Here is a 72,089-nt window from a genome sequence, read left to right as displayed (position 1 = left end):
GGTTAAGGTGTTACATGTGATTTAGCATCAATGGATATTTGGTTATGTCCGAACATGGTAAGAGTTTATTTTGATATATTTATTACATGGTATGTAAGTTTTGTGTTTGGATAAATATATTTGTATTTGGTTAGGTGATAAAATATAAATGATGGTTATGAACTAGTTGTGATTCGTAATAATAATCATGATTCGCATTTGTATATGTATAAGTATATAATGTTTTGATATGATATTTATGTATATGATAAGATATATTTGTAATGTATTTGATTTGATGCGTAAATTATGGTTGGTACATATGTATATTAATTCATTTCCATGGAAGGTTATACACATATGAAATGATAGGGTAAAATGAAGAAAATGTAACCTTGAACATAGCATGATTATTAGGTATGTTTAAATTCAAGTAATACATTGAAACAAATGACCAAATGAATAGTGAATTTTATATTGGTAAAACAAAAAGGTAATATGAGTTTTATATGATGCATATATGTTCGGTTTGGTCAAAATGATATGATTATGTGTAATTGGTTTTGTGAGTAACTTATTGGTTTGGTTATATGAAATGTTTCATGCATGTAAAGTAATAGGTAAAATGAAAGTAGACATTGAGTAAAGCATTTGTATTTAGCATGTTTTATATTTCGGTTATTACATTGGAAATTGACTATATGAAAAGCAGTTCATGCTATAAGATACCGAAATGGTTATATGTGAGTCTAATAAATTTTTTTGTCCTTTGTGTATTAATGATTCAAGATTTTTTAAACTAAAGTTATAAATGTATGTTTTTTATTTTAATTTGAATGATTGTGTGAATGCATGAAAATTGTATCTTTTTTGGTAATGCCCCATAACCCTATTCCAGCAACGGATACGGGTTAGGGGTGTTACAAAGAAATCCTAGGTGACTCGTTCTCTTGGAACCACTAATATCAACGTCTTCCACTGTGACAGCCCTAATTTGGCCCTAGTCGGAAAGTGGTTTCAGGATCACAAAACCGAGTCGCAAAAAATAATCAAATGTTATATTATGTGTTTATTTCATGTGAAAGTGCATGTGTGAAAATCTCATGCTTTTATTCTGCCATTTGTGAGTGAAATTATGAAATAGGACCTATGTGAAAATTTTTAAAAATGCTATAGGCTAATATGTAGTGGCCTAATAAATAGTAGTGCAAAATAGGAGGATTTGCATGTCAAACTCCCCATTTTATGTGTAGTGGCCGGCCATGGTGTTAATGGTAGACAACATGTGAAAATTTTTTTATTGAAGTTATGGCATAAGTATGGCACAAATAATATATGTTATTTTGTGTCATAAAATGTTTAGGAATAGAATAAAAAAAAAAGGAAGAAAAGGAAGGTTTTTGTTCATTCTTGTTCATGAAAGCTGAAAATAGAAGAGAAAGGAGAGGAAAAAAGCTCTTGAATGTTCAGTCACTTGGGAAAGAAAAATCCAAGGTAAGTTCATGGTAGTTTGATTCTATCTTGATGTTCATGAGTTCTTCTTGATTCTACCCTAACTCATGAAGCATATTTTGATTTTTGGTTTTGTTGTGAGCATTCGGTCATGAATTAAAATGAAGGAAATGGTTGTTGTTTCATGTCCTTTTGATGAAAAATGGAAGATAGGTGAAGTTGAGCCAAGCAAATGAGCATGCATGTGCCTTAGATGCTAAGGGAGAAATCGGCTAACATGTTGTGCTTTAAAATGATGAAATGAAGATTATGCTTAAGTAAAATTATAGATATGTGATGATTGATTGGTGATATGCATGTTTAAATAACATGCATGCAAGGTATGTGTGAAAGAGTGATTTGGTAATAAATCTGTTTGGGACAGCAGCAGTAACGTGAATTTGGAAAATCACCATAAATTTTGGGAGATGAATTAGAATCTGAATAAATTATGTAATTAAATATTAATGAGTCTAGTTTCTTATAAAACAAACCGTGTAAGCAAAAGAATTTCCGATAATGAGATATTTGAAGTGATGTGGGACAGGGTCAGAATGACTTCTAGATCCTCTGTTCTGTCTTTATAAAATCATTATAAATTGTACAAAATTTTTCATAAGATGAAATTGATATTCTTAGACTCCTTAATGAGTCTAGTTTCAAATGAAATAAACGAGAACATATTTTTAATTCTTTACAATGAGAAATTTGATTCGTAGTGAGGAGTGGTCAGATTAGTCAAACAGTGAAACAGGGGAAACTTTAAGAAAAATCTGGTATTGATTGGCCAAACCAAAAATTCTGAAAATTTTATGGATGAAATATATATGAGTCTATCTTCAGGGAAATTTAACAGTACTTGATTTGAAGTTTTGTAGCTCCAGTTATAAATGATTTAGTGACTGTTTCTCAGGAAGACAGCTTGCAGTGAAATTATGATTATGTGGTAAACATTGACAAAAATTTGTTAATGAGTTGCTTATTGATTTCTTATAAGCTTACTATGATCAGTAGGTGTGAAATTCGAATATATATATGTATATATTATATTTTGAAAGTGATGCTCGAATAGTCGAATAATGACTAGTTTAAAATCTTTGAATTTAAGCTCAAGAGCATAGAGGGGCAAAATTCGGATAAGGGAAAAGAGAAAGTAATCGAATAGCCGTTGTAATCGTTCGGCAACATTCAAGGTAAGTTCTTAAGTGTTTAAGCTTGATTCCTTTTTATATACCTAAGAGTTAAATTAATATGGTAAAGGTAATGTAAATTTTATTTAGTTAATGTGCCGAATATGTAATGATTTAAGGCTATAAGCCGATTATGGCTATTATGCCTAAGTTGAATTGGATTTGGAAATTTGATGCACTAAATGAGTGTTACAATGAATAAACTGTGCCGTATATGTGCTGGTAGAGATATCACGATTGTGATTATTGAATATCTAAAGGAAACCATGATGTGTATACAATTATTATATTTAGTCCGTTGTGGTAGCCAAAGGTGGCTTGGTACTAAAGTGATTAAATGTGAACTTCGATGAGGTAATCATATCGATCGATGATATAAGTTATGCATTATAATATATATTCGGGTTTCAAACCTAACAGACGTAATGCCAATGAAATGACATCGGACTTAAAGGTCTAGCAAGCTTATGGTCGGTGATGAAATCAGGTTATTTCCTAGCAGGCAAATTGCCGATAAACTATTAAAATTGTGGTGCTATAAGACTATGGGCTAATACGATATGTGGATTCGTTCTGTATAGTTAATTATTCAGGTACGAACAACCTAATTAAGTACATGTAAATTAAATGAATTTGATGATTGATGTGAATCGAACGTATAAGAAATGGTTTCATGTTTATGTTCAACTATGAGACCTTGTGTTAAATCGACAATCGAATTCGTTCAAATACATTAAGTTGGTCAAGTATGCGATATGTACTTATGCATGTTAAATCGATTAGAATTGAATCACAAATGTGAATTGAGAAGCATAGGTAAAAATGCCTATATGTGAGTAAGGGTAAAACCATCATAAATTATCGATAAGGATGGGCTATGTGCGGAACCATCTTATAATTGCTAATTTGAAAGGTTGTGTACGAATCAGTGAGCAATATATACATATTAGATGAATTGTGACCTTTTGGTTATACCTGAATTAAGTTGTGCGATAAATAATTTATGTATATGACTTAGAGTCGAATGGTCACTATGGGTTAAGTTTGAATGGTGAAATGGATATGTGATATTTACGTATGACTTTTGAACCTAAATGTAAATGATGGTGTTCATAAGGAGCTTATATCCGAATGTAGCAAACGACTACTAATGTGATATGTTGAATGAGAGGTGTTAAAATATGATTAAATATGCATGATATTCGATGTATATCCAGGTTAAATCCCACAGGCTTCGTGCTGGTATTATATCCGGGTTAAATCCCGCAGGCTTCGTGCTGGTATTATATCCAGGCTTAAAGACCTGCAGGCTTCATGCTGGTAAAATATCCAGGTTAAATCCCGCAGGCTTCGTGCTGGTATTATATCCGGGATAAATCCCGCAGGCCTAGTGCTGGTATTATATTCGGGCTTTCGTGCCTAGCAGGCTTCGTGCTGGTGATGTGTATTCGGGCCTTTATGCCTAGCAGGCTTCGTGCCGGTGATGTGTATTCGGGCCTTCGTGCCTAGCAGGCGTAATGCCGGTGAAATGATATGTTATGTGAATTCGGTGTTCCTTGTAAGATAAGGGTTTAGCCAATGTTAAAGATGAAATGATAGTGTATTGTATCATGCTTATATGGCCTAATGGCAAGTATAACATGTTGGTAAAATGCAATATGCTTTTATAATCGAATGATAAGTTTGAAATGAACGTGAGTGAAATGTTATGCATAAGCTATCAAATGCTAAGTGTGAAAATGAGATGAAAGAAAAGTGTTTGAGATGTATAATTATATACGTTCAATGATGTTAGTACTTAATTGATATGAATATGTTATATGGAACTTGTTGAGTTGATTATTCGGGCCTTTGAGCTTAGCAAACTATAATGCCGGTGAGATACTATTCGCCTTCGAGCCTAGCGAGCTATAATGCTTGTGAACGATATCGGCCTCGAGCCTAACAGGCAAAATGCCGGTGATTTGAGAAAAGTCCATGACTAAGGTACCTCGTGTTAGGTTGACAAATGAATACATTCAGTACGTTAAGTGGGCTAGGTACGCATTATGTAGTCATATGTGAGTTTGATCTGCAATGAATCATAAGCGTGCATTGTAATACATATGTGAATAAATGTTATAACTATATCTATGATCATGATACACCGGGTCAGGGTGTGAAAGTATGTGAAAGTATTCGATTTAATTATGTTATACGAATTCAGATTAAGTGTGATAAGAATGCTGAACGTGTATTATGTGTTTATGTGTATTCGGCCAGATGGCAATATACCTAGAATATGGCCACTTAAGAAATTGAATAATCGAAGTATAATTGCATTTATTTGTTTGCATTGCTTAAGACTTACTAAGCTTATGAAAGCTTACTCCGTTGTTACATTCCTCTGCTTTTATAGATTGTTGACTTGATTACTGCTTCGGGTTGGAGTTCACGGAGATATTATCACACTGTCGAGCTCACGCTATTGGTGTAAGTAAATCCTAGTATTTCTAGTCTATGGCATGTATAGGGTTTTAATGTTGAGTATGTGATATTATAATTTAGCCAAAGGTGTTGGCTAGTGATGTTTTGGGCCTCGTAAGCCCATATATGGGACAGATTGCATATGAAAAGAAAAGTTTTAAATTTATTGAAATTTTTCGGCACTATTTTTGTATGATTGACTGAGTTTAAGTCGGGCAACACCTCGAACCCTGTTCTGGCGAGGGATACGGCAGGGGTGTTACATCCACCAATGATACGACGTATCTCTCAGAAGGAAAATGGCACATTTTAGACATTCCTCGGGAGTATATGACATTTCATCAAACACCCGTATTGTATTCTCGAGCCAAAACTCAGTTCTTTCAGCATCATCATCGGTAGTAGCTCGAACCTCTTCAGCCCCATATTTTCTAATCTTATCAATTGGAGGCTTACTCAGATGAATCGGATCTACAACTTGTGGCACAACTGGGACTTGTGGAGGATTTAACGACGGTGAAGGTTGTGGAAAATCCAGATTGGTTCTAATATACTCAGTGAACCAATCATTCATCATTTGGTAAAAGGCTTACTTAGCCTCTCCCTCGTGGCTACTACTAGTAGGTCTAGAGTCAGATGGCACTGTCCCTTGAGCGGGAGCAGGCACGTACTTTCAACATCGTCAGCTATAGCTCGTTCAGGATCCATTTCGTTTGTATATATGGCATGTATAGCTAGACTCACACACACTACGTTAGTCCTAGAATCAACTAAATCGTAACTCTGATACCAACCAAATGTAACACCCCTAACCCGTATCGCCAGATTAGGGTATAGAGGCATTACCGAACATATTGGAACATTTCATAATCATTTCACAGTCAACAATCATACATTTTCATATCATATTCAAATATCAACAATAATTCCCTTTCTTAGGTCAACGAGACCTTAAACATGCATGAAAGAGGCCAGGACTAAACCGAACACATATAAAAATTTTTGAAACTAAACAATTTTTCTAAGTTACAAAGGTCACACGCCCATGTGAACAGGCCGTGTGCCTTATACAGCATTAGACACGCCTGTGTATCTAGGCCATGGCAAAACAGAGCATACATATTGACTTGTCCACATGGCCACAAAACACGCCCGTGTGTCAAGCCGTGTGAAAATTAGGAAGGCTATTGACTTGGATCACATGGTCGACCACACACCCATGTGCCAGCCCGTATGCCACACACGACCGATAGACACGCCTGTGTGCCTAGGACGTGTCAAAACTATAGGGTATACTGATTTTAAATTGTAGGGTACCCCAAGGGACACACGGCCGTGTAACAAAACCATGTGTCACACACGGCTGAGACACACGTCCATGTCTCTGCCCGTGTAGATAAAAATAGGCTATTTGCAAAGCCAAATTGCAACCCATTTTGGACCATCCCTACAAGCATGAAACAAAGCACATTTCATGTCCCAAAGGTAGCCAAAAACATACTAAATCATGCATAAATTGACCCATGATATCATCATTCATTCCCATATAAAAATCCAACTCAAACATACCAATTCAAAGTACAAATTTTATATCAAAAGCACATGATTCATACATCATATTAATCCATTTCAATTCATAGCATTTCACATCATATTAACTTCCCAAATCAATCACGAAACTTACCAAAATTGACCATTTCATTTGGTCATTCAAAAGCGCATCAAAACATATCATTTTTTAACATAAAACATATACCAAAATTCATTCATAATTTCATCCATAAAGAAGCCATATCACATGGCTAGATATACACATCTCAAAACACATTCAAAGTTCTCTAGCCTATACATGCCATACTTTGATATATACATTTTCAAAAGGTACCAAAATTAGGTTTGATAGTGTGGTGATGATCCTCGACAATCCCCGAGCCTCCAGTAGCTTCGATATCTAAAACACAATGCAAACATACACAAAATAAGCTTTCAAAAGCTTAGTAAGTCATATACAAATAAACTTATCATTTTAAGTATATAAGCATCATAAAATACATATACTCCATAGCCAAGTACTAGTACAAATCACATAGTTCATATACATACACATATTCCCAATTCATTGCACATATAACATAATTTCTCATACTTATATCACATATCATCACTTGCACATATACTTTCTTTTCATTCTCGATCATGATATACATTTCAAACGTACCTGAATCAAATATACATTCATATAGTTATTCATTTCTCATAATGCCCTTTAAACTGTTCAAAATCATTACAGATACTCGAATAGCTCGAAAAGCTCATACAACACCAACGTCCCAGACGTGGTCTTACATGTAATCAAATATCGATGCCACTGTCTTAGATAGGGTCTTACATGAAATCAAAGACGATGGCGATGTCCCATACATGGTCTTACACGTAAATCTCAAATCGATGCCAACGTCCCAGACGTGGTCTTACACGAAATCACATATCGGAATCCTATGTCATGACATATGTATCTTAACTATTCCTATGGTTCATACGAGCCTTTCGGATGTCGTTACATTATCGAAACTTTCTCAATTTCACATATTTAGCTTCTATAACTATTCATCATAGTCCAATATCATATAAACATGAATAAATCAATTTAAACACATTTATTTGTATATCGACTTACCTCGTATGGAAATGAATAGAAACGAACGACTATTCTACAACTTTCGACTTTCCCTGGTCTAATTTCGTTTTCTTTGGTTCTTGATCTAAACACATTCAAATTTGACTTATTCAATCTCACATTCATTCAAATAAATCCATATACACATATTTAGAGCATTTTATAAATTAGCCCTCATATTTTCACAATTTAACAATTTAGTCCTTAATTCATAAAGTCACAAAATACACAAAAATTCTTTAGACATATGCTTGTTGAATATTCCTTTAGCTCATACAAGCCGACATATTTCATTTATTTCACATTTAGTCCTTTGATTTCTTATTTTCACAATTTAGCCCAAAATACTCAAATTCATCAAAAATTCCAAGACAAAACATAGTAATCTGACACATATCTTTTATTTTTCATCAACTATCATCACAAAGCTCATAAAAGCATCAATGGCATAATTCAAAATCATCATCAAATTTAGAAATTGAGACATTGGCTTGATAGAATATAAAGCAACGGGCAGAAAAACATAGAAATTATCAAAAACTGAACAAAACTCATATGTTAATGAAACTTGAACATAGCTGAACACTAAAACAAACTTTTCTTCTTCTTTTTCTCTTAATATTCGATCATGGATGGAAAAAATAAGATGATTTTTAGCTTTTCTTTTATTTAATATGACTTAATAACCTATTTACAATTTTAACCTTGTTTATAAACATATAAAATCAATTAATGGATGATCATTAATGTCCATTAACATTATCAATAGGTTAATAACAACATAAGGACCTTTGCTTTAGAAAGCCTATAACAGCCCGATTTTGGGTCTAGTCAGAATAGTGGTTTCAGAACCACTATTTTGGGGCTAGGGAAATTATTTCTAATGTTATTTTATGTGTTATAGCCTGATTATATGAGTGCATGAAAATTTTGGTGAAATAATTTTAGCGATTCCACGATTAATTGCAAAAAAAGACTAAATCGCATAAAGGGAAAAAGTTTTGTTTTCCTAGCTAAATATGTTAAATACTAGAGAACCAAAATTTGGGATGTTTAAAGTGCAAATAGACCCTAAAAAAGGTGCTTGTTCGGCCATAGAGAGAAAGAAAGTAGAAAAGTCAAAATTTGGTGTGGTTAGTGACTTAATTTTGACTAAAAATAGAATAAAATAAAACAAAAGGTGTCATCTTTTTATCTTTCTTCTTCCCCATCAAAATGGTAGCAAACAAGGGGGTTTTAAGAGCTTAAGCTTTCAGCCACTTAGCTCTTTTGCAAGTAAGTGATTTTGATGACTTATCTTGATGATTTTTACACTTTTGGGACCCTTGTAGCATGAGCTAGCTAATGGGGGGACTATTTTGCAAAATGGTTGAAAGTATAGGGTTTTTCCATGAGAGAATTTATGTTGTTTTCTGAAATTTTATGGAAGAAAATGATTCTTGGTTTTGTAATAAACAACTTTTGTGAAAGAAGTTTGCATGAAAACACCTAAAAAGGGCTATTTTGTAAAGTTGTAAAATAAGTTGTAAACGTGTGAAATAATTGAAATTGTGAGTTGCTATAGTTATAAAAAGAATTTGGCTAGGCTTGGTAAAGGAGGAAATTTGATAAAAATTGATTTGCGAGCCTAAGGCCAAAATAATAAATTTGGTAAAGTCTAAGGGCAAAACGATCATTTTGCCAAATTGTGAATTATAGAATGTTTTAATTAATGTAATGATTAAATGAGTTAATTTCATCATGTTAGATCAAGAAAATCAAGATTTGGGCTTAAATCGGAAAGTACGAGGTTATGGACTAAAATAGAGTAATTAGCCGAAATTGCATTCAAGGTAAGTCCGTGTGACTAAATAAGTAAGTTATCCATATTATTGTTAATATACTTGAAATATATTTTGTTATAATTGTATTGAATTATATGTTGATGGAGTTATGTATGAGAAAGTGATGCCAAAAGTTAATAACACTCATGTGATGATAGAATACATTATAAATTTGATGGAGTATGATATTCCATTGAAACGAGTAAGTTGTACGTAAATAATGCAAATATAATGTTACCATGTATTGTACAATTAGTATGGTCTAAATTTTTGACTTGCGTTGTGAATGTAAATTATGGGAATTTATGTAGCAATAACTCTCGGTTGAACCTTAGGAATAGATTGTGATATTCATGCCATGACATTGGGTGATATGTGTGCTAGTGTAAGACATGTCTGGGACATGCATTGGCCACATTATGAGAGCCAATGTAAGAAATGTTTGGGACATGCATCGGCATTGAGACGAGAGCTAGTGTAAGACATGTCTGGGACATGCCTCGACCTCGAGATATACAAGCTAGTGTAAGACCTATCTAGGACATGGCATTAGCTTGTTGTGTGACAGTGTAAGACTTGTCTAGGACATGGCATCGACACTGATAGATGAGAGCCAGTGTAAGACCTGTCTGGGACACGGCATCGACCTCGATATATGAATGTCAGTGTAAGACTTGTCTAGGACATGGCATCAACTTTGATGTGCTAGCCAGTGTAAGACCATGTCTAGGATAAGGCGTCGTCATCTTATCCCATGTTTGGGGCTCTTGAATATCCTATAGTATTCCAAATGGTTCAACAGGAGATTTATGGTATATATCAAAATAAGAGAACTTATGACCATGTTGTGAGTGGTACAGGTACTTACATGAAATTGATGAGATGTGAATTCAATTCATGTTGTATGATTAATAAGCAATGGATATAAGCAAGTATATGAGCATGTTGAGTAACTCAGGTATGTATGCCAAACTCATGAGAAATGATTTCAGTTTATGATGTACATTTAGTAAGGATGTAAATAGGTAAGTCATGCCTATGAAAATGATTTTGTGATGACCTTGTGATTGTAGGTCTATACTTATGATGTATAAGCATGTATTTTTACCAATGTGGTGAAAATGAATTAATAAGGGTGATAAACTTAGTATCATAAATTTACACTAAAATAGTTTTAGACAACAGCAGCAGTCTGAATTTGAAAATCCGCAAAAAAAATGTGGAAATTGAGTTAAAGGCTAAATAAAATATTAAATTAAATATTAGTGAGTCTAGTTTCACATAGAATAAACGGTGTAAGCAAAAGAGTTTCATACTATGAAATATTTAAATTGTTGTGAGATAGGGTCAGAATGATTTGGAAATCCCTTGTTCTAATTTGAGAAAATCATTGGAAATTGTACAAAAATATTTATAGGTTATAATTTATATTCTTAGAATTATTAATGAGTCTATTTTCAAGAGAAATAGACAAGAACATCATCTGAGTCCTGTATTATGAGATAATTAATTTTTAGTGAAGAACAGCAACAAAGGGGTAACTTTAAGGAATAAATTGTACTTATTGGCTAGACCAAAAATTCTAAAAATTTTATGGTAAGAAGATATGTGAGTCTAATTTCAGGGAAAATTAGTGGATCTTAATTTGGAGTTTCATAGCTCCAGATATAAATAATGTAGTGACCATGACTCGAGAAAATAGCTTGACTAGAACATAAGTAAAAATGCAAATAGGGTTGTATTACCTTGAGAAGCAAGTTGATAAATTGCTTATTATTTTCATACGGTCTTACTAAGCTATAAAGCTTACCCTCTCCTTTCCATTTCTTTAGTGTTGTTAGGTTAGCTCGAGGTTGGAGATCGTCGGAGGCAGCATCACACTATCAAGCCATCACCTTTGGAGTATTGACATATGTGTATTAAGCACCTTCAAGTGAGTGGCATGTATAGGGGCTTAGTTTTTATGATAGATGTTGTTATGATTAGCCAAATGTATTGGCTTATATTGATTAATTGTATATAGCCATGAGATGTGGCTTATAATGATTGTGGCTTGTAAGCCTAGTTATTCATGATAAGTTCTAATGCTTGCGATGCGATGATGTTTTTATGCTTGTGGGACATGCATGATTGGTGTTAAGACATGTGTGTATGATAAATGCTTCATGACCAATCAAAATGGTTATAGCCATGAAGTAATTGTATGGTATAGAAACAAGACGATGATGATTGAACATGAATGCTTAATGTTTAAGTAAGGTCACTTGACAAGGTCAATGAATATGGATTAATGTGTCTAGACTTGATATTATATGAGTATGTGAAACTTGTGAATGATAGCATGTTAAAGTTAAAAATACACCTTAGTGAAGTCTGCTAAATTATTAAAATGATGCCATGATGTATAACTTTGATGTGTGTAAAGATGTGAGGGATTAATGGCAACAAAGGGCTTGGAAAATAGCTTAAGTGTTAGCCACACGGGCAGAGACACGGCCGTATGTCTCAGCCGTGTGGATGACAAGGCCTAGCACATGCTTGTGTGGTTTGGCTGTGTGGTTAAATTTTGTTTGCTGACATCATAGTCAGAGAGTTACATGGCCTGAGGACACGGGCGTGTCCTGGGAACACAGGCGTGTCCCTGTGCCCACACGGGCATGTGACCTTGATTCATGGAAAGAAATTTTCTAAATTTTCTCAAAACTTTCTAAGGTTCTCGGTTTTAGTCCCTAACTACTTTCAATGCATGTTTAGGGCATCGTAGGCATGTGTATGGGACATTATGCATGTGTATGAAAAGTTTTGAATTAAAAAGAAATTTTATGGCCTGGTTTTTGCATGTATGTGAATGTTTAAGTCTAGTAATGCTTCGTACCTTGTCCCGGCGTCGGACACGGGTAAGGGGTGTTACAAAGCCATAGCAAATAGACACCTTAACAATGTAGAAAGCTACTTTTACACTTTACTTGATTAGGTCCTTTTTCACAAATCAGACACGTAAACAATATAATTTTCATACTGTGACATCCCTAAATTGACCCTAGTCGGAAAGTGGTTTCGGGACCACTAAACCGAGTCATAATAATAATTAACCATCATAATTGATGCTCATTATATGTATATATGCATGTGTGAAAATTTCGTGTTTGGATTTTGTTAATTGTAAGTGAATTTTTATCAAATAGGACTTATGTGAGAAAATTTAGAAATGTGCTAGGCAATTGTAAGGTGGCCTATTAATACATGTGGGAAAATAGTTGTCCTTGCATGTCAAATAACCCACTTCCTAAGGTGAGTGGCCGGCCATGACAAGGTTATAAGGCAGGGAACATGTTTCCAACATGTTTTGCTAATGGTTGATGTTAGAATTGTTATTATATTGGTGTTGTAGGAAGAGAAACAAAAAAAAAGTGTGTGTGTGTGGTTACCCTCCCCATTGCCGTGTATTGAACAAGGAAAACAAAAAAAAGAAAATTTTTGCTCATTCTATTCTCCATTGCCGTGACTTGAAGGAGGAAGAAGAAGGATTTCCTTTGTGCATGATTCGCTTGGTTGATGCTTAGGAAGAGGTAAGCACTTTGAAATCCTTGGAAATTTAGATATAAACGAGGTGATTAGTTCAAGTTCTATTCATCCCATGGATTAAATTTGGGTGTTTGGAGGCTTGGTATTTGGCCAAGTAGTTGAAGCTCTTGGTACATATACTTTTAAATGGAGGTTGAAATTTGGTTGTTCATGGGGAGGGTGCTTAATGTGGCCAATGAAAGGCCTTGATGAACTATATATGTGGCATGGGTTTATGATATTCGGTTAAGGGATATTGTGCTAGCAAGGTTGGTTTAATATATACATGTAAGTTACTTTGTATTTGATGTTTAGAAAAAAAAATAGTGAAAGGCAAAGTTAATGATGTTGGATAAATTTTAGTAGAGTTGTGCTTAGGCATTCGGTCATTGATGAGCATTGTTGTAACCTAGTTGTAGTTGCAACTCCTAATCTTGAGATGGAATTTGTACACATACGTTAAGTAAATGGTTAGGGCCGAATGGGACTATGTGTTTGAAAGAATAAAATCGATACTATAATTGCTAGTATAAGTATTCGGCCATTCAATCAAGGGTATAGGTGATGTTAGACCAATTTTAGCACATTCGGCTATATAAGTATACCCAATTATGATATTGCCTTTGATTGTATGAAATCAACTAAAATGGGTGGTTAGTAAGGATGGTTATCTAATATACGAATATGTATACGTGTATGTGCGATTGGATTATTGATAGAATAGTAAATTGCATAAGGCTATTGGCGAATAGCCAAGAACATAAGGTAGCAAGATAAAAATTTTACCATGTCGTTCGCATGTTATATTATCATTAGAATGTGGATACCAACATATGTACCCAAGCGATTGAATGAGTTGATTTATTTGTTTAAGCTCAAGATCCTAAAGGAGAGGCGTCCAACAAAGGGAAATCGAAGGTCAACGAGTAGCCGACTTGGAATTATTTGCCCAACACTAGGTAAGTCATTAAGCACATATGCTTGATATTGCTTAAATGATTGTAAAATCTATGCAATTGTATTTAATGGGATGCTATATATATATATAAATGAAATTGTATGTGTATGGAGTGATGACAATTGTTGAATGTAAAAGAAATAGTGAAATGTGTAGAAAGTTTGCTTTCGGCACTAAGTGTGCGGGCAATACGTGTGTACGGTGACGAGATTGGCACTAAGTGTGCATGCTGGAAATATATGGCACTAAGTGTGTATGCTGGAAATATATGGCACTAAGTGTGCATGCTGGAAAAAATACGGACCTGGGTGTGCGAGCTCAAGGGTATGGCACTATGTGTGGGCTTAAATTGCGTGGCACTAAGTGTGCAAAATCGAGTATTAAGCACTCGTGTGTGCGTGCTCTATATATATGGAGGGTGTGTCTCCATCGAGTTGAGTATGGACAGCGGATCGGGTAAGTACCTCGAGCTCACGACGAATAGAGAATACGTTCATGCTTGGGGTTGAATTTGGTAAGCCTTAAATCTATGTGATGATTGAAATTGTATGGTTGTGCTGGAAAATGAGTTAATGTGTAAAAATGTTTCGATTATCTTGTTGTGTAGAATATGAAATGTGGATGTATGACTTGGTACGAGATTGGACCGAAAGGTCCGAGGTATTATGGTATAGATTCGTTATGGATGAGTACCTAGCCTCGCTTTGTTGTACATGTTGTAGTAACTTTATCGGTGGATTGATGAATGCTTATGACTTATCGAGTTGTAAACTCACTCGGTGTTTTTCTTGTCACCCATTTTAGGTCTCTCGAACTCGTATTGTTTGCGTGATCGGGACCGTCGCTGAAGTCATCACACCGGCTGAAATCTTGTGGTATTGTTTTCGTTGTTGAAGAACATTTGGCATGTATAGGCTATTATATTTTGTCGAATTGTGGGTTGTAAACTTTAAGCCATGTGAAAATGGCCTATGTGGTCGCCGAGTGGGATGCTAGAACCTATAGCCACGAGTCTTAGAAACTCTAATTTTGATATGGTGCCCATAATTTGTGTCATGTATGATGGATGATTAAGGCCAAGGAAAGATTCATGAAATTGGCATAGTCTACTGCAGTAACTGTTGCGGACAGCAGCAGTGAGATGAGATTGAAAATCACTAAAAATAGTAGAAGTAGAATTAAATAGTGAGTAAATTATGAAATTGAACCTTGATGAATCTATTTTTATATGGACGAAACGAAACGACCATATGAGCAGTATATTGAGAGATATTAAAGTTCTCGTGAGACAGGGCCAGAACGGTTTCTGGGTCCCCTGTCGCGACTTTGAAAATTTACCATAAATTATCCAGAAAGAATTAGGAGTCATGCCTTATATTTACAGATTCCATTTTGAGTCTAGTTTCATTAGAAACAAACGGCACCAGTATTAAAGCCCTGTACAGAGAGATATTCAAGTTTTAACGCGCAAAGGTCAGTGTAGTCGACTCCTGTAACATTGGTGACTTTAACTAATAAACTGTACCAATTGGCCCAACCAAAAATTCTAGAAATAAATCCATGGATAGATATATGAGTCTAAATTCAGGAAAAATTTACGGAATCAGTTTCTGAGTTTTGAAACTCGAGATATGATTTTTATGGCGACAGTGACGCAGTTTCCCAGCCTGTCTGGAAATGCCAAATTGGTTGGTACCTTGAGAAGATTTGGCCCATTAACCCTCGTGTCCGACAATCCGCGACGGTCACGGTTCGGGTGTTACATTTTATTGGTATCAGAGCTATGGTTTAGTCGGTTCTAGGACTACCATAGAGCGTGTGAGTCTAGCTATACATGCCAAATGTTTAGTGCTTAATAATGTGATGACTTCTGACGGTTGAAATTTTTGTTTTGATTAGCGATGGAACCCGGGATAGAGAGACCCTTGGCGGATGACGTTGAAAGTGTAGCGGCTGCTCCTGCGCAAGGGACACCGCCTATTGAGCCTCAGTCATCCGCGAATAATCAAAATGAAGGGGCGAAACAAGCCTTCTTCACCATGATGAATGAGTGGGTCGCGCAATATGCCCGAACCAATCCGGGTGTCCAACCATTCCCGAATTTAAATAATCCACCCCAAGAGCCCGTGATGCCACGCCATCGATCCTGTGAGGCTGAGTAAACCACCTGTGGACTTGATTAGGAAATGTGGGGCCGAGGAGTTTAAGGCCGTAGTTACCGACGATGCCGAAAGGGCCGAGTTCTGGCTTGATAACACCATTAGAGTGTTTGATGAACTGTCATGCACACCCGATGAATGTCTTAAGTGTGCTATATCCTTGTTATGAGACTCACTTACTATTGGTGGAGGACTTTAATTTTCATAGTCCCAAATGAACGAAGTTACTTGGGATTTCTTTCAATCCAATTTCAAAGAAATACATTAGTCAACTGTTCATCGATCGAAGCGTAAGGAATTCTTGGAACTCAAGCAAGGCCGGATGATCAGATCTGAATACGAACATGAGTTCGTAAGACTTAGTCGGTATGCTCGGGAGTGTGTGGCTGATGAGGTTGCGATGTGCAAAAGATTTGAAGAAGGATTGAATGAAGAGTTAAAGTTACTAGTGGGAATTTTGGAGATAAAGGAGTTCGTGACACTAGTCGAACGAGCTCGCAAGGCGGAAGAACTTGGGAAGGAGAAGAAGAAGGCTGAATTTGAAGCAAGAGATTACCGTAAAAGATCGACGAGTAAAGCTCCGTTCTCGATCAGAAGAGGTTTAGGAGGACACCAGAAGTCGAGGACGATCGGGAATTTCCATTAGAGCCCACCATTGACGGACTCCCGAGCTACTTCAGAGCTAGTGTGGGCAATAATCGCCAAGAGAGACCTGAATGCCCCAATGTGGAAGACGACACCTAGGTGAATGTTGGGGTAAGTCTGTTAATAGGGCCTCGTTATGGATGCGGTTTGAAGGACCACTTCATTAGAGATTGCACGGAGCTAGATGAGAGGAATAAGACGCAAGGTGCAAGACCTAGTGGAACGACGGTGGAGGTAGGCCCCGAGAATCTCTGGAGGTAGGGTGGTAATCGAGAGGAGCCTCTAATACTGGCCGTCCGATCCGAGACCCGTGCTCTGCTAGAGCATATGCCATCTGCAAGACGAGAGGAGGCATCCTCCCCGACGTTATCACCGGTACTTTTACTCTCTTTGATACTATTGTGATTGCATTGATTGACCCCGCTCTACTCACTCATATGTATGTGAAACCTTAGCATCCAAGAAGACTCTACCGTTGAGTCTACTCGAGTTCGTAATTCGAGTGTCAAACCCTTTGGGTCAATACGTGCTCGTTGATAAAGTGTGCAAGAGATGCCCCTAATAATTCGAGAATCTGCTTTCCTACCGATCCGATGCTTCTACTATTTCATGAATTCGATGTTATTCTTGGTATGGATTGGCTGACCGTACATGATGCAGTGGTGGACTGCAAAAGGAAAACCATTGATTTGAGGAGTGCAAATAATGAGGTAGTCCGAGTCGAGTCTACTAATTTGAAAGGAGCGCCAGCGATAATATCTTCTATGACCGCTCGGAGGTATGTGAAAAAGGGGTGTGAAACATACCTTGCGTATGTGTTTGGAAGTAAAGAGACGGAAAGGAAACTCGAATCGGTACCAGTGGTTTGTGAGTATTCAGATGTTTTTCCTGAGGAGTTACCGGGATTGCCACCGGTTCAAGAAGTGGAATTCGCATCGGTTGCATCGGTACTACGCCGATTTCAATAACCCCGTGTCGTATGGCATTAACGGAATTAAAGGAATTGAAGGTTCAATTGCAAGAATTGACGGATAGAGGTTTCGCCGACCGAAGTTTTTTCTCCATGGGGCGCACTGTATTGTTTGTGAAGAAGAAGGACGGAACCATGAGGTTGTGCATCGACTATCGTCAACTCAATAAAGTGACGATAAAGAATAAATATCCATTGCCACGAATTGACGATTTGTTTGATCAATTAAAGGGAGCCTCGGTGTTTTCAAAGATAGATTTGAGGTCGGGTACTATCGGTTGAGGGTCCGAGAATCGGACATACCCAAAACCGCTTTTAGAACGAGGTACGGTCACTACGAATTCTTGGTGATGCCGCTTTGGGCTCACTAATGCCCTCGGGTGTTTATGGATTTAATGAATAGAATTTTCAGCCATACTTGGATCGGTTCGTAGTTGTATTTATCGATGACATTTTGGTCTATTCGAGATGAAACCGAACATGCTTGAACACCGAGGCTAGTGTTGCAAATCTTACGAGATAAGCAGTTATACGCAAAGTTCAAGAATGTGAATTTTGGTTGAAAGAGGTTAGCTTTTGGGGCACGTGGTGTCCGTGACGGTGTCGTGGTGGACCCGAACAAAATTCGCCATAGTCGATTGGAAACCACCAAGGAATGTTACCGGTTAGGAGCTTTTGGGGCTTGCCGGTTATTACCGACGATTTGTAAAAGGTTTCTCGACGATAGCCACGCCAATGACGGTTACTCCAAAAGGATGTTAAGTTCGAATGGACGGAGAAATGTCGAAAAGTTTCGATCAACTGAAAGCTTATTTGATCAAGCCCCAATTCTAGTGCAACCCGAATCGGGCAAAGAGTTTGTCATTTATAGTGACGCATCCCTACTTGGGTTGGGTTGCGATTGATGCAAGAAGGGCGAGTTGTGGCCTATGCGCCGAGACAATTAAAGCCACATGAGAAAAACTATCCGACCCATGATCTCGAATTGGTCGCCATCGATTCGCCTTAAAGATATGGCGACATTACTTATTTGGTGAGAAGTGCCATGTGTATTCGGATCACAAAAGTCTCAAATATTTGATGACCCAAAGAGACTTAAATCATGCGACAAAGGCGATGGCTCGAGTTGTTAAAAGATTATGAGCTCGTCATTGATTATCACCCGAAGGGCTAATGTGGTTGCGGATGCCTTAAGCCGAAATCCCTATTTGCTTTATGAAGCGATGAATGTACACTTGTCTATCCTACCCGACAATGTGTTAGTAGCTGAATTGAAAGCGAAACCATTATTGATACGTCAAATTCGTGAAGCTTAGAAAGTCGACGATGAGTTGGTTGCAAACGGGATGAGTGTGTTCGAACAAGGACTCGGAATTTCAAATCGATGATGACGATTGTTTGAGGTTCGAAGTCGTCTGTGTGTTCCAAAGAATTGAACTTATTCCAATAATTTTGAGCGAAGCCCATTGTAGCCGAATGGCAATCCACCCGGGAGTACGAAGATGTACAACGATTTGAAACGCTCGGTTTTGGTGGCATGGTATGAAACGAGACATCTCGATTTTGTTTCGAGATGTTTAATATGTCAACAAGTGAAAGCGAACATCAAGTGCCTTCAGATTACTTCACCGATCACGATACCCGAGTGGAAATGGGATCGAGTCACAATGGACTTTGTATCCGGACCGCCATTGTCGTGAGTAAGAAGGATGCGATTTGGGTCGTTGTCGATAGACCGATTAAGTCGGCTCACTTTATCCCCGTGACGCACGGATTTTTCAATGGACAAACTAGCCAATTGTACGCTTCTCGATTGTGAGATTACACGGGTGCCTATTTCTATCGTGGTCGGATAGAGACCCAAGATTTACGTCGCGATTTTGGAAGAAATTGCAAGATGCTTTGGGTACCAAGTGCATTTAGCACCGCCATCCCCAAACCGATGGTCAATCCGAACGGATAATTCAAATACTCGAGGATATGTTGAGATGTTGCATCCTTGAGTTTAGTGGTTCATGGAACGGTATTTACCTTTGATTGAATTCGCCACAACAATAGCTTTCAATCAAGTATTAAGATGGCGCCTTACGAGGCTTTATACGGTCGTAAATGCCGTACCCATTATTCTGGACTGAACTTAGTGAAGGTAAATTCTTCGGGTTGATTTGGTAAAGGATGCCGAGCAAAAGTTCGAGTAATTCGTGAAAGTTTGAAAGTCGCTCGGATCGGCAAAAGTCGATGCGGATTTGAAAAGAAAAGATGTTGAATATCGTGTTGGAGACAAGGTCTTTCTCAAAGTTTCACCTTGGAAGAAGGTGCTTAGATTTGGTCGTAAGGGCAAATTGAGTCCGAGGTTCATCGGGCCATATGAAGTATCCGAACGAGTTGGGCCATCGATATCGATTAATTTTGCCCCGAGCTCGAAAGGATTCACAACGTTTTCATGTCTCGATGCTTCGACGATATAGGTCTGATCCATCGCACGTAATTGCTCCATCCGAGATTGAGATTCACCTAATTTGAGCTATGAAGAGGAACCGTTCGCATTATGAGGCGTGAAGTAAAAGAGTTGCGCAATAGGAAAATCCCGTTAGTGAAGGTGTTGTGGCATAAACACGGAATGGAAGAAGCCACTTGGGAACTTGAGGACTCTATGAAAGAGCGATAACCGAGCCTATTTACTGTAAGATTTTCTGGGACGAAAATTTCTTAAGTGGGGAGAGTTGTGACATCCCTAAATTGACCCTAGTCGGAAAGTGGTTTCTAAACACTAAACCGAGTCATAATAATAATTAACCATCATAATTGATGCTCATTATATGTATATATGCATGTGTGAAAATTTCGTGTTTGGATTTTGTTAATTGTAAGTGAATTTTATCAAATAGGACTTATGTGAGAAAATTTAGAAATGTGCTAGGCAATTGTAAGGTGGCCTATTAATACATGTGGAAAATAGTTGTCCTTGCATGTCAAATAACCCACTTCCTAAGGTGAGTGGCCGGCCATGACAAGGTTATAAGCAAGGGAACATGTTTCCAACATGTTTTGCTAATGGTTGATGTTAGAATTGTTATTATATTGGTGTTGTAGGAAGAGAAACAAAAAAAAGTGTGTGTGTGTGGTTACCCTCCCCATTGCCGTGTATTGAACAAGGAAAACAAAAAAAAAAAAAATTTTGCTCATTCTATTCTCCATTGCCGTGACTTGAAGGAGGAAGAAGAAGGATTTCCTTTGTGCATGATTCGCTTGGTTGATGCTTAGGAAGAGGTAAGCACTTTGAAATCCTTGGAAATTTAGATATAAACGAGGTGATTAGTTCAAGTTCTATTCATCCCATGGATTAAATTTGGGTGTTTGGAGGCTTGGTATTTGGCCAAGTAGTTGAAGCTCTTGGTACATATACTTTTAAATGGAGGTTGAAATTTGGTTGTTCATGGGGAGGGTGCGAATGTGGCCAATGAAAGGCCTTGATGAACTATATATGTGGCATGGGTTTATGATATTCGGTTAAGGGATATTGTGCTAGCAAGGTTGGTTTAATATATACATGTAAGTTACTTTGTATTTGATGTTTAGAAAAAAAAAATAGTGAAAGGCAAAGTTAATGATGTTGGATAAATTTTAGTAGAGTTGTGCTTAGGCATTCGGTCATTGATGAGCATTGTTGTAACCTAGTTGTAGTTGCAACTCCTAATCTTGAGATGGAATTTGTACACATACGTTAAGTAAATGGTTAGGGCGAATGGGACTATGTGTTTGAAAGAATAAAATCGATACTATAATTGCTAGTATAAGTATTCGCCATTCAATCAAGGGTATAGGTGATGTTAGACCAATTTTAGCACATTCGCTATATAAGTATACCCAATTATGATATTGCCTTTGATTGTATGAAATCAACTAAAATGGGTGGTTAGTAAGGATGGTTATCTAATATACGAATATGTATACGTGTATGTGCGATTGGATTATTGATAGAATAGTAAATTGCATAAGGCTATTGGCGAATAGCCAAGAACATAAGGTAGCAAGATAAAAATTTTACCATGTCGTTCGCATGTTATATTATCATTAGAATGTGGATACCAACATATGTACCCAAGCGATTGAATGAGTTGATTTATTTGTTTAAGCTCAAGATCCTAAAGGAGAGGCGTCCAACAAAGGGAAATCGAAGGTCAACGAGTAGCCGACTTGGAATTATTTGCCCAACACTAGGTAAGTCATTAAGCACATATGCTTGATATTGCTTAAATGATTGTAAAATCTATGCAATTGTATTTAATGGGATGCTATATATATATATAAATGAAATTGTATGTGTATGGAGTGATGACAATTGTTGAATGTAAAAGAAATAGTGAAATGTGTAGAAAGTTTGCTTTCGGCACTAAGTGTGCGGGCAATACGTGTGTACGGTGACGAGATTGGCACTAAGTGTGCATGCTGGAAATATATGGCACTAAGTGTGTATGCTGGAAATATATGGCACTAAGTGTGCATGCTGGAAAAAAATACGGCACTGGGTGTGCGAGCTCGAAGGGTATGGCACTATGTGTGCGGGCTTAAATTGCGTGGCACTAAGTGTGCGAAATCGAGTATTAAGCACTGTGTGTGCGTGCTCTATATATATGGAGGGTGTGTCTCCATCGAGTTGAGTATGGACAGCGGATCGGGTAAGTACCTCGAGCTCACGACGAATAGAGAATACGTTCATGCTTGGGGTTGAATTTGGTAAGCCTTAAATCTATGTGATGATTGAAATTGTATGGTTGTGCTGGAAAATGAGTTAATGTGTAAAAATGTTTCGATTATCTTGTTGTGTAGAATATGAAATGTGGATGTATGACTTGGTACGAGATTGGACCGAAAGGTCCGAGGTATTATGGTATATATTCGTTATGGATGAGTACCTAGCCTCGCTTTGTTGTACATGTTGTAGTAACTTTATCGATGGATTGATGAATGCTTATGACTTCTGAGTTGTAAACTCACTCGGTGTTTTTCTTGTCACCCATTTTAGGTCTCTCGGACTCGTATTGTTTGCGTGATCGGGACCGTCGTTGAAGTCATCACACCGCTGAAATCTTGTGGTATTGTTTTCGTTGTTGAAGAACATTTGGCATGTATAGGCTATTATATTTTGTCGAATTGTGGGTTGTAAACTTTAAGCCATGTGAAAATGGCCTATGTGGTCGCCGAGTGGGATGCTAGAACCTATAGCCACGAGTCTTAGAAACTCTAATTTTGATATGGTGCCCATAATTTGTGTCATGTATGATGGATGATTAAGGCCAAGGAAAGATTCATGAAATTGGCATAGTCTACTGCAGTAACTGTTGCGGACAGCAGCAGTGAGATGAGATTGAAAAATCACTAAAAATAGTAGAAGTAGAATTAAATAGTGAGTAAATTATGAAATTGAACCTTGATGAATCTATTTTTATATGGACGAAACGAAACGACCATATGAGCAGTATATTGAGAGATATTAAAGTTCTCGTGAGACAGGGCCAGAACGGTTTCTGGGTCCCCTGTCGCGACTTTGAAAATTTACCATAAATTATCCAGAAAGAATTAGGAGTCATGCCTTATATTTACAGATTCCATTTTGAGTCTAGTTTCATTAGAAACAAACGGCACCAGTATTAAAGCCCTGTACAGAGAGATATTCAAGTTTTAACGCGCAAAGGTCAGTGTAGTCGACTCCTGTAACATTGGTGACTTTAACTAATAAACTGTACCAATTGGCCCAACCAAAAATTCTAGAAATAAATCCATGGATAGATATATGAGTCTAAATTCAGGAAAAATTTACGGAATCAGTTTCCAAGTTTTGAAACTCGAGATATGATTTTTATGGCGACAGTGACGCAGTTTCCCAGCCTGTCTGGAAATGCCAAATTGGTTGGTACCTTGAGAAGATTTGGCCCATTAACCCCTCGTGTCCGACACCGGCGACGGTCACGGGTTCGGGGTGTTACACATACGAAATTCTCACATATATCAATTTACATATTATATGCACGGAAAATAATATTAATTTTTTTACTCAAATTTGTGGTCCCGAAACCATTATTCTGACTAGGGTCTAAACAGGGCTATTACAGTCCTGTTATATGATCGGTATTGATCCTGCATGTATTACGGACATTACGCAGCTCTTTATGAGCGTCCTGATATATGGCTCTTCATGAGTTTCCCAATATGGCTCGCTTGAACTTCCTGATATATAGCTATCCGGAGCTTCTTGATAATAGCTCTTCGGAGTTACCCGTGAAGCTCACATGAGCTTTTAGTTCTAAACTCTTATGAGTTTCCTGTTATAGCCCGAATAAGCTTCTTGTTACATGGCTCACATGAGCTTCCTATTATGTGGCTCAAGAGAGTGCTTTCTGATTATGTACTCTAATGAGTACCACCGAATATGAATTGACGGATTTCAGATTCGTACACTTCATGTGTATTACCTTTGTATCCATCAATATTTTAAATGATTCAACGGGTAAAGTTCTTATATGAGATAACATGAGTTTGAAATGAACTATTACTGGTATATACCTGAAATACATGGAAATGATATTTATTTGATATATTGAAACATGACATGGAAAATACATATATGTGAAACTTGCCTGTTATATGATCGGTATTGATCCTGCATGTACTGCGGACATTTCGCAGCTCTTTATGAGCGTCCCGATATATGGCTCTTCATGAGCTTCCCGATATGGCTCGCTTGAACTTCCTGATATATAGTTATCCGGAGCTTCCTGATAATAGCTCTTCGGAGTTATCCGTGAAGCTCACATGAGCTTTTTGTTCTAAACTCTTATGAGTTTCCTGTTATAGCCCAGATAAGCTTCCTGTTACATGGCTCACATGAGCTTCCTATTATGTGGCTCAAGAGAGTGCTTTTTGATTATGTGCTCTAATGAGTACCCCCGAATATGAATTGACGGATTTCAGATTCGTACACTTCATGTGTACTACCTTTGTATCCATCAATATTTTAAATGATTCAACGGGTAAAGTTCTGATATGAGATAACATGAGTTCGAAATGAACTATTACTGGTATATACCTGAAATACATGAAAATGATATTTATTTGATATATTGAAACATGACATGGAAAATACATATATATAAAACTTGCACGATAATTATGTATATTCATGATTATGAATCATTACTAGAATAAACATACATGAAATTCATAAAATGATGATACATGAAATATTGATATAATGAAATAAATTATTTATGTTTATGAAGAAACGACAAGAGAATGATATGTATCATCACATGTAAATATGTGACTATCTTTGCTATGTTGATACAAGGAATTTATGTGATACTATGGATTTATTCACCTTTTGAACTAATGAATATAGCTTCATGAGTATTGTGGAAAGTAAAGAAATGCAAATGAAAATAAATAAATTTGGAAGAGTTAAAGTTATATAAAATCCTACTAAGCTTGGGATACTATGTATATGTGATACTATGGATTTATTCACCTTGTGAACTAATGAATATAGCTTCATGAGTATTGTGGTATCAATATTGGGTTATATTTGATATGTACAGATTTCGTATTTGAAATGAATTAATATGATTAAATTTTATACGAGCTTACTAAGCATTCATTGCTTACGTAGTTGTTTTCCTTTACTTTTCAAATTATTAGAAGCTCGATCGAGTTGGAATTTTTTTGGAGTTATACCACACTATCTATTGGTTCTATCGATACTTTTAAATATTTTGATTTGGTTATAATGGAATGTATAGGTATTCTGGTTAATTTTGGCCTATATGAGTTTTGTTAATATTAGCCATTTATTTGGCTTGTGTTTTGGCACATATTGGTTTGGTGCATATTTGTCTTAAATGTTTGATGTGTGGTTCGATTTATGGTTGTATGGTGAAAGGTAAAATGTTAGATAAAAGTGCATTTATATACATGTGTTTTGGGATGCAATAAATTGATCATGAATCAGTACCATGATATGTAATGTATATATATAACTAAATATATTAGTATTTGAATTACATTTTGGGCATCAAATGGTAAGTTTTGGTAGGTAAGTGACTTGGTTAGAAATAATGCAAATTAGCTTGGTAAACTTTAGGTAAAAATATGAATATAAGTTAGTTATACATATAAATATATTGAAAATATGAATATACCTGTTATAATCTAATATCTCGAGGTGCTTAAAAACATATTGATTGTAAGTGACAATATTATATGTTTAAAGCTTGATTTTGACTTGTTTTTGATGTCTAATTATGGTTTGTAGATATGCACAAAGTTGATTGTAGGTTGGCACAAAATTGGGTGAGAAATATGGCTTGTAAAATGGCCTATTTTCGTCCACATGGGCAGAGATATGGACGTGTGTCTCAATCGTGTGTGACACACGGTCAGGTGACATGGCCGTATGTCCCCTGTATCTTTTAATTTGCATAAGTCAGTATGCTCAAATTTTCCACATGGCCTGACCACAGGGGTGTGTGACCCCTACAGTGTTGAAAATATTAAATGTTTTTGAAAATTTTTTTGAGTTTCCAATTTTGTCCCGATTTGTTTCTAATACATAATTTGAGCCTTGAGGGCTCATATAAGGGACAATATGTATGGTTTTGATTAGTTTTTGACATGAATGATATATGATATGAAATGTTTACATTTTCTATCTATTTGATTTATAAATTTTGGTAATACTCTGTAACCCTGTTCTGGCGACGGATTCGGGTTAGTGGTGTTACAATTACGAGCACATATCCATATAGTTTTCTTTTATTAGACATAACATTGATTTAGCTAATAACGTAATTTAGTTCAATTTACTAATTGTCATATATCAATCAATTTAATTCATTCATAACATAAATAATAATTAACATATCATATAATTATTTAAGCATTTCTTTGTCACATGAATTCAACTATATACTTTCTCCATTTTCAATCATGACCATCAATTATAATTTCATTTCAATTTGATCCATTTCCACAACTTCAATATTTACTATGCAAGCAAATCTAAATACAAAATGCTTAGATATTTAATAGTTCACAAAACAACAACTAAAGTAATTCATTTATTATACAAACTTACCTAAACTAATTCTATAGCAAAAACGACTCCAAAGTCTAATCTACAATTTTTCCTTTTCCGCATTTGTCTATCAATTGATCCGTTTCTTGATCTATATAATAATTTAAATTCAATTAACCATTTAAAACAATTTAAACAAGTCAACTTATGCATATAAGCCCTTTTATTATCATTTTACACTTTTACCCTAAATTTTTACCTTTTATTCAATTTAGCCCTAATCCCGAAATTTTCAAATTTAAACACAATTAAACTCAAACCATGCTGGCCAAATTTTCCATAGTCCCTATACACCCCATATTTATTATAATTTCACAAAAATTTCATGAATTTTACTACTTTAAGAATTTAGTCCTTAAACATTAAAATCATTAAAAATCACTTTACAAAAATAGTCATATTTAGCTACCAAACTTATAAATCTACAATAAAACTTCAAAAACATCTCAAACTCAACAATGGCATAATTCAAAACATTTAACAGTCTTACGAATTAATCCTCAAGTTAGCTAGATTAAATTTCAACAATATCAAAAACATAAAAATCATGAAAAACGGGTGAAAAAATGACTTACATACATCAAATTCAATCACGGCTTTAGCTTGGTTCTTTGTTAATGGAGGAAACAGCTTTGGAAGAAAGTTGAGGAAGATAACATTGTTTTTTTTTTCTTTTTTTATTACTTAACTTATAATTATTATAAATTAAACATATTTTAATACATAAAAAATATAATTCCATCCACTAACCGGCCATTAATATCATTCAGGGTCTAATTGCATTATAAAACCCTTAATTCATGTTTTTATAACCATTTAATGCCTATAAACTAATAGCGATTAACTTTTGCAACTTTTACAATTTAGACTTTTTTTCTTGATTAACTATCCAAACGTTAAAATTTTCAGACCAAACTTGAATACACCTATATAGTCACTCTGTAAATATTTACGAGCTCAGTTTACAAAAATGTGGTCTCAATACTTCATTTTTCTAAACCACTTGACTTTAAGGACAAACAACTTGTATTTATCGTTTCATTTAATTAGCAAAAAATTTCATATCAAAAGTCAATATAATACTATATTCGACTTGTAAATATTAAATAATAATATTTACGGACTCATTCATTGGATTTGTGGTCCCAAAACTATTGTTTCTAACACCACTGAAAAAGGGCTATTACAATATGTTTCTTAAGAATGCGAATTTGTAAGTTAATTAGAATGGTTAAAATAATGGAATTGAATGGCTGTGCAAATGTGAATGGTTGAGAATTTACAAGTTAGAAATGGTGTGGTTAGGTGCTTATTTGATGTGAGAATGTTTTGGTTGATTGAAAAACTGTTGAATTGAACTGTTAGGTATGCTTTGAATTGGTTTTATGCATGTTTTAAGTGTGTTTATAGGCACCATTTGTGTATGGTTTGGTTTGGGCATGGAATAGGTACCAAAATGTAAGTTTTTGACATATTTGGCACTAAGGTATTGATACCCTGGACAAAGGTATTTGTATTTGGTATTTTTCTTCAAAAATTTTAAATATCGAACTTTAAAATGGTATCGATACTATAGTAAGATATTGGTACCTAAAGGAAAGTATTGGTACTTTAAGTCTAATATCAATACCTTTTTATTTAAACTGTTTTTTCTAAAACATCGTAGTTCAAAATGGTATTGGTACATAGCAAGAGTATTGATGCCTATTGTGAAACTTAGAAAACTTTGCAATTTGGTCATATTTCATGTTCGGGTAACAAAAGATCTTTTGTAAGCTCAATTAAGGTTCAAATTTACTTGTGTATCATAATATCTAAGTGTTTGTGACATGAATGAATATTGAATTATTTTTTTATATACTTTATTTGAAATTTTAATAATGTTGTAAAAAGGTACCTATTTGGTCTCGAGTTGATTTAAAAGCATTTGTATGTTCATATAAGACCCGGGAAAGAACGTTTATGTTATTCAATTGGTGATGGTGGTATGATAAATAATGTGAAACATGGATTTTACTGTAAATCTGTGTGTAGTTCCTTTAGTAACGGTTGTAGCATCTTCTAGCTCAGACTTGATGATTAGGTCGGGTGAGGGGTGTTATTTTTAATTAGTTTGTGATGCAGATCAAGAAGTCGGGGGAATTAAGAATAGATTGAGAAATCAAAAAAAAAGAAAGATTAAGGGAAGAACATAGGCTAATGAATGGTTAAATGATAAGTTTGAAAATGATGGTAAGAAGATAATGAGGTTGCATTCAATTGACAGACAAGTGTGAGGGATAATTTCATAGTAGAATATGATATATAAGAAAATAAGGGCAAAGTTAAAGGGAATAAGAGTGAATATATGGACTCATCAGAGCCACTGGAGAAAGACCTCACCTCAAACGTTACTGACTGCTAGTGTAGTTTTTTTTTATTAAATAATGTGTAATTTGTTTTTGAATTTTTTAAATATTAATTTTAATTAAAATATACTTAAAATAATTTGTTATTTTATTTTATCTTATTTTATATATAATTTATTTAGATATTTTTAATATATATTTAAGAATTTAAATAAATTATATTTATTTAACTCAAGGATTAACTTGTCAATTTATACCTATTCCTTTTTATTCCCTAACAATAACTTAACCAATCAAACAATGTAATACCTATTACATGTCTTGTTAACTTGTTTTACTTCATTATAATCCTATTTTATTTCTATAAAATAATATTTTATTACAATTTTATTTTATTCCAACTACCCAAATGTGACATTAATTTCTTATTATTGAAGTTAACAAATCTCAAGATAAAAGTACCACAAACCATTGTACTATACTTTGGATTACATTTTAGTTTTTTATTGAGAAAATGAGCAAATTAACCCTGTAAGCTCATCACTAGATGAGTGAATAAAACAATCCATTTGTTAAAAATTAGTATTTATATATAAGGTATAATAACAATTTTAGTCCTCAACCTTTACACATTTATTCAATTTGATCTCTACTATTTTATTGGAAGTAAATTAGAAATTTTTAAACTAATAAAGCTAAAGAGTCAAAAGACTTTAGTAACAAATTAAAAAAATCAATTAAACTCTTATAAAATTTAAAATTTATTTAAAAATCATAAAAATTATAAAACAATTATTTAAAATTTATAAAATTCTATTTTTATTAAAAATAACAATACGCTATTAAAATAAAATTTTTAAAATGAGACTTACTCTTTTATTGGGTCGATGTTATTATTTTTAATAAAAATATAATATTAAAATCCTTATAAATTTTAAATAATTTTATTGAAACCAAATGTGAGGTTATGATTGGATTTAACAAATCTAGTGGACGTAAAATATATTTTCTTAAGCTATATATCATGAAAATTTAAATGTCTTAGAGGCTTGTTTCATGAGATCATATTTAAAAGAAAATGAAAACCTTTTTTACTTCTCTCTCTCTCTATATCTCAAGGAAAAAAAAACAAAAAAAAAACCTGTTTGACAAGAAAACCTTGGAAAAACTTTTCTGACAAGAAATTGAATTACAAAACAAATAAAAAAAAGGTTAAATTGATCGATTCCCTTCAAAACTCTACTTCCTTTTAACAAATAAAAAGAGAGTAAAGGCACTCTCCCTCTTTAGTTCAACTAAAGAAAAAAACAATTCCATCCATCATGTCTCCAATAAAAACTAGCTTTATATCCTTACTTATCATCGTTTCCATGGGCGTTGCTGTCGCCGTCGCCGGGAAGACGCACGTCATCGATTTCCAATGGCCTAACCTCTACCCAGAAGGCATGGCCTGGGACCTATTAGCCCAGCACTTCATCGTCGGTTCCCTAAACCACCGTACAATCCACTCCGTTTCCGACGCAGGCGTTGTCGAAACTCTGATCTCCGATCCCGCCCTCCCTGAAAACGTTACTGTTTTAGGTCTGACGGTAGATTTCACTAAAAACCGCCTTCTCGCTTGCCTCCACTCTGTTTCCCCTCTCCCTCCATTCAACGCCCTCGTCGCCTACGACCTCCGCACCCGCCGCCGCCTCTTTCTCTCCCTCCTCCCCTCCGACCCTGATTTCCCCATCGCCTCAATCGGCCGCGGGCGTGACGTTGCCAACGACGTTGCCGTCGACTTCAAGGGCAACGCTTACGTCACCAACTCGGTCGGAAACTTCATCTGGAAAGTCAACGAAGAGGGAGAGGCGTGGATCTTCTCGAGATCTCCAGCCTTTAGCCGTTACCCATCGGTTATGGGCAAAAACGAACCGTTCAACGATTGCGGCCTCAACGGAATCGCTTACGTCAGCAAGGGATATTTACTGGTGGTGCAAAGCAATACGGGCAAGATGTTTAAGGTGGATGAGGAGAATGGGAAAGCGAGGACAGTTTTGCTGAACCAGGATTTGGTTATGCCAGATGGGATTGCGATCAGGAGAGACGGCGTCGTTTTAGTGGTGTCAACGCAAAAGCTTTGGTTTTTGAAGAGCGACGATAGTTGGGGAGAAGGGGTGGTGTATGACAAAACTGCCCTTGAGGAGGAAGGGTTCGCAACCTCAGTTGTAGTGGGTGAGGAAGGGAGGGCGTATGTGTTATATGGGCATGTGATGGAGGGTATAAATGGGAAAGAGAGGGAGGGGTTTAAGATAGTGGAGGTGAGGTCGGAGAAAGAGAGTGGGGAGGAACATGTTTGGATTTATGTGCTGCTAGGGTTAGGTTTGGCTTATTTTTTAATTTGGAGGTTCCAAATGAAACAGCTTGTCAACAACATGGACAAAAAAATCAATTAGTCTACGTCTTTTGTTTTGTTTTTTTTTTTTTTTTGTAATGAAATAATTAATTCATCTTTCATTTTGGAATTAAAAGGTCTGTGGTCTACATGAAAATTGGTGCTAAATATGTAAATGACTCCTTTTTTCTTCTCAATATTAAAAAAGAACTCTTGAACCGAAAAACTCAATATTTCATCACATAAGTCTTTCTGGTCTAGTAATGCTGGAGTAGCTACACAAATAGATACATTCATTTCTTGGGAAAAACCAAGTCTTCTAATACCTCAGCTAATTTCACTTTAGTTACAAATTCCAGGAAAATTGACAACACAAACCAACCTATTACTCGCAAAATCACAAGGCATTGTTAACGTTTGCTTCCACAAATGCTCCAACTCTGCCTTCAGGGGCTGGCAGTGGAAGTGGCAATATCGGAGACTTCTTCATCCCATTATTCTCAGTTTTTGGCTTAGATACTCCAGCCTTCTCCCTAAGCTCCTCAAGCTTCTTCATCATCTTTTTCTTCATTTCAAGTCTACTCATACGAGCTTCTGCAGGTTTCAGGAGAAGGGTAAGACCAAGAACTTCGGCAGTTAAACACTTCATCATATGTCTTCGTGAAACAGCAAAACCATCTGTTGTCGATGGTTCATGTCCTTTCTCACATTTCACCTGCAAAAGAGACAAAAGTACATGTTCGGAATAGGAATAATGATGAAATGTACTGATATTAGTCCAGTTTTCACTTAGGCCAAATGCAACGCACTCTGCAATAAAGAAACATGTTTGGATGATGATGAAATGTGAGAAAGGACTGATATAGTCCACAAAAGAGAAGGGATATCCCAGTTTTCGCTTAGGCCAAATGCAATGCACTCTGCAATAAGCCTTAGTAGTTCTAAAACTCAACTGCATCGTTCAAAACCAATCAACAAAATCTGTCTTTTCTTTTACCTAATAAAGCAATGTTGATCATCTTCAGTTCTCAACTGTTATAAAAACCTTATAAATTGTGTTACAACTGAGAAATGAGAATTCAGGCAGACTATAAATATGCAATTCAACGACAAATATAGTCCATCGACTTGTTTCACTACTCAAAACAGAGTTACTGATTACTGGAAAAGAAAATTATAGAAGAAAAGAAAGACTCTTTATCAAATTGGCCAGTCACTTATATTAAAGAAACATGAAAGCATACTAATATTAGTCCCCCTTTTCCATATTCACAGGCATAATAAGCTAGCTCACACAATTTCTTCAGATGAAAATTAAAAAGAAAGATGAAAATAGGAATAATGATGGAATGTTACTCAGTGAGCACTGAGCAAAGGTTCAAACAAGAAATCAGAACACAGAGCCAACCTAAACTGTAGTTTCCAGCATCATACAGGCTCACCTTCAATACGATATATCCAGGTAACACCATCTTCTGTGCATCATATACCTAAACAAAGCAGCTATGAACTCCTAATTTGTAATCACCTAAACTAATTACTAATATTCATACTTCTTTGAAGAAGTTCGGCTAATTTTATTCATTTACAATATGGTAAGCCATATTTGACAAAAGCCCTCTTGGTTATTAGAGACATTCATCATCTTTTTTTTTTTTTTTAAATAAGTGGGGGAAGCAGGTGTTATCCAGGGTTTGAACATTGAACTAGGTGTCAACTAAAGACTTGATATCAATGCAATTCCTTTCCCACTACATCAGTGGCTTAGTTGATGGAAATTTATTCTCTTTTAAGCTACATGTAACATACAACAGCAAGATTCAAAGCAATTATGAGAATGGCAGGCAGGTGGATAGAAGCTACAGTCAACAAGAGATTAACATTAAATTCTTGCTCATTGATGACGATGCATTCCTAAATCCTAATTTCCAAGGATTATACAAACTAAGATGAAAAGAAATGATTAACTGGTCATAAACCCAATATATTAATTATCAAATCAGTATCCAGATTACCTAACAGATTAACTTATCATTTTGCACTTATTTTTAGCTCAAAATTCTTGTTTTTTTCATTGTTCCACACCAAATGTTAATCCTTAGCAAATGAATAAACTCTGATATCACAATCTTCGGTTCATAACTTAATTAAGAAACAAATAAATATACCAAAGTGTATTCTACCCAAAACCCATCAATGATCACATGTTCTATCCATCTAATAACTTGATGAAGTAGTAACTAAAGAAGCAAGCAATTAACCTGAAGAGGAACTGTAGCTGTGTTTATCTTTGTAGCGATCATAACTGATGCTTTCATGGGTAATAAGTGTCCTTTGTCTACTGAAGTGGTAAGTGGGCTTTTCATCATCTTCAAGTTAGAGGATGCCATCTGTGTCTGGTATGTGTTACCGGCGGAAGAGCTTAGTGTCACTTTCAGCTTACGATCTATAGAGTCTATCCTTGAATCGGTGAGTTTAGTAGGTGAGGCCACGGTGGGCTTTTGTTAGAAACAAACATGGGCTGGACAGGCTTGACGATCGAAACTGCAAATAGACAAAATTGGATTATTTTTGTAGAGCTGTCCAACGATGGGGTATAGTGATGGCAAAATAGTCCCGAGCTTAAAAGCTTGCCGGTAGTGATTCGAATTTGAGAAATTTCAAGCCCATCATAAATCCAAATTTGAAAAAGTCTAAGCTTGACAAAATCTAAGCTCGAGAAAGCTCGAGCTCGTAACAGATCTATGTTAGAAACCGACTTAACCTAAGCTCGAGATAAATCAAATCAAAGTCCGAATTTAGAATTGAACAACCATAACAACTATTAATAATTAATATATTTTTTATATTACCTGAAATAAAAATAAGATATAAATAAATGATAAATTTTATTTTTTGAAAATGTATTTATAAGTATTGCATATTTATATTAAAATTTTATTAATAGGAAAAGTAATTAATAATAATTTTATGATAAATTAGAAAGTGAAATAAATTTTAAAAATATTAATTTAATATAAAATATTTTAATACTATAATTATAAATGTATAATAAATATATAAAATTATTAATTATTAAAATCTATAAAATTAAACTTTAATGATAATATAATAAATTATATTGCTAATATACAAAATAATAATAGAATATATACTGCTAATAATATTATAATATGTAACTATTATTAATACATAATATAATAATTTATTATAATGTATTAGTATTACTAATACTTAAAATAATATAATGTATATAAATATTTTAAGTTTTAAGTCTAAATTCAAAAATTAAGTCTTATTTGGGAACGACGTACCTACAATTAGGTTTTCTCTGTTTTCTTTGTCTACCAACTCATAGGTTTGGGGTTTTTTCAATTAGCATTCAATTTTTAAGGTTTCAATCAGGGATAGGAATTGTAAGCGTGAAGAGCCCACTAAAGGCATAGAGGCTGATCTAGCAAATCTAAACTTGGTCTATCTAGAGGACGATCCTATTGCGGGGTAAGAGGAGAACGATGTAGGAGAAGATGGTTTCATATTCTGTCTAGTGGGTAGGGTGTTAACAGACAGTTGTGTCCACTTTGCCCCTTTAAGAGACGTGTTTTCGGAGTTGTGGCATCCGATTGAGGGGGTAACCATATCAGAGATTGAGGAGAAGCGAATCATATTCAGATTCTTTAATGAGGTTGATTTAAAGAGGATGTTAGATGGTATCCTTTGGTTCTTTAATCGTCATCTGTTAATATTTCATAAATTAAAGAGGGGAGGATCTGTTACAAGTTTCCCTTCATTATACGAATTTTTGGATGCAAATTCATGATCTACCTTTGGGCTCAATGTTAGAAGGTATGGCAAGACAAATGGGGAATTTTATTGGGGAGTTTTTGGATTATGATGCCAAAATATTAACAAAGGGTTTTAGGAAGATTATGCGTATTAAAGTCTGTTTGAATGTTTGAAACCCGTTAAAGAGAAAGAAGCGAGTCACGTATAGTGAGGATAAATCAACTTATGCAGATTTTCAATATGAAAGACTATCTTTGTTTTGTTTCTTGTGTAGGCAATTAGGGCACGATGAAAGTTTTTGCCCTCTTCAATTATCGTTGGGTTTTCAAAAAGTTGAGTTTGGATGGGGTATCTCTCTAAGAACAGTGACAATGAGGGAGATGATGGCTGTGAGTAGATGGCATAGGGAGGAACCAAAAGATATAATCAAAAGCGACATGGATTTGGAAGATGGTCGTAGAAGGAATCAGATGCTGTTCTATGGTGTGAAGTATATAAACAGGGCAAGAGGGAAATGTGTGGTGAGGGAGTTACGTAGAAGATTTCATAGATTTAATCAGGTTAATGAGATTGGAAGTCAAAGAATTGAGGGCGAGACAATACATAATATGATAATGGAGTCTAATGAGGTGCTCGAAGAAAAGCCAATAGGACTTGTGGAAAGGAAGAAAAGACAACGTGTTCAAAAAATAAAGGGAAGGGAGGATATTTTATGGTGATATCCCATTTCGATTCAATGTTGATTGGGTTTGGGAAAAACATATTGAAGAGCAGATACGCCAAAGGTAGAATTTAGGGGAGAAAGATCTACCAAAGAGATTAGAAGAACTGAAGTAGAAGCTGAAAATTTAGGAGAAGGATAATAATAAAACTCGCATGAAGACTAGAAAGGAGTTAAACCTATGTTTAAATAGCTTAAATGAATAAGATCCAGATGAAGACAATTTGGCGAAAATAACGGTAGTTAAACTTGCTTTAAACATGGAAGCCGACAAAAAAAAATTTGGGAACACGGTGCTAGAGCAAATTGGTTACGTATGGGAGATCGAAATGCAAGTTTTTTCATAATTTTCCAACATATCGTAAAAGAAAAAATACAATAAAAAAGTTAGAGGATGGAAGGGGTGGATGGGTGGAAGGAGACAATGCTATTATGGATCTTGTAACTTCTTTCTTGAAAACCCTTTTTTCTTCTAGTCTATTGTAGAATTGTGAAGAGCTTAGAAGTGAATTCCATCATTGCATCACGAGACTTTTAAATGAGGGACTTTGCAAGGATTTTAGGGAAGAAGAAGTGGTAGAGGCATTGAAAGGTATGGCACCTCTCAAAGCATCCAGAAAAGATGAATACCCGCTTTTTTCTTTTAAAAGTTCTAGCATATAGTTGGAAATAATGTAGTTACTTATTGTCTTCAGGTGTTGAACAACGACAAGGATTTTGAAGAAATTAACAAAACTAACATTGTGCTTATACCCAAAGTACAAGCTCCAACGAATTTGGGATAGTTCAGACCTATAAGCCTTTGCAATGTAGTTTACAAGATATTATCGAAAGTTCTGGTTAATAGGTTTTTAAAGGTGCTACATTTATACATTAAAGAAATGCAAGGTGTTTTTATCCTAGGAAGACAAATTATAGATAACATTCTGATTGCTTATGAAATTCTACATTATTTAAAAAATAGAAGAGAGATGGTTCACGTTCCTTTGCACTAAAATTAGACATGAGTAAATCATATGATGAAGATGTTAGGATTTTGCAACAAATGGATAAAACTAATGATGAGGTGTGTAAAGATCATTTCTTATTCAGTGGTGTTAAATGGGATACAAGGGGTAGAATTTAAACCAATTAGAGGAATAAGGCATGGAGACCCTCTGAATCCATATTTATTTATCATTTACGCAGAGGGTTTCTCTAAATTGCTAAAGAAGGATAAAAGAAAAGAAAAAATTAGAGGGGCTAGAGTGGGTAGAGGAGACTTACCAATTACCCACCTTTTCTTTGTCGACGATAGCATATTATTTGGGGATGCAACGTTGGAATGAGCAAAAATGATGAAATTAGTGGTTAATGAGTACGAAAGTATCTTTGGTCAGTAGGTGAATTTTGAAAAATCCCTAATTTATTTTAGCAGAAATGTGCAGAATGATCTCAAAGAGCAACTAGGAGGGGTGTTGGGGGTTTGAATTTCAAATAACCCAAAAAAATATCTAAGTTTACTAACAATGGTAGGGATAAGAAAAAAGGACGCGTTCATGGAGTTGAAAGAAATATTTATTCAAAAAACGAAGAGTTCGAGCATCCAGAATTTATCTATTGGTGGTAAAGAATTTTTTATTAAAACTATTTTACAAGAGCTTCCCATTTATGCTATGCAGTGTTTTAAGTTACCAATGTTGCTTTGTAGAGAGTTAGAAAGTTTGATGTATAAATTTTGGTGGCAAAATTTAAAAACTAATAAGGGTATTCATTGGAGTAGTTCGTTTACTATGTGCAGTCTAAAGGCGTTTGGGGGTTTAGGGTTTAAAGGTCTTGCATTTTTTTATACCATCTTGTTGGCTACACAGGGGTGGAGACTATTCACCCAACGTAATTTTTTATTTACACGCATAATGAAATTTAAAAATTATCCTCAAGAAAAATTTTTAAATGCAGGTTTAGGAGCTTACCCATCTTTTACCTGGCACAACATTTGGAATAGGCGTAGTTTACTGGAAAAGGGAACAGGTTAGAAAATGGGAAACGACAAGGCAACAAACATCTAGAATGATGCTTGGCTGCTCATCCCTAGCAATAGAAGAGTGACGGGTCATAATATAAACATCAACTATACCAAAGTAGTAGATCTAATTGATAAAGACTCTTTTACATAGAACTATGATGCAGTTTAGCATTTACTAGAGAGGGAACAAGCCGAGGCAGTCCTCACTATTCCGTTGGCAAGCAGGACATAATAGGACGTACTAACATGGTGAGGAGATAAGTCAGGCGAGTACATAGTCTAGAGTGGATATAAATGGCTAATTATAGAGAAGCTACAACTACTGGATAATTATAATACAGACCAAGCAAATATAAAGGCCTATTTTACAAAACTTTGGAATCTCTCGATCCCCAACAAGATAAAGATAAATTTATAGAGAATAAAAAATAATTATCTCCCAACGCTTAGGATTCTAAAGACTCGAAGACTCAAGAATGATGTTGTATACCAAATTTGTTTAGAGGAAGAGGAAACTATAAAGCATCTATTTTGAGACTTAGAGTTCACACGAAGGGTCCTTCAGAGTGTTAGGGTTGATTCCCCACAAATAAACACAAAACAAACATGGAAACAATGATTAGTTCTTTTTAGCAGTAGTAACATTCAACAATGTGCAGTCATGGCAATCTCATTTTGGGCAGTGTGGTATAATCGAAATAAATTCTACCATGAGGGGAAAAATGGAAGGGTATAAGAGGTTGTGAGATTTATAAAAGCTTATGTGTTAGAGTTAAATTAGATGCAAACCATAATAGAGATTAATATGAAGCCAAAAAAGGACGTTTGGAGACCCTCCAAGGCAGAACAGATGAAGGTTAATTTCGATGCAATATTTTTTCAGTAAGAATTGAAAGCAACAGCATGAATCATAATAAGAAATCATGAATGTCTTATGATGGGGTCGTGCACCTACCTTGTAACATTCCGAAATAAGGCTTAAACGGAACAGTGGTTGCGAAACCACAAATTCAGGGTAAAAAAAAATAAAATAAAAAATATTTTATTATTATTTTGAGGTTCATGGTATGATTACATGATTGTGTGAAAATTTCGTGATAAAATTCTATGCATAAAGTGCTTAAATTGAGGTTAGGGACTAAATCGAATAATTTGCAAAACTTGCATTCTAGAAGTTTTAGTATGAAATTATTTTGGAATATTAATTAGGAGATCTTAAATGGTAATTTGACCAATTTTAAGTTCATGGACAAAATTAGGACATGGAAGGAATTTTTGAAAGTTTAGTAAGGAGGGCATTTTGGTCATTTGGTTATTAACATTAATAAAAGGTAAAAAGATGATAAAATTGTATCATCTTCTTCAAGTTACCAGCAGAACCTTACCTCTCTCCATAGCTGGGGTTTCTTCAACTTTCAAGCTTCATAGTAAGTGATTCCAAGCCCGCTTTTAATGATCTTTACGTTTTTGAAGTCCCTAGCTCGATAAAGCTTATGCTAGCAATAATTTAAGTTAGGAATCAAATTTGGAAAAATACCCATAGGTGAAATTTGTGTATTTTGATGTTTTATGATGGAATATGAGGTTTTAAATTATGTTAGACAACTTGTGCTACTTGGTTTTAAGTGAAAACGAGTAAAAGGCTTAATCGGTAAAAATACCTAATAGTCATAAGTACATGTTAGTGTGTGAATTTGATGTTGCCATAGAAGGAAAAATGATCATCATGTCATAAAACATAAGAAAATAGGATGAAGTTTAATTTACGAGCCTTGGGGCAAAAGTGCAAATATGTGAAAGTTTAGGGCAAAATGTAATTTTTCCAAAGTTTGAGTAAAGGGTTGTTTTGATAAATGTTGATATTAAATAAGCTAAATTTGCTATTATAGATCAAGAAGAGCGAAATTTGAGAGTAGATCGGGAAAAGAAAAAGTAAATGACTAAATTGTAAAGTTTAGTCACATTTTGTATCGAGGTAAGTTTACATAAATAAATGCAATATTATTTTATTTTACATTATTATTGTCAATTTCAGCATTTATATATTTATGTTATGAAAATATTTAAAGTCGAATTTAAGGTGAAGTGACAGAGGAAAAGTGTTAGAAAGCCCGGTTGAACCCTAGGAATGTTAGGATATTAGGGTTGACAGAGATGTAATGTAAATGAGCCATGTAAGTCCATATTAGAAATATGGCTTTGGAGACAGATTGAGCCATGTAAGTCCATATTATATATGGCATTGGAGACAGGAATAATTCATGTAAGTCCATGTCAAAGACATGGCATTGGCGGTGATATTGATAGACAGAACGACCTAGTATCCTTAGTATTCCGAGTGGTTCAACGGGTCAGGATACGAGTTAAATTACAGTGAATTAACAGCAAAGGAAAAGTAGATTATACTTATGAAAAGGAAAGGTCGGGTAAGAAAGAAGGTAAGGAATAAAGAAGAAGATAGAAATTGAGAAGTAAAGAAATTTATGATGTTAGATGATATTATGCATAATTATCCATTATGTTGAATGTTGTGATTTATTTGCTTGTAAGCTTACTAAGCCTAGTGCTTAATCTCTTTATTTTCTTCTTCTTATAGTACTTATCTAGTCACTCGGGATCGAAGGAAATGTCGGAGGCCGATCACACTATCAAAGAAATAACTCGATATAATTAGACGTTTTGTTTTGTGTATGGCATGTATAGAAACTTAGCCACTTTTGGTATAATATGAACAATGAATGATGTGTAAATACTTGCTAGTGATTAGCTAATAAAATGGCCGATGATATGCATGTTTATTAATATGTATGATTGAATGGTGATTATCACATGAAAATTATGAAAAATGTGAAAGTAACCTAAAAACAGATTCAAGTAATAGCAATGACGTAACTTTGAAAAATCACTAAAAATTTTATAAACATAGTTTGAAGATGAATAATATATGAAATTAAAGCTTATTATGTCTATTTTCTTATGGAATAAGAAAAATAGGTAAAGGTATTATATTTCATGATATATCTTAGTTTTAGTGAAACAAGGTCAGAGCGATTTCTAGAACCCTGTTTCAACTTTGGAAATTCACCATAAATTGTACAAAACTAATTAGAAGGTATACTTTATATGGTTATAATCCTTGTTGAGTCTAGTTTTAAAAGAAACAAATGGCTTAGTGATATGAATTTTTTACAGGAAGAAACATGGTTCGTAGTAACAAGAGGTTAGTGCAGTCGAGTTTTGAAACAGGGGAAACTTTAACTAATAAACTGTACTAATTGGCTAAGTCAAAATTCTAGAAAAAATTAGTAGATATATATATGAGTCTAGTTTCATGAAAAATTTACGGATCTTAATTTCGAGTTTTGAAACTCGAGAAATGAATTTTTAAGTAACCATGACGCAGAAAAACAATTTATTCTGAAAATTAAAATAAGTGATTTAGAGTTGTTTAAAAGGTAAGATAAGTTTAGTAACACCTCAAGCTTGACTCGGTGATGGTTTCATGCGTGGGCGTTACATTTATTGGTATCGAGCAGGTTTAGTCGGTTCTCGGAACAGTTAGTGTGAGAAAAGTCTAGCTATACATGCCATACTTGTATTTTGATAGTGTGACGACTCTGACGATTTTTAAATATTTTGTTTTATTGTAATGGATCCCGAGTGAGCTGGTGATGATGATGTAGAAAGTAATGCTTTGCTCCGTAGAAGGGTAGCGCCATCCGAGAATAGGCCAAGAATGCTTAATCGGGAGGAGTGACTCGAGAAGCTCTTCCAAGCTTTGAATGATTTGTTTGCCGAGTTCGTTCGACGAATCCGGCAGCTAGACCTCCACCCCTCATGATTCTCGGGCTACCCATGTAGCTCAAGCTCCCCAATCACGTGCAAGTGATAAGAGAAAAGCCACCAGTTGATAGAATCAGAAACAAGGCGTAAGAGTTCCGAGCAACAAAAGATGATGATGCGAAAAGAGCGAATTTTGGTTAGAAAATACTATCGAGTCTTTGATGAGTTATCTTGTACACCGAGGAATGTATGGAATGTGTAGTATCACTTCTTAGAGACTCACCTACTACTGGTGGAAGACACTTGTATCGGTTGTACCAAAGGAGAGGGTCACTTGGGATTTCTTTCAGAGGAATTTCGTAAAAGTACATCACCGAGGTTTATTGACCGTAAGAGAAAGGAATTCTGGAATTGAAACAAGGTAATATGACGGATCGATGAGATTGTGCTTAAATTATCGGCAACTTAACAAGGTAACAAAGAAAGAACAAGTATCCATTGCCTAGAATTGATGATCTGTTGATCAATTGAAGGAGCTACTTGTGTTTTCAAGATAGATTTGAGATCCGAATATTATCGCCAGAGTTAAAGAGTCGATGTCTTGAAGATCGCTTCCGGACTAGGTATGGTCATTATGAGTTCCTTGTGATGCCATTTGACTTGACTAATGCTCCTGCCATTTTCATGGACTTAATGAACCTAATTTTCGGACCGTACTTGGATAAGTTTGTAGTTTTGTTTATTGATGATATCTTGATTTATTCTCATGATGAGACTGAGCATGCAGAGCATTTGAGAACAGTTTTACAGATTCTGAAAGATAATCAGTTGTATGTCAAGTTCAGCAAAAGTGAGTACTGGTTACGAGAAGTTGGTTTTCTTGGACATATTGTTTCAGGTGAAGGTATTAAGGTTGATCCGAGCAAGATTTCAGCCATTGTTGATTGGAAGCCTCCTAGAAATGTATCAAAAGTTAGAAGTTTTCTTGGTCTTGCCGGATATTATAGGCGATTTGTAGAGGGATTTTCCATGATAGCTACCCCGCTGACAAGATTGCTGCGAAAGGATGTCAAGTTTGAATGGACTGAGAAGTGTCAACAGAGTTTTGACAAGTTAAAAGCATTGTTGACTAAAGCTCCTGTTTTAGTGCAACTAGAACCAGGTAAGGAGTTTGTGATTTACAGTGATGCGTCCATGAATGGACTTGGTTGTGTACTTATGCAGGAAGGGAAGGTAATTGCTTATGCCTCTAGACAACTAAAGCCACATGAGAAGAACTATCCGACACATGATTTAGAGCTAGCTGCCATTGTTTTTGCTCTGAAGATTTGGAGACATCATTTGTACGGTGAGAAGTGCCACATATTCATTGATCACAAAAGTTTGAAATATTTGATGACTCAAAAAGATTTGAATTTGAGGCAAAGAAGATGGTTAGAGTTGATTAAAGATTATGAGCTAGTGATCGATTATCACCCAGGTAAGGCAAACGTTGTTGCTGATGCTTTGAGTAGGAAATCTTTATTTGCATTAAGAGCTTTGAACACTAGTCTAGCCTTATCAGATGATGGTTTTATCTTAGCTGAGTTGAGAGCTAAACCGATGTTTCTTGAAGAAATTTGTGAAGCTCAAAAAAAATGACAGTGAGTTGTTAACCAAAAGAGATCAAGGTCATGAGTCGGATGTAGAGTCGATTTTCGGATCGATTCGACGGTTGTTTGATGTTCCGAGACAGGTATGCATACCAAGAATGATGAGCTTATTCGAAAGATTTTACAGAAGCACATAGTAGTTCTTTGTCTATTCATCCGGTAGTATAAAGATGTATAATGATTTAAAAAAATGTCTTGGTGGGTAGGAATGAAAAGGGACATTTCAGAGTTTGTTTTTAGATGTTTGATCTGTCAGCGGGTAAAGGTCGAACATCAGGTACCTTCAGGTTTATTGCAGCCTGTGCTAGTCCCTGAGTGGAAATGGGATCGAGTTACTATGGATTTTGTGACAGGATTGCCGTTTACACCGAGAAAGAAAGATGCAGTATAGGTTGTGATTGATAAGTTAACGAAGTCGGCTCATTTTATCCCAACAGTATGGATTATTCACTTGACAAGTTGGCCGAGTTGTATATGTCAGAGATAGTCAAACTACACAGGGTACCATTATCGATCATTTTAGACAGAGATCCAAGATTTACTTCACGGTTTTGGAAGAAATTACAGAAGGCTTTGGGCACAAAGTTGAGTTTTAGTACAGCTTTCCACCCTCAAACCGACGGTCACCGAGAGAGTTATTCGTGTACTTGAAGATATGCTTAGATGTTGTGTAATTTGGAATTTCAAGGCGCTTGGGAAAAATATTTACCATTAGTAGAGTTTGCCTACAATAATAGTTATCAATCGAGTTTGAAGATGGCACCTTATGAAGCTTTGTATGGACGTAAATGCCGCACACCTTTATATTGGATGAGCTTAAAGAAAGCCGATTTACGGGTTGATCTAGTTAAAGAAATGGAAGAAAAGTGAAAGTTATCGAAATTGTTTAAAAGCGACTTGACATGCATGAAGTTGTATGCATTTAAAAAGAAAAGAGATCGAATATCAAGTTGGTGACAAAGTTTTTTGAAAGTATCCCGTGGAAGAAAGTTCTCGATTTGGCAAGAAAGGCAAACTAATTCCACGTTTATTGGACCGCTTTGAAGTGATTGAGAGAGTCGGACCATTAGCATATCGGTTAGCTTTACCGATTGAGTTAGAGAAGATTCATAATGTATTTCATGTGTCTATGCTACGTCGTTATCGTTCAGATCCGTCACATGTGATTTCTCAAACAGAGGTTGAGATTCACCAGACATGACTTACGGTGAAGAACCCAGAAAGATTCTAGCTCGAGAGGTAAAGCAATTAAGGAACAAAAGTATTGTACTTGTGAAAGTACTATGGAATAGACATGGGGTAGACGAGGCTACATGGGAACCCGAAGAGGCTATGCGAAAACAAGTACCCATATCTCTTCACGGTAAGATTTTGGACGAAAATCCCTAAAGGGGGAGAAATGTAACATTCAAATAGGGCCTAAACGGAACAAAGGTTGCGAAACCACAAATTAGGTAAAAAAAATAAAATAAAAATATTTTATTATTATTTTGAGGTTCATGGTATGATTACATGATTGTGTGAAAATTTCGTGATAAAATTCTATGCATAAAGTGCTTAAATTGAGGTTAGGGACTAAATCGAATAATTTGCAAAACTTGCATTCTAGAAGTTTTAGTATGAAATTATTTTGGAATATTAATTAGGAGATCTTAAATGGTAATTTGACCAATTTTAAGTTCATGGACAAAATTAGGACATGGAAGGAATTTTTGAAAGTTTAGTAAGGAGGGCATTTTGGTCATTTGGTTATTAACATTAATAAAAGGTAAAAAGATGATAAAATTGTATCATCTTCTTCAAGTTACCAGCAGAACCTTACCTCTCTCCATAGCTGGGGTTTCTTCAACTTTCAAGCTTCATAGTAAGTGATTCCAAGCCCGCTTTTAATGATCTTTACGTTTTTGAAGTCCCAGTAGCTCGATAAAGCTTATGCTAGCAATAATTTAAGTTAGAATCAAATTTGGAAAAATACCCATAGGTGAAATTTGTGTATTTTGATGTTTTATGATGGAATATGAGGTTTTAAATTATGTTAGACAACTTGTGCTACTTGGTTTTAAGTGAAAACGAGTAAAAGGCTTAATCGGTAAAAATACCTAATAGTCATAAGTACATGTTAGTGTGTGAATTTGATGTTGCCATAGAAGGAAAAATGATCAGCATGTCATAAAACATAAGAAAATAGGATGAAGTTTAATTTACGAGCCTTGGGGCAAAAGTGCAAATATGTGAAAGTTTAGGGGCAAAAATGTAATTTTTCCAAAGTTTGAGTAAAGGGTTGTTTTGATAAATGTTGATATTAAATAAGCTAAATTTGCTATTATAGATCAAGAAGAGCGAAATTTGAGAGTAGATCGGGGAAAAGAAAAAGTAAATGACTAAATTGTAAAGTTTAGTCACATTTTGTATCGAGGTAAGTTTACAAAATAAATGCAATATTCTTTTATTTTACATTATTATTGTCAATTTCAGCATTTATATATTTATGTTATGAAAATATTTAAAGTCGAATTTAAGGTGAAGTGACAGAGGAAAAGTGTTAGAAAGCCCGGTTGAACCCTAGGAATGTTAGGATATTAGGGTTGACAGACGTAATGTAAATGAGCCATGTAAGTCCATATTAGAAATATGGCTTTGGAGACAGGATTGAGCCATGTAAGTCCATATTATATATGGCATTGGAGACAGAATAATTCATGTAAGTCCATGTCAAAGACATGGCATTGGCGAGATATTGATAGACAGAACGACCTAGTATCCTTAGTATTCCGAGTGGTTCAACGGGTCGATACGAGTTAAATTACAGTGAATTAACAGCAAAGGAAAAGTAGATTATACTTATGAAAAGGAAAGGTCGGTAAGAAATAAGGTAAGGGAATAAAGAAGAAGATAGAAATTGAGAAGTAAAGAAATTTATGATGTTAGATGATATTATGCATAATTATCCATTATGTTGAATGTTGTGATTTATTTGCTTGTAAGCTTACTAAGCCTAGTGCTTAATCTCTTTATTTTCTTCTTCTTATAGTACTTATCTAGTCACTCGGGGATCGAAGGAAATGTCGGAGGCCGATCACACTATCAAAGAAATAACTCGGTATAATTAGACGTTTTGTTTTGTGTATGGCATGTATAGAAACTTAGCCACTTTTGGTATAATATGAACAATGAATGATGTGTAAATACTTGCTAGTGATTAGCTAATAAAATGGCCGATGATATGCATGTTTATTAATATGTATGATTGAATGGTGATTATCACATGAAAATTATGAAAATGTGAAAGTAACCTAAAACAGATTCAAGTAATAGCAATGACGTAACTTTGAAAAATCACTAAAATTTTATAAACATAGTTTGAAGATGAATAATATATGAAATTAAAGCTTATTATGTCTATTTTCTTATGGAATAAGAAAAATAGGTAAAGGTATTATATTTCATGATATATCTTAGTTTTAGTGAAACAAGGTCAGAGCGATTTCTAGAACCCCTGTTTCAACTTTGGAAATTCACCATAAATTGTACAAAACTAATTAGAAGGTATACTTTATATGGTTATAATCCTTGTTGAGTCTAGTTTTAAAAGAAACAAATGGCTTAGTGATATGAATTTTTTACAGGAAGAAACATGGTTTGTAGTAACAAGAGGTTAGTGCAGTCGAGTTTTGAAACAGGGGAAACTTTAACTAATAAATTGTACTAATTGGCTAAGTCAAAAATTCTAGAAAAAAATTAGTAGATATATATATGAGTCTAGTTTCATGAAAAATTTACGGATCTTAATTTCGAGTTTTGAAACTCGAGAAATGAATTTTTAAGTAACCATGACGCAAAAAAACAATTTATTCTGAAAATTAAAATAAGTGATTTAGAGTTGTTTAAAAGGTAAGATAAGTTTAGTAACACCTCAAGCTTGACTCCGGTGATGGTTTCGGGCGTGGGGGCGTTACATACCTTCTAGGAAGAACTGGGGCCCCAACCACCTTGAAAGCAAAGTCATGTCTTCAGGCTATCGTATTTGGAGAATACATGAGATTTCGAGACCTTGTTGTGGAAGGTAATGCCTTAACTATTATTAAAATAATCAAGTCAGTTTTAGAGGATAGATCGATGATTGGTAACATAATTGATGAAATAAAAAAGAAGAGACCTAGATTTATTACCTTAGATTTTCAATATATCGCTCGGAAAGAAAATGAAGCAGCGCACACTCTCGTATCATGAGGGCACCGTCTCTCTGGCCCAATCTACTAGATGGAAGAGGTACCTTTGGAAGTAGAACCTAATGTCGTGAAAGGTAAAAAAAGGCTCTTAGAACAATAAAGGTTTATTTTTGTCTTTCTGAGTCCAGGGACTGCTTCTTCTCCAACAAACTCAGTTTTGGAGTGGTCTTGTATGGTGCTTCAAAGGAAAACACAACGATGGTAGTACACCAGTAGACCCCGGTGTGTCTACAGATGTAGAGAAAAGGAAATGTGTTTAGGAGCATGAAATGTTTTGTGGTTTAGTTGTTAGTTTTCTTTAATTTTTAAGAATTAAGGCTCTTTCATTTCTTTAGTTAATCTTTTAGGAAAACCTGAGGCATTGTCTTGGTTACTAGTAGGCTTATGACAGCTGTTTCTTTTTGTTTACTTGTGTGTTTCAAATTCCTTTTTTCAATGCATATTGGCTTTGTTTCAAAATATATATAATATATAAATATTAATAAAAATATTAATACATATATAACTATTTTTATAATATAGATTAAAATAAAAGATATAGTATTACATGATATTATATTGTTTACCGTCGAGGACCTAGTGTTCTCATCTAACCTGACCTTAAACCAATATACTAAATTAGTATATTACTAATACACAAAATAATAATATAAGATATAACTATTACTAAAAATATTAATACATAAATAACTATTATTATAATATGAATTATAATAAAAGATATAGTGTTACATGATATTATACTATTTGTTGTTGAAGACCTAGTGTGTCTCATCTATTGTTTGAGGATGACAACTTCATTTTCTTTCAGGCAACTATCCCCGAGTGCAATACTATTAAAAGTGTTTTGGCGCATTATGAGGTTGCCTTACCAGAAATTAGGTATTGCATTCAGTTCTAACATGTTGGCATCTGTTCGAGACACAATTATGGGTATCTTTAGAGTGTTTAATCCAGTTGACCATAGGAATTATTTAAGTCTCCCTTCCCTTCTTAGGCGTAACAAGCATCAATTTTTTTCTTTTCTAAAAGAATGACTTAGTAAGCGCTAGTTGACTTGGAAGAATAAATTGTTATCTAATCCGAGCAATAAGTTTGTTATTAAAACGATAGCAAACATGTGATATAACAGCCCGATTTAGGGCCTAGATAGAATAGTGGTCTCGGGACCACAATCTGGAGTCAAAGAAATTATTTTATTATTATTTTGATATTATAGCATGTTTTTAAGAGTGCATGAAAAATTTGGTGAAGTAATTTTAGCATTTGTGAGCTTAATTGCGAAAAAGGACTAAATCGCATAAAGTACAAAAGTCCTACTTTGATAGCTAAAAATGTGAAATAGCTAGAGAATAAAATTTTGGAGTCTTTAAAGGGCAATTAGACCCTTTTAAAAGAGCTTGGCCGGCCATGAGACAAAGAAGAGTAAATGGTCAAAATGTTAGTTAAGTGATGACATATTAGGTGATAAAATAATACCCTAAGTGCCTAGCCTTCATTTTTTTCACCTATTCTTTCTTCTTAACTGAAAACATCAGCCAAAAGAAGAGTTTTGAAAGCTTGAAAATTTCAGCAACTTTAACCCTTCACAAGTAAGTGATTTTAATGGATTTTCTTGAATATTTTTGTACTTCTGAGACCCTTGAAGCATGAGCTTTCAAATGAGAGAACTATTTTGCAAAATGATCAAGAGTGTAGGGTTTTTCCATAAAATGATTTGTATTTTTTTTTTGAGTTTTTATGGAAGAGAATGAGTCTTGGGTGTCTTATAAACAACTTTTGTGAAAAGTGTTAGCATGAAAACACCTAAAAGGACTATATTGCATAAGTTGTAAAATAGTTGTTAAGTATGTGAAATAGTGGGAATTTGGAGTTGCTATAAGAGTAAAAAAGGTTCGCCTAGGCTTGAGATATGAAGAAATTCGATGAAAATCAATTTTCGGGCTTAAGGGTAAAATGATCATTTTGTCAAAGTCTAGGGGCGAAATGGTCATTTTACCAAAGTTATGAATTTTCGATTGCTAAATTTTATTTAGTGATTAAATAAGTGCATTTTTTTGTTATAGATCAAGAAATATCGAATTCGAACCTGGACCGGGGGAAAGCCAAGCAAATCGACTAAATTGACTAGTCGCTACATTTTGTAATCCGAGGTAAGTTGCATGTAAATAGTAAAACTACATTAATAATATATGTATTTAAATTGTATTGAAATTACTATAGCATAAATTGCTTGATTGTGGAAATGAGAAAATATGATGGGAATAGAGATAGTAAAATTCCCAATTGAACCTTAGAAAATAAATCGGATATTCATGCCATGATGTTCGGGTCACTTGTGTGAGCTAGTGTAAGATATGTCTGGGACATGCATCGGCCACATTATAAGAGCCAGTGTAAGACCATGTTTGGGACATGGCATCGGCATTGAGACGAGTGCTAATGTAAGACATTTCTAGGACATGCTTCGGCCTCGAGACGTAAGCCAGTGTAAGACATATCTGGGACATGCATCAGCTACGGGATGTGTCAGTGTAAGACCATGTCTGGGACATGGCATCGGTACAAATATGCTAGAACTTGTGTAAGACCATGTCTGGGACATGGTATCAGCACCTGACCCAATGTTTGAGGCTAAATGAATACCTGAAATGTTCCAAATGGTTCAACGGTGAAAGTATGATTTCAAGTTAACAAGGAAAGTAACACCGTGTTGTAAGTGGTACAGGTACCTATACGGTATGTATGAAATGTAAGCTCAATATATTATATATGAGGTGTAATGAATATTGATGAGCAAGTTTTGCTTATGTCACTTGTGTGTTATGATACTTGTTGATGAATGGTAAAGTTATGTTGAATATTTATTTATGTGCAACTTACTAAGCTTTATGCTTACTCCCTCTCATTTTTCATTTTCTTATAGTGCCGCCTATCTAGCTCAAGGACCAAAGAAATTCAGAGATATCGATCACACAATCAATCGAAGCATTCAGTATAGTTTGATTTATATTTTTTAATATAGCATGTATAAGGCTTAGACGTTACTATTTTTGTGTCATTGAGAACTGGCCAAATGTGTTAACTTGGGTTGGAAACCATTCATTTTGTATTAATCCTTGAATGATGGCAAATATTCATTTTGATATATGTAAATTAAGTTACTCTCATAAATGAGTAATTGCTTAATTAATATGTAGTCTATTGTGGCCGATTGGTTTAAATAAGTTATTCTTGTATTGCTTTGGTTGTTTTTGTGTAGGTTGTGTAAGTAAGGGTGGCAAAGAGGCTTGGTAAATAGCTTTATATCATCCATACAGATAGATACACGGGTGCGTGCCTAGGCCGTGTGTGATACACGGTTTGTCCCATAGGAGTGTGGTTCAACTGTGTGTCCCCTACATGTAAAAATTTCAAGTCAGTATGCATGGTAGTAAACATACGGATAGAGACACGGTTGTGTGTCTCAGCCGTGTGATGGACACGGCCTAGCACACGGGCTTGTGCCTTGGCCGTGTGACATTTTGGGAATGCTAATGTTAGAAACAGAATATCCATGTTTTTGTACATGGGCTAGGACACGGGCATGTCATGACCGTGTGAAGGATACAGGCCAGGGACACGGGCGTGTGTCAGGCCGTGTGAAAGCCCTTGTAGGTGTGCATTTAGAATTAATTCCACACGAGTAGAGGACACGGGCGTGTCCCTGTGTTGCTTAGGTCATGTGAGCCACACGGGCCATCAACACGACCATGTTGAAATGGCCACACGGGCGTGTTGCCCTTCTACACGGGCGTGTGCCCTATTTCAAAGTCAAATTTTCTATAGATGGTTTAAGGACCCGGGCTAATCCCGAATAGTTTTCAATGGTCGATTTGGGGCTCGTAGGACCATAATAAGAAGTTTATAGTAGAAATTGAAAAAGTTCTAAAATAGGACCAAGTCTTGGTGACTTGGGGAACATTTGCATGGTTGGGATCGAGTTAGGTAATGTCTCGTATTTAGCTGTGGCATGGGTTACAGGTATAAGGTGTTACATGTAATTTGTATAGCGCAATATTTTGGCATCAAAACATGTGATTTTACATGGTATGCGGTGGCGAGTTGGGAATGGCAATGATATTTTAGTATTTCATGACCCATGGTTGGTTGATGACGTAAATTTTTACGTTAAGTCACTTCCATTAGTAGGTTTTGAGGATTTGCGAGTTGTTGATTTGTTTAATGTTGATGGTTGTGTGTAATGACCCAAGTTTCAATGGTCACAAAATGCAATTTCAAAACCTTATTTTCATAAATTGAGTCCATAGATATTAAATGGATTATTTATGAGGTCAGTATAAAAATATATTGAAATCCAGTTAAGTAATTTAGCAGAAAAAGTGGTTAATTAACGCTCAAGGACTAAATTGTAAATGTTTAATCACTATAGATTTTTAATTAGGAAAAGGCTTGGGGGCCTTAGATAGCAATTATCCAAATGATTAAAATTATAAATAAACTAAATTAAAATAGATGATAGTGAGATTTGATAGTGGATACCATTAGCTTAAGTTAATTAAGGATTAATGTTATTTAATATTAAACTATGTTAATTAAAGTATAAATAGAAAACAAATTGGAAAGAAAGATAAAATGCAATCATTTTCCTTCCTCAAACCATGGAAACCAAAAAAAAAAAAAAAAGATTTTGAAACCCTTGGTATTCGGCTACCAAATTCAAGTAAGTCCCTAGTCATTTTTCTTTGATTTTTATGGAATTTGAATCATGAGAGCTTAATTTAGTTATCCTATCTATCAATTTTTTCTATTAGTGAAATTTTGATAAGTTTCCATTATTGAGAATTTGATGACTTAAGTGTGAAATTGATAGAAATTAATCTTAAATTATGAAAATGACTCAATTGTAAAGCTTAACAAGCTTAGCTGTTAACTTCGTTATATTAGGGACCAAATTAAATCAAATCCAAACCTATTATGAAATTGTGGTAGGAATAAAAAGTAGAAGGTCCATAATGAGTAAGTGTGAAATTGAATTTTAATTCAAAACTTTAGATCGAAAGTTATGCTTGTCCTAGATTAGGAACTAAATTGAATAAATTGCAAAATATGCTTGGCTTTGTATTTGAATGTGAATTGGATGAAATTTGATATTTTGTAGTTGTTGAATCATTATTCGTAGCTAGGTTTTGGTTTGTATTTTTATGATTCGGGATCAATTTAATTGTTGCATATTGTGATATTTTGCATAATATGGCATTAAGGTGAGTTGACAATGATTTTTTTATTTGAATTACTATGTTTGAGATTGAATATTGAGATAATGGACTAAATTAAATAGAATAGAAATTGCATGAATTAATTTATATATGTTATTTGATATGGAAATTAAGTTGAAACATGTTATATGATATGTTGAAATAGTGAAATTGATGATGAATTGTGAATGATAGAATGTGAATTAAAATATATGATGAAATTGGAAAATTGGTTACCCTATTAACTGTTCAGGCAAAGTTGGATATAGTTGGCATGCCATAGGATAGATTGAGTGCGGGTTACTTCAACTATATGTCGTTGAATGTTTGGCACATTTTTCTTTGGTCGTTTTAATAAATGTTGGGCACAACATTTAATTCAGTTATACCGATGAGTGTTGGGCACAATCTATTTACTTTGAACATTTTGATGAGGCACATAAGTACCAAATTAATGTGTTGGTTGGAATCTGTATATCCGTTTGAGTCTGAGTCAAGTTTATAAGGGATATAAATTGTGAATTGGTTGAATTATACTTGAAATGGATTTATGTTATGACATTGTATTACAAGTACATAAATATGATATATGATTATTGCTAGCATGTGAAATACCATGCAAACTAGTTAAACGAGCTTGAGGGCTGATATGGAAGGATAACAAATGAATTGATTCGAATCGAAAGTGAAATGTGATATGATTAAATGTTAAAAATAGAATACAAATTCAAACATCATTGATATTGGTATGTAAGCATGACACATTCATTTAACTTGGCCAATTAAAGTAATGTTTAGTTGATTCATATAATAAATTTGGTACACTTGTGGCACATATAAGTTGATACATTGAATGAGATTTGGCATGAATTGTATATAAGTTGGTTGACATTATAAATTAAATTTAATATATGCAATTGATTGAAACTTATATTATATTGACTTGAATTGTCACACTCAGATTTCCTTAGAGATTCCAATTTATAGGAATTTAGGAGTTAATTGAACAAAGTAGAGAGTTGGCAGACTCTACTGAGAATGTTAGGAATTTTTTTGTATGATCTTCGGGTAAATAGTTAGGTTTCAAGTTTGGCTGGGTTTGGTTAGAACCAGTTGGTTCCATAGTGGTAGACATAGTAATTGCTGGTGATTGGCTAAAAGAGATTGGGAGACCGTGTATATGAGTTATATATAGGTGAGAGTGGACATTCTAGCAAAAAGTAAAAACTCTCTTCAATTCTATCTACAAATTTCTTCTTACTTGCATTGTCCTCCTCTATTGTTACGAATAAGAGGAGAATCCATGGGAGCTCTACATGAAGCAAAAGTCGTGAGAATTGGAGTCTGTGAGTAGATAATTGAGAAACTGGTAAGCTTGGGAGCTCTACATGAAGCAAAAGTCGTGAGAATTGGAGTCTGTGAGTAGATAATTGAGAAACTGGTAGGCTGTGGATGCATAACCTCGTAAAAGTATGTGAATGTTTGTAAGAATGATTCTGATTGTCTGGTGGTTACCTCGTGGTGTTTAAATAATTGTTGCACTATGTGTTTGTAAATAACGCCTTACTTTTGTGTGAAATGCATGTCCATATTATATGTGAAGTACGAAGGACTTTACCTTGATGGGGTAGATAGAGATAGGAATAATTGACGTATTGGAAGAATGAGCAGATTGAAATGAGAGTTCAAGGGAGTTAGGCGACATCATAAAATGGTTACTGACTTGCTTGCTAGAATGAAACTGTGACCACAGTTATCGATTGGTCTTTCGGGGTGACACCGTGACAATGACATACAGACCCTATGGAGCGACACCTCGAAAGATGTTTAAAGACTCTTGGAGTTAGTAAACAGGATAGTCCATCGGGACAGTAAAAACTTGAGAGTCTGCTAGGATAATAAATATAGGGTTACATCGTGTAAGATATCGAGGTAACATGTCATAATGCATTCATGATATCGAGGTTAAAGCTCTATCATAACTTTCTTTGCATTTTTGCCAAATGGGGGAGTAAGTTTTAGGGGGAGCAGTGCAAAAATGTTTTGGTTTTATTCTCAACTTATCTTGGTATTAGTTTAATGTTTTTAGGGGGAGTTATGTTTTTTCTTTGTTTATTTTGGAACTTTATAATTTGAACTTTATACTTCATCATTGATTTTTAAGTTTTGTAAGAGAGATATGCAATGTGAAATTGTTTATTCTAATCTCTCAATTTTCTATTGTAAGTATTTTTTATGTTTAGTAAATAATTTCAAAATAGGATATTATTAGGCTACAATTTATGAAAAAAAGTGTGGCTTGTCTTGCTCCAACGTTAAAAACTACATGTAACACCCCAAAATTTTGGACTGTTGTTTGTTAAATTTTGTCAATAGTTATGAATTTTCTTTAGTGGCTAAGTGTTCATTTATATGTGTTTGGGATCAGTGGTTCAAGTTCTTCTTTTAGAAATTTTTGTTATTCTTTTGATTAAACCCTTATTCTGGACTATTTGACTTAAGTTAAATTTCGTGTAAATTTGTGTCAAGAATGAGCTTGCTGGTTCGATGATTAAGCCTCTGTATTGCCTTTGTCTTGTATTCGAGTATCTGCATAAACGATGAGGATATATTGTGCAGTGTGGTAGTTATTTTTTGTTAAACTCACATGTTAGTTAATTCTTTTTCTTTTCTTTTTACGTTTTCTTTCCTTCTTCCCCTGTTTCTTTTTACTGTTTTCTTTTTCTTTGCATTTTTCTTTTCACCTGTATTCGTGTAATCATCTTTTGCTTTTCTACATTGTTCATTGTCAGATTATACTATCATAAGCTTGATTGTAATTGTTAGAGGTAAGGTTCAAATGTTAGTTTGTTCACCTGATTTGTAGTGAAGTTGGATTTTCCTTTAAGCTTTGAAATTGAGTTTAATTTCTTTTGTTTTAGTGGTTACTTCAGTACATTGTAAGAGAAGGCCGAGAGACGTTTAACGTTCCTTCAACTGTCTAGTGTGTGGGATTGTTGTGATTCATTGGTAAGCGTTGGTTCGCTGTGGGGGTTTTGCATTGAAATATTTGAAATAATTGGTTGAAAGAATTTTGGTGTAAATTGTTTTGTTTAAGTCATTTAATTGGTTATTGGATGGTCATTTTAGGTTTTGAGATTCTTCTCATTGTTCCTATGTTAAAACTATACCAGGTGTGTATCGAAAACTCAAATTTCTGCTAATTTTGAACATCGTGTGTCAGGTCGTGTAATTCACTATTTTTTATTTAGGGTCACACGGGCCAAGGACACGGGCATGTGTCCAGGCCATGTAACTCACTGTTTATGAATTAGTGTCACACGGACCAAGGACAAATGCATGTGTCCAAGTTGTGTGAAAGATATTTTGAGATTGGAGTCAAACGAGCATGCATTCGGCCATGTATCAAGCCGTGTGTAGCATTAAAAGGGCCACATGGACATGTGCCAAACTGTGTGGACCACACAGGCCAAACATCTAGGCTGTGTGAATCCACATGGGCATGTGGGCTAGAATAATAAAATTTCCCCTAAGGCCATAAGCGTTGTTCGAATCAAACATAGGCATACCATAGGATCCATATGATCCGATTTAGACTGTATAACTTGATATCCAATATTTTGAGGCTAAATAATCGATTATCTGTATGTATAATTGGTGCGATAACTATTAAATGATAATGATCTGTATTATCTGATTATGAATTATATTGGATAATTATATGTACATCATTAATATCTAATATTTGTAATATGTATTTGCATTGGGTGGGAATGGTATAAAGAAGGAAGTGTCAACAGTTAAATGATATTGTAACGCCCCAATTTTCGGGAATTCTGTGAATGTTGGCATAGGTTTAATTATGTTAATGGGCCTCTGGAAGGCCCAAGCTTAAGATAGAACCCAACAATTTTAGTTAATTTTTGTTCCATAAGAAAAAGGGGATGAAATTATGAAATAGGACCTATGTGAAAATGTTTGAAAATGCTATAGGCTAAATTGAAGTGGCCAAATAAATAGGAGTGCAAAATAGGAGGATTTGCATGACAAACCTCCCATTTTACATGAAGTGGCTAGCCATCATGTTGTTATAGACAATATGAGCACTTGATATCCATAATTCATGGTACAAATTGATAATGGGTTAGGTAAATGTTCCATGATAATGGTTTAGGTAAATGTTCCATGATGGGCATTTCATGTCTTTTGTATTAAAGAATTAAATGGATGAAATATAAAATTTTATTAAAAGAAAAAGGGGTGAAAAGAACAAAGTTTTGTCGATCTTTGTTCATCATAGCCTAAAGTTAGAGAAGAGAAAGGAGAGGAGAAAGCTCTTGAATGTTCGGTCACTTGGGGAAGAAAATTAAAGGTAAGTTCATGGTAGTTTGCTTCTATCTTGATGTTCATGAGTTCTTCTTGATTCTACCTTAACTCTTGAAGCATATTTTGGTTTTTGGTTGTGTTGTGAGCATTTGGTCATGAATTAAAATGAAGGAAATGGTTGTTGTTTCATGTTCTTTTGATGAAAAATGGAAGATATGTGAAGTTGAGCCAAACAAATGAGCATGCATGTGCTTAGATGCTAAGGGGAAAAATCGGCTAATATGTTGTGCTTTAAAATGATGAAATGGAGATTATACTTAAGTAAAATCATAGATATGTGATGATTGATTGGTGATATACATGTTTAAATAACATGCATGCAAGTTATGTGTGAAAGAGTGATTTGGTAATAAATCTGCTTGGGACAGTAGCAGTAATGTGACTTTGGAAAATCACCATAAATTGTGAGAGATGAGTTAGAAGTTGAATAAATTATGTAATTAAAGCTTAATGAGTATAGTTTCAAATGAAATAAACGAGAACATATTTTGAATTCTGTACAATAAGAAATTTGATTCGTAATGAAGAGTGGTCAGATTAGTCAAATAGTGAAACATGGGAAACTTTAAGAAAAATCTGTTATTTATTGGCCATACCAAAAATTCTGAAAATTTTATGGATATAAGATATATGAGTCTATTTTCAAGGAAAATTAACGGCACTTGATTTGGAGTTTCGTGGCTCTAGTTGTAAATAATTTAGTGACTGTTGCTCAGGAAGACAGCTTGCAGTGAAATTATGATTATGTGGTAAACATTGACAAAAATTTGTTAATGAGTTGCTTATTGTTTTCTTATAAGCTTACTATGATCTGTAGGTGTGGTTGGCCGAATATTGTAAGGGGTTAATACGTAGTTCGTATTTGAATAGTTAGATTAATGTGTTAGTAATCCAATTGTAGGCAGTTCGTGTGTGGATCTCGTCAGCATATCGTCGCAAACAGGTGTATAACTAACACCCTCTTTCTTAGTCTGAATCGGCAAAAGTCGAAAAGCTAAAATGCCGAAAACCAGTATTTTGTAGATTTGCGAGTGTGCGAATGCTCGTGAGGTAAATAAATTAATGTTTTGGTAAGCTGCAAAATTTGACCGCAAAGTGCATGATTTACGTGCCTCGATATTTTTGGGCTTAATGGGCCAAAATTGGAATAATGGGCCAACGGCCCAATTCGTAAGAACCCTCGATGCGTGATTCGTTAGTACGTGAAAAGTAGGAATATGCATGAAAAACCCTAAAATAGATAAATTATGAAATACCTTTAAAAGTGGAAAATTTACGCTTTACCCCTAGTAGATAAATTACCAAATACCCCTAGGGTTAAATTGACCTAAATGCATGTTTGATCGTTGTTATTTATTGCATGCCATGTTGTTATTATCGATGCATGAGACCGGGATATTGACGGAGGAAGTATCGAAAGTGGCTTGTCCACGTCTTGGAGGCTTTGCCTCAATTTATCGTTAATCGAGCAAAGAAGGTCAAATGTGGAATGTTGGGCTGAGTGGGTTGAGCTATTCCCCACATGGAGTGTATGGCTGGTACTGGTGGAGTGTAGTGGTTGGTGGGTTGAGTAGTCTCCCCAAATGGGCTTGCATATGTTTATTGATGTTGCATGTATTTTGAAATGGGCCTATGGGCCATACTGTTATCTGAATAAGGGGCTAAGGCCCAGTTTATTGTAATCTGAAAAGGGCTCTGGTCCAATACCACTGTTACATGAATGGGCTTAGGCCCAATAAGCTTGAGCTGACTTGGGCTTTGAATGGGTTTTCCTTACACACTGAGTTTCCCCAAACTCACCCCTTTTATTTTCATCCACGCAGGAAATCCCCAACCATAGTGGGCTTGGAGCTGTGAGGGAATTCGAAATGGCCACCCGTTCTGAAAGTTTGACTTTCTTCTGGTGAACTGGACATCCTTTTAATTACGTTTGAGGTTTTGGGATTTTAAATGTAATAAGGCCGCTTATATATTTTTGATGGTTTTTAATATGTATTACTAAGATAGGTATTACTTATATTTAACTGTTGAAATTGGATAGCTTTAGAGCGCGTTTTCAAAAACAACAATTGATTTCAAAATAACACGACAACAAGCAAAGCTTCCGCAATGAAAGTATTTTCCAAGATTAATCACTTTTCCTAAAAATGACTTAATCAAATCAGTTTCCTAGAAATATCCATGACGTTAAGGTGTGGCAATGGCGGTATGCATGTCTAGGATTGGATCCGAAGGGAGCTTGGTACTTAAGCAGTCCGATGGACTCACCACCTCTTTTCTGGTTTCCTACCTGGTGCACAGCTTCTATTCACTTTAACCTATAATGAAATTATCTTTTAAAATACTAAATAAGTTTTTCTGGATCAACAAAATAAAATGTTTTGAACGCTTCGATGTGGCATGTCGGATCCGGTCATAACGTCTGGGCCGGGTTTGGGGTGTTACAGATATGTCGAATTGAGTGGTTAAGCCACAAATCTGTATGTGATTCTGACGATTTATCTCATATTGATCTGACAGTTTGTCTGTAATCCCTCTAACATGCGTCATACCGACACTAATTGGTGTGTAGGGCTAAATGGGTACTTGATACCCTATATGGTGTGTTGGGATGGTCGGAAATGATGTGCAGCAGATGGGGGTAGGAAACAACACTTGATTTTGATCAGTTTTACATCTATATCTAATCTATTTTGCATCTTATCTGAACTATTACGATGATACTGAGTATCATCTGTTTCTGATTATGTTTCTGAAATTGGGAATTACTGTTATATTTATATTGCTATTTGGCCTTATTATATGTTACACACATTGAGTTATAAACTCATTCTACTTGATAATTGAATTGTAGGTAACCCACAGACTTAGGAGGCTCGGCGAGTCAATAGCTCAGTCATTATTTTTTATAGTTATTTTACTGTTTGTTTAAATTTGAACTAAGATATGTTTTATTTCGGACTACGATTTTTAAGCTCAGATTTCCATGTAGGTTTAATTGGTTAAATGTTTTCTGTATGATGAGTTTAAAATACTTAAAAGTTGGATTTTCCCTTAAAAGTTTTGATGTGGCCTCCAGACTTTGTCTTACTGCCTAGGCCATGTATGGGGTGTTACACCACGTCTACCTACCACAACCTAATGTTTTTAGTTGGTAACTTTTGACGTTTGTAGTTTCTAATGTTCTACATTATAAATATGTAGCAAGAATTATGTATTTTGTTCTAGGCAAAGGAATTTACGGAGACTCCTCAAAAATCGAGACAATGATTATGGTTCATTCAAAAGATAATTGTTAAAGAAAAGTCCAATCAAATTTGAAGACAAGCAAAATTTCAAAATAGAGATAAGGATGTTAGATGACTTTTTGAATAGAGAGTAAGCCATGCCTATTAAAACACGAAGATAAGGCATGATATTGATCTTATAAGGTTATTTATTAACTAAGAATGATTGGGCACAAAGTCGAGAGAAAAATAGAGAGTATTTTGTTCATTTAGGAATAAGTTGTAGAAAGGTTTTATTATTATAAAATGATTTGTTAGAAAATGCTTATTGTGTGATTGGGATAACAAAATGTGAGAATCAAATTAAGACGTACAAATGTGAGGTCATAACTCGAGTGAAGGGTTAGGCTTAAATTAGTGAGTTCTTTGTATTGTGTGAACTTTAGTGGATTGATTCTCTGAGTAAGACTCCGCAGATGTAGATTAAGTTTGAACTACGTAAATAACTCTTGCGAGTTTTATTTTCTTATAGTTGTTCTATTTATTGTGGCCATAACGCATACCATAACCTAACTAGGCAAATATTTAGAGTTAATTGTAAGTTAACATACTATATTTTAATTAAAATAATCAACTTTGTTTTATATATTTGTTTCATTTAAATTTAAACAAATTAATAAAAATTACAAAATTAAATAGAGAAAGCTTAATAATTTAAATTTAAATCAATCAATCAAAATTTATTAATTTTAACCTAATTTAATATCATGTAAACTCTATTTTTAAATATTTATTAATATAATTTTAAATAAAAGAATAATATTACATGCTTAAATATGATAACACTGTTATTTTCAAAAAATTTAAAAGTATTTTTGCTCACTTTTAGTAGTTTTAGAATTCACACCTATATATTATATATAATTATTACTTTAAATTAACTAATAATAATTTTTTCATACAGAGCCTCAATAGGTTTTAAAGTTTTGCTGAATAAAACTCTTAAAATTAAAAGTATAGTATAAATACATATTTACTTTTTATATATGAATATTATAAACATTTAAAATTCAATATAATATTTTGAAAGGATATATATATATATATATATATATATCAACAATTACAAATAATTAAAATTAAATATTTTAGAAGGATATTTTGGCCTATCACATTAAATAATTAATTCTTTGTAACAAAATTTATTAAAAATAAATCTAAAGATTTAGAATTTAATGGCTTGTAAGTTAACCTTAATATATTTAAATAAACTAATGAAATTGTATATTTAAATTTTATTATTAATTTTAATGTGGATTTATATTATTTGGTTTTATTTTTAAACATGCATTAGTTTAAGTTTAAATAAAATAATAAAATTACATATTTAGATAAAATAACTTTGTTAATTTTAAGAATTTAAAGAGTATCTACATAGTTTATACTTTTAATAGTTTTGATGTTCACACTAATAATATATAGATAGATAGGTAGAGAAACAGATGATTCAAGGGTATTTATGTTGTTAGCTTTTAATAGTTTTGAAGTTTGCAATTTATCATAATATTAATTAAATATTTTAGAAGGATATTTTGGACTCACTTTTAATATATATTTTTAAATTTAATTTAATTGTGAAAGTATTTAAAAGTTTTTAAGTTGATACAATATTTAAAACTACCCACCCTAATCCTTAAATAGAAAGATAAACACACTTAATCATGCTAAAACTTGCGTACTCATGCAATCGACAACAATGACAATATATACCTCAATTGGCTAATAAACTAATTTAATCTAAACCTTTAGAATTTAATGGTAAGTTAACTTTAAAAATATTTAAATAAACTAATGACATTATATATTTAAATTTTATTATCAATTTTATGTGGATTTGTATATGTCAACTTAATTATAACTTAAACTAATATATGTAAATAAATTTGGAAAAAATTAAAATTTATAATTAATTTGAATGTGGATTTATATTATGTGAACTTTATTTTTAAAAATGTGTTGATTTAAATTTAAATAAAATATTTAGATAAGAGAATTTAATTAGATAAAAGAATTTTGTCACTTTTAAACATTTAAAGAGTATCTGCCTTGTTTACTTTTAATAGTTTTGAATTTCACATTTATATATAATATAAGTAATAAAATGAAGATACATAATATAATATAGATAGATGATTAAAGGATATATATATATATATATATATATATATATATATATATATATATGGAAATACTGAATGTTACTAATATTCATTAAATAAAAAGTTTAACCAGAGAGATACAAAGGAGAATACGTACCTTGGAGGGGAGAAATACAAACTTGTGTTGGGATGTTAAATTCCATGAAAATGCCTTGTCAAATGTATAGTCCCTTTGCTAATACCTCGTTTTCATGGTCAGTTTCGACCTCAAAAATTTTATCAAGTTGTGGCATCTTATTTTTTAAAGTATCTATCAAACAAGTCAAAGTAAACATGTAGCAGATTTTTATTACAATAATTTAATCTTATTTTGGGTCTCATAACTCATCTTTACTTTTGCTTTAGGAGCTATCTACCCATGGTAGCTATATATGCATGCCATGTTATCTAACATTTTATTAACAGCATATGAAAATAGTTTAATTTCATTTTCATTTTCATTTTTCATTATATTTTCCAAAAATAAAAATCATTAATTCACCTGACATACAACAGCTAGCTAACAAATATTGTAGTACTAACCCAAGTCAGAAAAAGTTCCAGGGTATCTGTCGGGTAAAAAATGGGAATTTTATGCACATTTTTTTTATTTTTTTTCATGAAAAATTTATTCACTTGCTTTATAAATATGCAGATGCATAACAATAACGAGTAGGTGAACCAGTCAAAACTCTAAATTCACGTTTATTGGACACTCCACCAAACAGGTCCCAAGAAAAAGAAAAAAAGAGTAGTAAGCACGATATTTATTTGATTTTTGTCCTACACCACCAATAGAATTAAAATCACTAAATTTCTCAATCTAATTATAGGATTAAATATGTTTTCTCCAATCTTTAGAAATTAAATTAATGGAATAAGATTAAAAGAGTTTTTAGATTGAATCTAGTAGTTTAGGACAAGCCAAAAAATAAAATAAAACATTTCATCATGTTTTAATACGATTGATGTAGCCAACAACTTCTTGTTCATACTGCATTAATATGTGACTAAAAGTTCCAATTTAATCCCTAACAATCCTATTTTTATATCTAATTATTAGATAAATAAATGTAACATGTTTAATGCACTTTCATAAATAATTAACTTTTCATACACACAAAAAAATTACAAATTATCATATCTAAATTTTAACTGTATGTATAAATAGTAACTATTTGGATTTTTTTTTTGGTACATAAGTGTATTACATTCTATCTTCAGAATTATTGTAACTTGTTCTTAAAGTTTGTGAGAAAAGGATTTATTAATAAGGCAAAGCTATTTGGTTGTAATAATATGGGAGATAAATAATTTTCTTCTCCTTTTGATATTATATATAAAAAATCCAGTTTCATTTTTGGAATAATCCCAATTTTCGGATGGATTTGGGGGGGGGGGTTAGTTACGTTCAATCCTTACAAGTCATAAAATTGTGAAGGATCTTATATCACTAATCAACAGCTACGAATTGGGAAAATAAAAGTAAGTTGAAAAGACTGTATGGTCACTCAAAGATCTTCATGGATTAGTGGATTTAGATCATTTTTACCAACTCACGGATCTTCTTACACACACACATGTTACAAGTCTCTAACTCATAAAATTTGGAATTTCTTTTTAACATTTTATGAATTTTGGGTATAACTATTATGCAGAAATATTAATCTTTTCATTTGATCACCGTATGATTGGTTAGAAAACTTTTAAAACAGACCTTAAATATTAGTGAGGAACTATTGAAGTTTCAAGAGCATTCATCCCCTTACATACCCTTACTGGCCAAATAACCCTTATCCCTAATCAAAACCAAATAGAGAAAACATGCACCGTTGTTTAATGCTGTGACGTGAAGAATCAAATAAATAAATAAATAACTATTCAGCTGAGGTTGAGACACACGTTATGGGATTAAAAATCCTAGTTATTATGGTTTACGCCTATTAGTTTGATAAGTTAGGGTTTTGTTTAACTATATATAAAAGTTCAGGTCGAACAGACAATGAAAATATAGGATAGTCCACAAAAGACTGCTCACTTGACAAGCATAGCATGGAATTCACTCACCCGATCATCATCATCGGTAACTGTTAACGGATCCGATCACCGTCTGATCGTATAAGTCCTTTTCTCTTCTGGGACTGAAGTAACAATATATCAAATACAAGAAAACTGGCGATAGTTGTGAATATTACCAAGTAATAATAAAGCATAGGATACTCACTGTAAAGAATATATAAGAAGACGTACCTATGCTCAGCCCAAGAGAGAAGAAAGGGAGCAAGGTTCTGTGGGATAAGGGTTGAACCAGAGCATATTATATAGAGATCATATTGAAGGGTAAAATGAAATATTTGAAATAAAAAAAAATAGAAAAGTTTTAATTTCATTATATATCCATAGATATCTGCTACGATAATTGACACGTGATGAAGAAGTTTGACTATCGGTTGAAATGAGGGCTTTAACCACCACCAATTATGGGCTTTCACGGTGGAGAAATTAATCAATCTAATTACAACCTCAACCATCCACTATTTTGATGTCTTCTTCTTTTTAAATTAGTTTCATGGTTATTGATTTCCCTTTTTCTTAATTCCAGAAAACGTTTCCCTTTTATTATCATTTTCATCCGTAATTTTCTGGTCAATTCCTACTCTACCCAAAACTTCACATGTTTATCGACTCAAGTGAGAAGAATGGAACTTTGGGTTTCCTTTAAAGAAAAAAAAATAAAAGCATTTTAGGTTAACTTAATTTTTTATTATCATATTTTCTTTGACATTAATTGATAAACTCATAAGATTGTTTGGTTAACTCTAATGGTGACTGGTTAGTTTTGAATATTAATCATTTGAGGCCTCTCGTTCCATTATCAGAATTTAAAAATAATATTTTGCTATCTATTGTCCTGCATGGGCCGGGCTCAATTAAAAATTTAGGTCTGGGTCTGGCCCAAAAAATGACCCTAAAATTTTACCCAAGCCCGACTCGGATAAAAATATTAAAATCGAGCCCGAATTCGCCCACCCATATTAATTTTTATATAATTTTAAAAATATATAATACATAAAAATACTAAAAATATTAAAATAAATATTTCTCAACAAATGAAAAATAAATTTTTAAAAATATGTATACTTAAATAACACTAAGATAGATGCAACTTAACAAGCAAATGCCTCTAAAATAATAATAAAATTAACAAATGTTTGTAAAATAATAACAAAATTAATAGTAAAATAAGTTTTATACAATAGCTAAACAATAACAATAAAATAGTAACAACATAATAGTAAAATGGTAGCAAAATAGGAAGAAAACAATAAGAAAATAATATTAAAAAATAAAAAGAAAACATATTTTTTTTCCTTTAGTGAATTCGGGCAGGGTCAGGCCCAGGCCAAAAATATCTTACCTAAGGCCCAGCCCGTTTTTTAAACGGGACCTTATTTTTTTGTCCAAACCCATTTTTCGGGCCTATATTTTTGCCCAACCCTCCCACATTTAGGGCAGGTCTTCAAGCCGGGTGGCGCGACCCATGAACATGTCTAATTGTCATTGTGATCTTTTATATTACTAGACTAATAACATAATAGTTAATGTCACAGATATTTTCTAAATAAGTAACAATAATTAAAATCAAATCATCATATGTATTAAGTCAGTTTAAAAAAGTAGTTGATAATACGATTTCTAATAAAAATAACAAGACAAATAAACATCATATGTAATTTTATCTAACTGTTCTAGTGTTCCATATTTGTTGGATTATTCCCTCTTTAATGCTTAACATAAGTTAATTTTCATCATATGTTTGTCTTTAACCGAGCTCATCTTCATCTGAATCTGTATCATTAACATTATCAAGATCTCATTTTTCCATGTATTTTCGAAGTATAGATCATCTCAAATCCACCTATGAATGAAATTATGAAGTATGCAACATGTTACTACGATCCAACCGTGTTTTTTTTATTCTATACTAATGTGATATTGTTAATATGAGAAATATTTTTTTTGAATAACAAATGTCCTCTCAACCACATTTCGAAACCTTGAATATCTCAAATTAAAAAGTTAGTGAGTCATCTTCAGTGCTTGTGTCTAGCTCCATTCCCTCAAATGATACCATACCCCATGATATGGTACAAGAAATTATTTGTATTTGCATAATCAGCATCTACCATATACTATTTGGATTCAAGGTGCAAATTATAGTATGTAGTTTTAATCATATATAAATAATTAATTTGCAGAAAAATTTATGCTAAGTCATAACCCTTTTTATGTAAATTAAGTAAAAAATAATATAAAATTTATGATATATAGCTTTTATAAAATAAATTTTTATAAAGTGTCCAATAACTTTCATAACACTTTTTATAAATGTAGAAGCCCAAATTGCCCGGGCCCGATTATATCAAAACCCAACCAATCCTCTAAACCCACTAAAACCCTTAACCCATGACCCATTTACATCTACCCAAACCCATTACAAAACCCAATTATTAAACCCAATTCAAAAGCCCATTAAGCCCCCCCCAAAAAAACCTAACCCTAAAATAAAAAAAAAGAAAAAAGAAAAACCTAACCCTAAAAAAAAAAAGAAAAAAGAAAAACCTAACCAAAATAAAAAATAAAAAAACCTAGCCACCTAACCACTTTCCCACTTGCCCCATTTTTCCTCCCATTGTCTACCACCACCACCTACAAAATAGAAAAAAAAAATAATAGAAAATCATGTAAAAGATGGCTATAAAAAGCCATTCAAAAATCATGTAAAGGAGGAGGGGGGATTTTACAAAGATGAAAAAAAAACATAAAAATCCCTTCAAATTTTGAACACAAAAGAAACATCAATAAAAAGGTTGCATCTTTTTCTTTTTTCCTCTTCTTTCGAATTTTTTTTCTTTTTTTTTGTATTGTTTTTTTCTTTCTTTATATATACATATATTGTTAAAAATTTAACTTTTCCGCCACTGTGGCGGTGGCATGTGGTGTCGACTTACGACGGTGGCGACCGACGATCAACCGTGATCGGCCCCCTTGGCCGGATTTCCTTTTCCCCTCCCTTCTCTCTTCTTTCCCCTTCTTTTTTTAGGTATTTTATATATATTATGTATATATTTTTAATGCCATTAGTTATATATTTCTTATGTATATATTCTTAAATACTATTATATACATATATATATATATATTTTAAATACCATATTGTGTATATATTATTATTACAAATTATTACTATTGCTAGTATTATTATAACTATTATTATATTAGTGTATATTTTATGTACATATGTATATATATATATATTTTTTGCACATATCATTATTTTATATTATTGTTGTAAATTTTTATGTATATATTTTTTAGGTACGTTTCCTAATATTTTCTTTTATTGTAGATATTATTATTATTATTATTACATACTTTTATTATATGCATATATATATATATATATATGTATTTTTATGTACATATTATTATTTTATATTATTATTACCAAATATATCATTTTTCCTATTTTATTATTAGTACATGATTTGTTTTTATTTTGTAAATATCATTATTATTGTTATTCTAATATTCTAGTATTCCATGTTAATATTTTTCATTAATTATATCATTTTTTTTGCGTCCTTTATCTATTTTAATTTCTCACTTTAGGAATATTTTTCTCATGTTTTAATTAATTTCAAAAATAAGGCAATGTACCGATTTAATATTAAGCCATCGATTTCATCGCTATGTTGGGTGAAATTCATCGGCTTGTGTTAAAAAGCGGACACCCTTTCTAAAAAGAAATCGAAAACTAAAATTCTCATTTTCAATCGGATCACGATTAAATATTATATTGAACTCGTATTTTTGAAAATCAAGTCAACAAATGTTTATGAGATACCAATTTTGGGCGTCGCGAGGTGCTAATACCTTCCTCACGTAAATCGACTCCGAACCCCAATTTTTCTCCGGACTTTCACGTAGACCTAAATTTGGCCTTCTTTTTATTTTAAAATAATTTTATTAGGTGTCCGATCACACCTATAAAAAGGATCGATGCGACTCCTTTGTTAATAAAATCGAAAGTTGGTTTTCAAATGTTTAATAAATCGCCACAATTAGTGACCAAGCGAAACTAATTTTTTTTTTTTACGTCGCTACAGCTGGCGACTCCACTGGGGACGCTTTTTGAGAGTCGAGTCGAATTAAACTCGCGTTGTCAAAATTTTCAAAGTTCCTTGTTCAAATTAACATTTAGTCGTGATCCTCAAATTTTTTATTTTCAAAAAAATCATGCATTTGCATCGTGTTGTATATATTCTAACTTGTTTCATCCGGTTGTTTTTCAGCTTTAAATTTTTGTGATTTTGGTTTTGGTTTAGTTTTTAAATAAAACGTAAAGGTTTGCAAGTTTCTCCCCACACACCGTGCACGTGCATTTTGTTGCATAACATGAGCTCTATACCCGGCTCGTCCCATTAAGTGAAAGAAAACGCTACGCCTTCGTGAGTTAACTCGTTCCTCCGCACAGGCTAGTGAATACTTTCGGTTACATATGACTTATGCTTTCGTGAGTTAACTTGTCCCTCCGCATAGGCATAAGTAAATGTCATCCTCGAATTGATCTCGTAAGCCTATGATGGGCCATGACCGAGGCTCAGTACTAATCTTAGTAGATGACAGTCTGCATTTATTGAGTACCCATCTAGAACCAAAACCGCATATAGTAAACCATACGAGCCATCCAACTAGAGCCATGCCGAACCTCCTCTCGTTTAGTAGTCCCCAAAATAAGTGCACGGGAGGAATGCCTCTTGCCTTTTGCATTTTCACTTTCTATATAAGAGGATCGGGTCTGTTTAATAAACTAGGTCGGGTAGTTCGATTTGTTGAAGTTCTCTATGTTTTTCTACCTGTATTAAATTACTAATCAAGTTTGTTTGTCTTTGCTTTATTGTTTTTCATCATGCATTATAGGCATCATATTAGGAAGGTGTTGATTAAAGATTGGTTGCCAAAAACGGGTTTCTAATGGAGGAGTCAATTATACGAGTGACCAAACGTTGTGTAATACTCTTTTGATTAAGGAAATGCCTAAACAGGGCTATCTTGAAATTAACACCAAATTTTTGCATATTCATTCATGATCGACATTCATTTGACATTCATGCATTCATTCATGCATTCATTCATACATTGCATATCCCATACTCGGTCACTTGAAGATAAAATATATAATTCGCAGTTGTAATACCACAAGATGGAACCACGTCATTCAGATAAAACTCGCCGACAAGCTAGAGTAATGGAGGTGAATTCAATGAGAAAAGCGAAAGATTGAAAAAGCCGAAACCGAATGGGAGCCTATGGAATTCCCTCCTTTGTCAAGAACATTTACGTCTGCGGAAATGATATACCCGAGGCAGGACAATGCACAAGGCACAATGTTAATGATCGAAAAGGGTTTTCAGAACATCAGTATAAATTTCATTGACAAAGGAGCTGACACAAGTAAAGATGTCTCAAGGATACGCCTTTGTCCCCCTGGTTTCATGTTGAATAATTGGACTGCCGAGAACCTTCTTGTAGTTTATAAGTCTTCAGAGTAATGCTCAAACATTAACATTCTATTGTGTCCTTAGATATAATAGAATTCCTTTGTAAGAGCTTGCATTCGCTCTTTATCATTCAAATGAATATCAATGAAGATGCATTTTGTCATGATCTTTCGCATTATCACTAATTTCATAATCATTTTCTCATTTCATAGCCTGTCCTTACATTTGCCTCATGCCATACCATAACATTTCGTTTGTTGGTTCCAATACTTGGATGCCCTCTATAGTCTCTTTTTTCATTCAACTTTCAGTGCTCGGATGTCAACAAAGATGAACAAACCCGTTCTGAGTCCCGAAATCGATTTTGAGAAGGTTGTTTGTTTAGGAGAATTTGAAGCCGAAGAAAATGCTGAAGACTATGTCTTGTCTCCTGACTTGCTAAGAATGGTGGAACAAGAGGATAAACAGATTTTGCCTCATCAAGAATCCGTTGAAACAATAAATCTGGGAACTGAAGAAAGGAAACAAGAAGTGAAGATTGGCACTTCTATTTCGGGGGCACCGAGCATAATTTGATTGCTTTGCTCCTCGAGTACAAAGATGTATTCGCATAGTCATATCGGGACATGCGAGATTGGATGAAGATGTAGCGGTCTATAAGCTCCCATTAAAGCCGAATGCAAGCCCATTCAACAAAAGCTAAGACGGATGAGGCTTGAGATGTTGTTGAAGATAAAGAGGAAGTCAAGAAGCAATTTGATCTGGTTTCCTACAAGCCTCCGAATATCCGAATGGGTGGCTAACATAGTCCGGTGCCAAAGAAAGACGGCAAAAATACGAATGTGCGTGGATTATCGTGACTGAATCGAGCAAGTCCTAAAGATAATTTTCCTTACCACACATTGATACGTTGGTGGATAACACAACAAAACATTCATTGTTTTCTTTCATGGACGGATTCTCGGGGTATAATCAGATCAAGATGGCCCCTGAGGATATGGAGAAAACTACCTTCGTAGCAATGTGGGGAACATTCTGCTACAAGGTGATGCCATTTGGGTTAAAGAATGCTGGGGCAACATATCAGAAGGCTATGGTGACGTTATTCCATGACATGATGCATAAAAAAATAGAGGTCTACGTCGACGATATGATTGCTGAATCTCGAGGAGAAGAAGAGCATGTAGTGAATCTCAAGAAGTTGTTCGACAGGCTGAGAAAGTTCCAGTTAAAGCTCAATCCAGCCAAATGTACGTTTGGGGCTACCTCGAGGAAGTTGCTAAGCTTCATTGTCAGTGAAAGAGGTATCGAAGTTGATCCAGATAAAATAAAAGCCATTCAAGAGTTACCATCTCCGCGCACGCAAAAGGAAGTTAGAGGATTTTTAGGGAGATTAAACTACATCTCCCGATTCATTGCTCAACTTACCAACCAATGCGACCCAATCTTTCGGCTTCTTCAAAAACATAACCCGGGAGATTGGAATGAGGAATGTCAGGTGGCCT

General features: G+C 34.1%; 2 protein-coding genes and 1 long non-coding RNA gene across 3 annotated transcripts; 2 read left to right on the top strand and 1 right to left on the bottom strand.

Annotated features, from left to right (window-relative positions):
- Nucleotides 1-30,397: 30,397 nt before the first annotated feature.
- LOC108467205 (uncharacterized) lies at nt 30,398-32,346 on the top strand. Its single transcript, XM_017767776.2, has one exon. It carries the CDS (start codon nt 30,723-30,725, stop codon nt 31,833-31,835), a length of 1,113 nt encoding a protein of 370 aa, XP_017623265.1. The 5' UTR covers nt 30,398-30,722; the 3' UTR covers nt 31,836-32,346.
- On the bottom strand, nt 31,844-34,414 carry LOC108467206 (uncharacterized). The gene is made up of 2 exons (XM_017767777.2): nt 34,036-34,414; nt 31,844-32,489 (listed from the first exon to the last, which is right to left on the bottom strand). The coding sequence occupies exons 1-2, from the start codon at nt 34,162-34,164 to the stop codon at nt 32,172-32,174; spliced, it is 447 nt and encodes a 148-aa protein (XP_017623266.1). The 5' UTR covers nt 34,165-34,414; the 3' UTR covers nt 31,844-32,171.
- Nucleotides 34,415-45,505: 11,091 nt separating this feature from the next.
- On the top strand, nt 45,506-46,916 carry LOC128283905 (uncharacterized). The gene is made up of 3 exons (XR_008274262.1): nt 45,506-45,585; nt 46,051-46,137; nt 46,753-46,916. It is a non-coding gene; the product is annotated as an uncharacterized LOC128283905 (long non-coding RNA).
- Nucleotides 46,917-72,089: the final 25,173 nt, after the last annotated feature.

This window comes from Gossypium arboreum, chromosome 2 (assembly GCF_025698485.1).
Source record: "Gossypium arboreum isolate Shixiya-1 chromosome 2, ASM2569848v2, whole genome shotgun sequence".
NCBI classification, from domain to species: domain Eukaryota; kingdom Viridiplantae; phylum Streptophyta; class Magnoliopsida; order Malvales; family Malvaceae; genus Gossypium; species Gossypium arboreum.
This window is presented reverse-complemented; position numbering and strand designations above follow the sequence as displayed.

Excerpts from the sequence above, each read along its gene's own strand:
- LOC108467205 (XM_017767776.2), top strand. The coding sequence starts at position 30,723 with ATGTCTCCAATAAAAACTAGCTTTATATCCTTACTTATCATCGTTTCC.
- LOC108467206 (XM_017767777.2), bottom strand. The coding sequence starts at position 34,164 with ATGGCATCCTCTAACTTGAAGATGATGAAAAGCCCACTTACCACTTCA. Across the intron at positions 32,490-34,035 it reads CAGCTACAGTTCCTCTTCAG|GTGAAATGTGAGAAAGGACA; the intron begins GTTAATTGCTTG and ends TCTCTTTTGCAG.